Here is a 72089-nt window from a genome sequence, read left to right on the forward strand (position 1 = left end):
TTCTCAGCATTTCGTGAGTAGTTCCGCGGGCGGGACTCCCGTGAGCGAATGTGGGCAGGACCTATAGGCCAGCAGGAGGCACGATAGGCAGTACTGAAGGCAGGGTCCTTGAATCCGGAGCATGCCCTGTTTTATGATTTGAACTGCACGTTCCGCCTGGCCATTGGAATCCGGCTTGAACGGTGCTGTTCTGACATGTTTGATACCATTACCCGAAAAAAACTCCTGGAATTCAAAGCTAATGAAACACGGGCCATTGTCGCTAACCAGGATGTCCAGCAAGCCGTGGGTCGCAAAGACCGTGCGCAGACTTTCCACGGTGGTGGATGTCGTGCACGAATTCAATATGATGCACTCGATCCATTTCGAGTATGCATCGACAACAATCAGGAACATTTTTCCCATAAACTGGCTCGTGTAGTCTATGTGAATGCGTGACCATGGCTTGGTGGGCCAGGACCACGGGCTGAGTGGGGCCTCCCTGGGGGCATTTCCCAGCTGAGAACACGTCGTGCACCTGCGAACCCAGTGTTCCAGGTCTGAGTCAATTCTTGGCCACCATACATGTGACCGGGCAATGGCCTTCACAAGCATGATGCCAGGGTGCTCCCTGATGGAGTTCCCTGATGAATGATTCCCTTCCATTTGGGCATGATAACCCGGCTACCCCATAATAGGCAGTCAGCATGGATGGAGAGCTCGTCCATCCGTCTGTGAAACGGCCTGACCTTCTCGGGGCACGGTCCATGTGCGGGCACCCAATCCCCAGTCAGGACACATTTCTTTATCAGGGATAGGAGGGGATCTCTGTTGGTCCAGATTTTGATCTGGTGGGCTGTGATGGGGGAACCTGCGGTGTCGAAAGCCTCAACGGCCATGACCATCTCCGCGCTTTGTTCCGACGCCCCCTCGGTGGTCGCCAGTGGGAGCCTGCTGAGTGTGTTAGTGCAATTTTCGGTGCCTGGCCGGTGCCGTATGGTGTCGTCATACGCAGCCAGCGTGAGGGCCCACCGCTGACGCATTGGCATTGACAACATCCCTTTAATATGCACATAGATTGGGCTAGCCAAACTGGAAGCAAAACGGTGGAGGAGGATTTCCTGGAGTGCATAAGGGATGGTTTTCTAGACCAATATGTCGAGGAACCAACTAGGGGGGAGGCCATCTTAGACTGGGTGTTGTGTAATGAGAGAGGATTAATTAACAATCTCATTGTGCGAGGCCCCTTGGGGAAGAGTGACCATAATATGGTGGAATTCTGCATTAGGATGGAGAATGAAACAGTTAATTCAGAGACCATGGTCCAGAACTTAAAGAAGGGTAACTTTGAAGGTATGAGGCGTGAATTGGCTAAGATGGATTGGCGAATGATACTTAAGGGGTTGACTGTGGATGGGCAATGGCAGACATTTAGAGACCGCATGGATGAATTACAACAATTGTACATTCCTGTCTGGCGTAAAAATAAAAAAGGGAAGGTGGCTCAACCGTGGCTATCTAGGGAAATCAGGGTTAGTATTAAAGCCAAGGAAATGGCATACAAATTAGCCAGAAATAGCAGCGAACCTGGGGACTGGGAGAAATTTAGAACTCAGCAGAGGAGGACAAAGGGTTTGATTAGGGCAGGGAAAATATAGTACGAAAAGAAGCTTGCAGGGAACATTAAGGCGGATTGCAAAAGTTTCTATAGGTATGTAAAGAGAAAAAGGTTAGTAAAGACAAACGTAGGTCCCCTGCAGTCAGAATCAGGGGAAGTCATAACGGGGAACAAAGAAATGGCAGACCAATTGAACAAGTACTTTGGTTCGGTATTCACTAAGGAGGACACAAACAACCTTCCGGATATAAAAGGGGTCAGAGGGTCTAGTAAGGAGGAGGAACTGAGGGAAATCTTTATTAGTCGGGAAATTGTGTTGGGGAAATTGATGGGATTGAAGGCCGATAAATCCCCAGGGCCTGATGGACTGCATCCCAGAGTACTTAAGGAGGTGGCCTTGGAAATAGCGGATGCATTGACAGTCATTTTCCAACATTCGATTGACTCTGGATCAGTTCCTATAGAGTGGAGGGTAGCCAATGTAACCCCACTTTTTAAAAAAGGAGGGAGAGAGAAAGCAGGGAATTATAGACCGGTCAGCCTGACCTCAGTAGTGGGTAAAATGATGGAATCAATTATTAAGGATGTCATAGCAGCGCATTTGGAAAATGGTGACATGATAGGTCCAAGTCAGCATGGATTTGTGAAAGGGAGATCATGCTTGACAAATCTTCTGGAATTTTTTGAGGATGTTTCCAGTAAAGTGGATGAGGGAGAACCAGTTGATGTGGTATATTTGGACTTTCAGAAGGCTTTCGACAAGGTCCCACACAGGAGATTAATGTGCAAAGTTAAAGCACATGGGATTGGGGGTAGTGTGCTGACGTGGATTGAGAACTGGTTGTCAGACAGGAAGCAAAGAGTAGGAGTAAATGGGTACTTTTCAGAATGGCAGGCAGTGACTAGTGGGGTACCGCAAGGTTCTGTGCTGGGGCCCCAGCTGTTTACATTGTACATTAATGATTTAGACGAGGGGATTAAATGTAGTATCTCCAAATTTGCGGATGACACTAAGTTGAGTGGCAATGTGAGCTGCGAGGAGGATGCTATGAGGCTGCAGAGTGACTTGGATAGGTTAGGTGAGTGGGCAAATGCGTGGCAGATGAAGTATAATGTGGATAAATGTGAGGTTATCCACTTTGGTGGTAAAAACAGAGAGACAGACTATTATCTGAATGGTGACAGATTAGGAAAAGGGAAGGTGCAACGAGACCTGGGTGTCATGGTACATCAGTCATTGAAGGTTGGCATGCAGGTACAGCAGGCGGTTAAGAAAGCAAATGGCATGTTGGCCTTCATAGCGAGGGGATTTGAGTACAGGGGCAGGGAAGTGTTGCTACAGTTGTACAGGGCCTTGGTGAGGCCACACCTGGAGTATTGTGTACAGTTTTGGTCTCCTAACTTGAGGAAGGACATTCTTGCTATTGAGGGAGTGCAGCGAAGATTCACCAGACTGATTCCCGGGATGGTGTGACTGACCTATCAAGAAAGACTGGATCAACTGGGCTTGTATTCACTGGAGTTCAGAAGAGTGAGAGGGGACCTCATAGAAACATTTATAATTCTGACGGGTTTGGACAGGTTGGATGCAGGAAGAATGTTCCCAATGTTGGGGAAGTCCAGAACCAGGGGTCACAGTCTAAGGATAAGGGGTAAGCCATTTAGGACCGAAATGAGGAGAAACTTCTTCACCCAGAGAGTGGTGAACCTGTGGAATTCTCTACCACAGAAAGTAGTTGAGGCCAATTCACTAAATATATTCAAAAGGGAGTTAGATGAAGTCCTTACTACTCGGGGGATCAAGGGGTATGGCGTGAAAGCAGGAAGGGGGTACTGAAGTTTCATATTCAGCCATGAACTCATTGAATGGCGGTGCAGGCTAGAAGGGCTCAATGGCCTGCTCCTGCATCTATTTTCTATGTTTCTATGTTTCTATGTCTGACAGCAAGGCTAACGGTTTGTGATCCGTTTCTAACTCGAACCTTCTGCCGAAAAGGATGATGCATCACACGTTAAAATCAGTTTCTTACAGGGGTTGTACAAGGTCAACAGCTTGTTAGAACAAAACAGATTCCGCGCCCGATTGAAAGCCCGTTCTTGACAATCTCATTCACAACCCTTACGCAGGAGCACGTGCAGTGGCTCCAACAATGTGCTTAAGTTCGTCAGAAAGTTCCCGAAATAGTTCAATAGTCCCAGAAATGACCGCAACACCGATGTGTTGCCGGGACTGGGCGCATGACGGATCGCCTCCGTTTTGGATTCGGTAGGCTGGATCACGTCCGCGACGACCCTTCTGCCCAAAAACTCGACCTCTGGGGCCAAAAACACACATTTGGACTTCTTTACTCGCAAGCCTACCCGGTCCTTTCGGCGTAGCATCTCCTCCAGGTTGTGGAGGTGTTCCTCGGTGGCTCGACCCGTGATTAGGATGTCATCTTGGAGTACAATTGTTCCAGGAATGGATTTAAGCAAGCTTTCCATGTTCCTCTGGAAGATAGCGGCCGCTGAACGAATGGACACCTGTTGCAAACGAATAGGCCCTTGTGTGCAGTGATGGTGGTCATGTAAGCTGAAGTGAGGTCCAACTTGGTGAACAGCTTGCCACCTGCCAGTGTGGCAAAAAGATCCTCCTCTCTCGGAAGCAGGTATTGGTCCTGTAGTGGCACTCGGTTGATGGTGGCCTTGTGGCCGCCACAAATCCTGACCGAGCCATCCGCTTTAAGGACGGGAACGATGGGACTTGCCCAGTCACTGAATTCAACAGGCAAAATTATGCCCTCTCTTAGCAGACTCTCCAACTCACTCTCAATTCTCTCACGCATCACATATGGCACAGTTCTGGCTTTGTGGTGCACTGGTCTGGCGTCCGGGGTGATGCGTATCACTACTTTGGTGCCCTTCAAGGTTCAGACACCTGGTTGAAAAAGTGGCTCGAATTTCTGTAGGACCTGTGCACATGAACTTCGCTCGACAGATGAAATGGCGTGCACATACTCCCATTTCCAGTTCATTTCAGCTAACCAGCTCCTCCCCAAGAGCGCGGGACCATTCCCCGGGACAATCCAGAGTGGCAGCCGGTTCCCTGATCCATTGTGTGTGACCACCAAGTTTGCACTGCCCAGCACTGGGATGATCTCTCTGGTGTATGTCCGTAGCTGCGTGTCAATGCGTTCCAGTTTGGGCCTGTTAGCTTTGAGTGGCCATAGTTTTTCAAATTGTTGAGCACTCATAAGTGACTGGTTGGCTCCTGTGTCCAGCTCCATGCGTACCGGGATGCCATTTAATAGAACTTTCATCATCATAGGTACCGTTTTGGTGTATGAGCTGTGGACGTCTGTCACATGAACCCGCTGGACTTCAGCGTCCATAGCTTTGCCCCAAGCATCACCCTGCCTTGCAGACCCCTCATCTGGTTTCTCTGCCTCATAAACTAGCCTCGCTACCGGCTTTCTGCACATTCTGGCCAGGTGTCCACTAAAGTTACAGTTTCTGCAGATAAATTGTTGAAACCTACAGGTTTTCACAGCATGTCTGCCACCGCACCTCCAGCAGGAGCTGAGATTGTTGTGAACAAAGGAACTGTTAACAGGCATTCCTCTCTGATTGTCTCATTTATTACTGCTGAGCACTCTGTTGCTGAGTGTCAATGGTCCCTTCCCGGGACGCATTGTCCCTTGTGATGGTGTGAATTGCCGATCCCTCTGCCATTGTCTCTGTTGCTGGCCCACCCTAGAGCCTGTTGCTGCCTGGGTGGTGTCGAATTGCCCTTGCCTGCCTGCGGGGTTCTGTGTCTCGTTTACAATGTTAATTCCCTGGTCCATCGCCACGCGCTATGCGCGTAAATTATCTTGGTCTCCTCTGCCCCTGCCATGAAGGTCTGAGCTATCAGTGTTGCCATTTCCAAAGTCAAGTCCTTGGTCTCAATAAGCTTCCTGAAAATCCCGGCATGACCAATGCCCTCAATGAAGAAATCCCTTAACATCTCCCCCCTGTAGGCGTCTGTGAACTTACAGATGCTGGCCAAACACCGAAGGTCCGCAACCAAGTCCGATATGCTTTGTCCCTCCTGACGACGGTGCGTATTGAACTGGTGCCGGGCCATGTGTATACTGCTCTCCGGTTTGAGGTGCTCACCGATCAGAGTGCTGAGCTCTTCAAAGGACTTGTCCGCCAGCTTCTCGGGTGCATAGAAACATAGAAAATAGGTGCAGGAGTAGGCCATTCGGCCCTTCGAGCCTGCACCGCCATTCAATGAGTTCATGGCTGAACATGAAACTTCAGTACCCCCTTCCTGCTTTCACGCCATACCCCTTGATCGCCCTAGTAGTAAGGACTACTACATCTAACTCCTTTTTGAATATATTTAGTGAATTGGCCTCAACAACTTTCTGTGATAGAGAATTCCACAGGTTCACCACTCTCTGGGTGAAGAAGTTTCTCCTCATCCCGCTCCTAAATGGCTTACCCCTTATCCTTAGACTATGATCCCTGGTTCTGGACTTCCCCAACATTAATAAGAACATAAGAACATAAGAACATAAGACAGGGTCTTGTGTAATATGAACAGAGACAGGGTCTAGTGTAATATAAACATAGACAGGGTCTAGTGTAATATGAACAGAGGCAGAGTCTAGTGTAATATAAACAGAGACAGGGTCTAGTGTAATATAAACAGAGACAGGTCTTTCATCAGCGCATACGTCTTGGATCCGCAGCTGGTCAGTAGATGCGCCCTCCGTTTGCCAGCCGCTTCCTCTCCCAGCCAGTCCTTCGTGACAAAGCTCTGCTGGAGCCTCTCAACGAAATCATCCCAGTCCTCACCAACACAGTACCGTTCTTCTGTGCTACCGGTGGCCATCCTCATGGGTCGTTGATTCCCGTTTCTCGTCGTGTAGTGTCCTTACACCTTACTATAGAGGCATGCACTGCAGACAAGGTCACTACGTGACCTGAACCTTTATTACCAGGACCAAGGAGTGCTGACCCTACGTGGGACCTCCCTTTATATACCTGGATGACCAGGTGAGGAGTGTCTCCCACAAGTTCATCCCCTGTGATCAAGGTGTGCATTACTCAGGTGTATACAGCGTACATTGTTGTTACAAAAAGGTTACAGTTATATGAAGGTTACAAACATGACATTTGATCCCTCTCCAATGGCTTAACATAAGGAAGTCACACAAATGTTCCCTACGAGAACTACAACAAAGGGCCTCAGGCTGTGCAGTTGGGGTGGCACGGTGCTGCTATAATTTTCTGACACCTCATTAAGGCAGGGACCTCTTTTTCACCTCCCACAGGTGCAGGCTGCCTGTCCCTGGGATTTGGGATGGGGGCCAATGGCCCTTCCAAGTGGCAGACAGAATTCCCTGCTGTGCGTTGGAAAATGACCCTTATAAAGTACTTGCATCTTAAGTTATTACAGAGAGGTGGAAAAACAAAAACAAATTAATGATAAAGTATATAAGAGGTTTTGGAGTAGGAAGAACAAAGTTACTTGCATCTTAAGCAAGTTTTGTGAAATGGTAGATAAATAGTATTAGAAAAATGTTATTGTGAGGCCTATATTTTTTATCATGAGTAATACTTTGGGGGCATTTTTAATTCTACTGCCTGGGTGGGAAACAAGTGGGCAAGCAGTTAAAACGGAAAGATTCCAACGCTCGCTCCATTCCCACCAACCTCGTATTTTAACACCGTTGGAATTGGTGGTGGATGATTCACCAAGACTGAGCTAAAGAGGTAAAAAAGACATGCTTAGGTGGCGGCTTTCTGCACGAATGTTAATTGTAGTGCTACAATATCGCGAGGATCCTGATGCCACTTTAACCGAGACTTGAGTGGGGAAGTTGCCATAGCTTTCCCACTAGTTTGAAGCAGGTAGGCAGCTGGTGAATAGGATGAAGAATGCCTCCAGATAAGTCACAAGCCTGATCTTCGCTTACTGGCAGCCACTCTGCACACTCTTCCAAGTGGACTGGCCGTATTTAAATGAGGCCCAGGAGTTATAATATCCCAGGCCTGAAACTTAGGCCAGCGATTGTGTTTCTCACTTGCCCAATCAAAACTTGCTCCAGGTTAAAATCGACCCCTTCATGTCAGTCACATGATATATTTAGTAAATTTGCAGTTTTACAGCAATGCTGCATTTATGTTGCAACCTAACACCACACTATTCAGCATAAACTGTCCTCTAGATCACAGATTACCCTTCAGCAATGTTGCGTAAATCTACTAGTGCAGTATAACAATAAAACAAATAACCCTTCAGCAGAAGGATGATATTTCATTTGAGATTTTTTGAGGGTATGAATTTTCCATTTTCTCCACAACAGTCCTGATCTCCCATGGTGAATGAAATAGGTGTACATATTGAGTCCTATGGATAGGAACATATTTTTAAAGCAACTGTTGCCTTGAAATTACACGATGAGATAATAAATGGGTTAATGTCTCCACTAAATAGGGGAGAGAGGAAATCAGAGAAATGCCTTAAGTAATCGTACATCTTATCCCACAGCATAATTTAAAGATCAATGTTTTTGTGAAAGCAGAGCACATTGGAATGATTTATGGGCAAGCCCTTACCATTTGTAGTAGGGTGATGGAATGGTGCAGCACGCTAAAGAACCCATGTACGGTGCCCCATGGTGTCAGGAGATAGATATGTTATTGTCCACTCTGCAGATTTCAGCCATAATGTTGTAAGACAGCAGCAATCTGAAGGAGTGCCTTAACCAGATGAAAAAGGGAAAAATTCATGAGGGACTTGAAATACCTGACTAAAATAAAGCAGGAGCAATAAAAATGAGATCATATTAAATTGCTTGTGTACAAAGCATCAGCAACAAAATGGGAGAATTGGTGGCAGTAATTAGAAGTGAGGAAATAGATATATTAAAGATAACGGAACATGGCTGCAGCCAGGACAGATTTGGCACTTAAATACTGTGGGGGATTTAGAAAAGATAAAGAAGGAAGAAGAATTGGTGGGTTAGTATGTTAATCAGAAATAACATCATCGCAGTAGCAAGAAAGGACATAACTACAAAAGTGATAGAAATATCATCAGTAAGGATTGAGATAAAAGATAAAAAGGGACCAGTCACACTATTAGAATATACTGCAGCCCGTCAAATAGTGTAAAGGAAGTGGAAGGAGAAATATATAGGCAAATCTTCAGAGTCATGACAATGGGAGATTTTAAATACCCCCAAATAACTGGCAAGGAAAGGCAGTGAAAGGAGAGGTGATGGAGCTTTTACAGTGTGCACAAGACTCCTTTGTGACCCAGTAAGGAGCCCAACAAGGGAGGAAGCACTGCTGGAGCTAGTAACGGGAAATGAACCGGAGAAAATAAGAGAAGTAAGTGTGGGAGAACATCGTGGGAGTAGTGATTACAGGGTTTAAGATAAGGATTGAGAGATATATAGACAGTACAAAGACCAAAGTAAGAGATTGTAAGAAAGCCAACAAAGAGAGAATGAGGATGGAGCTAAGGGAGGTAAACAGGAGAAAAATATTGACAAACAAAGTGGTAGAATAACAGTGGGCAATATTAAAAGAAGTGATCGATATTCAGGAGAAATATATTGCACTAAAAAATAAGAGCAAACTAGCAAAGAATGAGACACTATGGATAAATAAAGAGGTGAAGATAAAATTGAATCTAAAGAAAAATGGATATACAAAGTACATAAACATAAAGGAGAGTCTGACAAAAGGGAATATGATGCGCTTAGAAAAACGGTAAAAAAAGACAATTTGGAAGGAAAAGTAGAAATATGAAATGAAAATGTCAATAGGCCCGAACTTGGTCAAAGCCAAGGCCCACCTAAATGCCGCCCATCATCATCATCATAGGCAGTCTCTCGGAATCGAGGAAGACTTGCTTCCATTCCTGAAGTGAGTTCTTTGGTGGCTGAACAGTCCAACATGAGAGCCACAGACTCTGTCACAGGTGGGACAGATAATCGTTGAGGGAAGGGGTGGGTGGGACTGGTTTGCCGCACGCTCTTTCCGCTGCCTGCACTTGATTTCTACATGCTCTCGGCGTTGAGACTCGAGGTGCTCAGCGCCCTCTCGGATGCACTTCCTCCACTTAGGGTGGTCTTGGGCCAGGGACTCCCAGGTGTCAGTGGGGGCGTTGCACTTTATCAGGGAGGCTTTGAGGGTGTCCTTGTAGTGTTTCCGCTGCCCACCTTTGGCTCCTTTGCAGTAAAGGAGCTCCGAGTAGAGCACTTGCTTTGGGAGTCTCGTGTCTGGCATACGGACTATGTGGCCTGCCCAGCGGAGCTGATCAAGTGTGGTCAGTGCTTCAATGCTGGGGATGTTGGCCTGAATGTGTACGCTGATGTTGGTGCGCCTGTCCTCCCAGGGGATTTGTAGGATCTTGCGGAGACATTGCTGGTGATATTTCTCAAGCAACTTGAGGACCGCCAAGAGACCAGGCGGTACTTTGCCAGGAAGATTCCTCTAAAAGATATGCCAGTACCGTCCGGTGGCAAAAAACCGACATACGCCGTGAATCTGGACAGCAGCGGGCGGGAGCTCCCAATCTTGGTGGCAAATGTGATCCTCGTCAAAGTGCCACCGAGGATTGAGTCGGGCCCAGGGAGCGGGGAACAGATAAAAATAAAAATTTTAAAAAGACAACGGAAAACCTTCAAGGGACCCCATTCACATAAATCACTGGAAAAAAAAAACTAAAATAAGTTCACTAGCCTTTTCTTGCAGGTTTTCTTACTTAAGGTTGGGGTTAGACCTTCTTTCACGCAGCGATCCTTCCCCCTGCTGCCGTCGACTCCTGCCGGAGGAATCTGCCAGCTCGGTGGGTGGGAGGACACTTATGCGCCTTGCGCTAGCGGCCGTTAGTGGGCGGTTCCCAGCGGTCCTCCCCTCCCGCCGGCGGGACGCCTAGAGGAATCTGTCACTGAGGGGAGACCGTCGAAAACACTCGTCAGCAGCCGGCGGCAGTGGGCAGAAAGGCTACCAATTTCGGACCCAATGAATATAAAACTGGAATGGTATTTGGTAGGCAACTAAGTTAATAAGGCCATAAAGTGTGCAAATGAAGTACTGAGGTTCCTTTCCAGAGGAATCGAATACAAAAGGAGGGAGGTAATGTTAAATTTATATAGAAGACCAAGAACTTGCATTTTATTTAAAAAAATTGCAGGGCTACGGGAAAGGGCGGGGGAGTGGAACTAGCTGAAGCGCTCTTGCAGATAGACGTCACGGGCTCAACAGACCAAAAGGCCTCTGCTGTGTCTGCAGAAAGAGTCAAACTGAGCACTGTGAGCTCAAAGTAAAGTGTGACCTCAGTCTTTTATTGCAGGTCTCCAGAGTGCCCCTCCAACCTGTGAGGCTGCCTTAAATACCTGTGCTCCAAAGGGATTATGGGATCCCTTGGGGCTCCAGGGGGAAAGCCCTCTGGTGGCTGTACAGAGTAAATACAAGTCCACACATATAACAACACTCCCCCACAAAGTCAATAGTGTAACTATTTACAATGTGAGTCAATTTGGGGCCCTTCTTGCCCTGGTTGATCGTCTCAGTGTGAAAGCTGGTGTTGTTGAATCATTTGTTGGGCCCTCGCTGGGCTGCTGTGCAGCTGGCCTTGCTGGGTTGCCTGGTGTGTTGGGCCCTGCAGGGCTGCTGTGGAAGGTGGGTTCTGCTTCGTGGTCAACCGCGGTGCCAGTTGGCACTGGTGTGTATATTGAGGGATCAAAAAAGGAAGGGTCCAAGGTGAGTTGCTCAGGGTAGTCCGTGAATCTGAGTTGGATTTGGTCCAAGTGTTTCCGGTGAATGAGTCCATTTGAAAGTTTGACCCGAAACACCCTGCTCCCCTCTTTGGCCACGACAGTACCGGGAAGCCACTTGGGACCTTGTCGATAATTTAATACAAATACAGGATCATTGATTTCAAGCTCGTGTGACACATATGCGCTATCATGGTATGCACTTTGTTGAAGCTTCCTGCTCTCTACCTGTTCATGTAGATCAGGGTGAACTAACGAGAGCCTTGTCTTAAGTGCTCTTTTCATGAGCAGTTCAGCAGGAGGGATCTCAGTGAGTGAGTGGGGTCTCGTGTGGTAGCTAAGCGGGACTCGGGATAGGCGAGTCTGCAGTAAGCCTTCAGTTACCCTCTTCAAGCCTTGCTTGATGGTTTGCACTGCTCTCTCTGCCAGACCATTGGACGCTGGTTTAAATGGGGCACATGTGATGTGTTTGATCCCGTTATGGGTCATGAATTCTTTGAATTCAGCACTGGTAAAACATGGCCCGTTGTCGCTCACCAGGACATCGGGTAAGCTGTGAGTGGCAAACATGGCCTGCAGGCTTTCAGTAGTGGCAGCGGACGTGCTAGCCAACATTATCTCACATTCAAATCACTTGGAGTACGCGTCAACAACCACAAGGAACATTTTACCCAAGAACGGGCCTGCATAGTCGACGTGTACCCTACACCACGGTTTGGAGGGCCAAGACCATAAACTTAGTGGCGCCTCCCTGGGTATATTGCTTAACTGCGAGCATGTATTACATCGGTGAATGCAGGACTCTAAGTCCGCATCGATACCGGGCCACCACACGTGGGATCTGGCTATCGCTTGCATCATTATGATGCCTGGGTGGGTACTGTGGAGGTCATTGATGAAGGTGTCTCTGCCCTTCTTGGGGACCACTACTCGATTGCCCCACAGAAGGCAGTCTGCCTGTATACACATTTCATCTTTGCGCCGCTGGAACGACTTTATCTCGTCCTGCATTTCCACTGGGACACTGGACCAGCTCCCGTGAAGCACACAGCTTTTGACTAGAAATAATAAGGAGTCCTGGCATGTCCAGGTTTTGATCTGCCAGGCAGTGACGGGTGATTGCTCACTTTCAAATGCTTCCATAACCATGGCTAAATCTGCGGGCTGCACCATTTCCACCCCCGTGGTAGGCAATGGCAGTCTACTGAGAGCATCGGCGCAGTTTTCTGTGCCTGGCCTGTGGCGGATGGCATAGTTGTATGCGGACAACGTGAGCGCCCATCTCTGGATGCGGGCCGATGCGTTGGTATTTATCCCTTTACTCTCGGAAAACAGTGATATAAGTGGCTTATGGTCAGTTTCCAATTTGAATTTTAGCCCAAACAGGTATTGATGAATGTTCTTTACCCCATTGACACACACTAACGCTTCTTCTTCAATCATGCTGTAGGCTCTCTCAGCCTTAGACAGACTCCTGGATGCACAAACAACCGGTTGCAGTTTCCCAAAATCATTAGCTTGTTGCAATACACCCCCGACGCCATATGATGACACATCACATGCTAGTATCAAATGCTTACATGGATCATACAACACAAGCAATTTGTTTGAGCATAACAATTTTCTCGCTTTTACAAAGGCATTTTCTTGGCTTTTGCCCCAAACTCATTCGCCCCCTTTTCGTAGTAAGACATGTAGTAGTTCTAGCAGTGTGCTGAGACTCCGTCGCGTTCTGTGGCCTCGGTGCATTCTCGATTGCCTCTGTCTTCAGGCTGGTGGGCCTGATGCCGTCCGCCGCAATCCTCCTTCCCAAGAACTGCACTTCTGGCGCCAGAAAACGCACTTCGAGCGGTTTAACCTGAGCCCCATAAGTCGAATAAGAAACTCCTCCAGGTTCTGCAGGTGCTCGACTGTGTATCTGACCTGTGACCAAGATGTTATCCTGGAAGACCACGGTGTGCGGGACTGACTTCAGTAAACTTTCCATGTTTCTCTGGAATATCGTTGTCGCTGATCGGATTCCAAACGGGCATCTGTTATAAACAAAAAGACCTTTGTGCGAGTTGATGCAGGTGATGGCCTTCGATGATTCCTCCAGTTCCTGCATCATGTAGGCTGAAGTCAGATCCAGCTTCGTGAACGTCTTTCCTCCTGCTAGCGTTGCGACGAGATCGTCGGCCTTTGGTAGTGGGTATTGGTCCTGCAGGGAGAAACGATTGAGACTTACTTTGTAATGGCCACAGATCCTGACGGTGCCATCTCCCTTGAGGTCTGGGACAATAGGACTGGCCCACTCGCTGAACTTGATCGGTGAAATGATGCTCTCTCTTTGCAGCCAGTCGAGCTCAATCTCGACTCTTTCTCTCATCATGTACAATACTGCTCTCGCCTTGTGATGAATGGGTCGCACCCCCGGAATTAGGTGGATCTGCACTTTTGCTCCTTGGAATTTCCCGATGCCTGGTTCGAACAGTGAAGGAAATTTGTTTAAGAACTGTGCACACGAAGTGTCGTCCGCAGGTGATAGCGCTTGGACATCATCTCATTCCAGCGTATATTTCGCAGCCAGCTCCTGCCGAGCAGAGTGGTACCATCGCCCTGTACCACCCAGAGTGGTAGCTTGTGCACCGCTCCATCGTAGGAGACCTTTACAGTAGCACTGCCGATTACAGGAATCAGTTCTTTCGTGTAAGTTCTTAGTTTTGTGTGAACTGGAGTTAAGACTGGCCTTGAGGCTTTGTTGCACCACAACCTTTCGAAAGTCCTTTTGCCCATGATGGACTGGCTCGCGCCGGTGTCCAGCTCCACTGACACTGGGAGTCCATTTAGTTTAGCATTCAGCATTATCGGGGGACAATTCGTGGTGAATGTGTGCACCCCATGTACCTCTGCCTCCTCGATCCGAAGCTCTGGTTCATCATGATCCTCCATGGATCTGTCCTCCTCTGCAACGTGGTGGTTTGCAGGTTTAACAGGCTTAGCAGCTTGCCTGCACACTCGTCAGAGGTATCCCATTGTTCCACAGCCCTTGCAAACGTACTCTTTGAATCGGCATGAATGGAAACGATGATCACCTATGCAACGCCAACAAGGTATTAATGGTCTTGCATTCATCAACCTTGATGGTGGACACTTAGTCATCTGCGATCGTGCAGTTGCAGGTATGTGTGACCTGCCCTGTACGTTACGATTCGAAAACAACATCACTTTGTTCACAGTACTTGTAGCAGCACTTGTGTGCTGAGAGATTTTCTTCGTATTGTCACTGGTGGCAATGAGCGCCTGGGCTATCGCTATGGCCTTACTCAAAGTTGGGGTCTCTACAGTCAAAAGTTTGTGAAGTATGGTTTCGTGGCCAATGCCAAGTACGAAAAAATCTCTGAGCATGTGCTCCAAATGTCTTTCAAATTCGCAATGTCCTGCAAGGCGTCTTAGCTCGGCGACATAACTCGCCACATCCTGGCCTTCAGACCTTTTGTAGGTGTAGAACCGGTACCTCGCCATCAGAACGCTTTTCTTCAGGTTCAAATGCTCTCGGACCAGTGTGCACAAATTGTCGTACGATTTCTCCATGGGTTGTGCTGGAGTGAGCAGATTTTTCATGAGGCCATACGTTGGTGCCCCACAGACGGTGAGGAGGATCGTCCTTCGTTTGGCAGTGCTCTCTTCCCCATCTAGCTTGTTGCTCCACAAAAGTTTCCCAATCAACTCCCTCCGAGAATTTCTCCAGGATGCCCACAGTTCTCTGCATCTTTGGATTCGCTATCTGTATCTCGTCGCCAGTTGTGAATGGGGAAAGAGTTGGACTGAACACTGTGAGCTCAAAGTAAAGTGTGACTGTAGTCTTTTATTGCAGGTCTCTAGAGTGCCTCTCCAACCTGTGAGGCCTCCTTAAATACCTGTGCTCCCAAGGGATTACGGGATCCCTTGGGACTCCATGGGAAGAGCCCTCTGGTGGCTGTACAGAGTAAATACAAGTCCACATATATAACAGCCTCCTTCTGTGCTGTAACTATTCAATGATTTTATGATTCTATATCATGCCTTTCATGACCTCAGGACGTCCCAAAGCATTTTACAAGCAATTTTGAAGTGTAGTCACTGTTGTAATGTAGGGAACGGCCCCTAGAGTTTGAGGAAGCTTTGAAGGCTGGGTTATTGGTAGCAGGACAAAGTGCGTTCGGGACAGAATTCCGCAGAAGAGGTTTGTAATGACTGAAAAATCTATTCAGCCAAAATGTAATGAACATGGTTTCAGAGCTGGTTAAAATGAAACAATTTATTCCTAATATGAGATCTGCTTCAAAAGGAGGCCTTTCTGTAAACGTAAAACAATATTTGGACCAATGAATTATTGAGGGAACAATGCAAAGGCCGGAGTAGGAATTTCCCAGCCATTGTTTATCTGATGTATTTTTTTTTGTGCAATGCAATTAATGTCAAGTCAGAAAAATCAATTCTCCATTTCCGACTTAACTTTAACTGGTGCACTCACAAAACTTCAAAGGCTGAATCTGAAAAAAAATTTGGCAGAGAACTTACTATTAAGGTCTGTGCTTTGTTCTGCATTCATTGATTTGTTCAAATGATATTTTACTTTTATTCCAACAGAACTTTTAAGAAACTGCTTATAAATTAGGAAAAAAAGCACGTTTAAAAATGTATTGAGTTTGGGCAGACCTGTGTTGGACAGGCTCAGTTTCCACCATGTTAAAACGACCATGTACATTTAGCTAGAAAAAGGTAAAATAAACACACTGCACACTTAAAATACTGCAAACTTTACAGCAGAGGAACTTTCCACTTTAAGTTCTTTAGAATTATATTGTAACAATAGTATTGAGTAACTTATTGCTGTTCATTATGAAACAATAAACCAGCATCAGAAACTCTAAGATATAACAAAAAAAACACCTGAATAATGCTGCAGTCTAAATGACTGCTGACAATGCTTGGAGTGAGTTATTAGAAGGGAAAATGATCGCAGATGTCGTTGTTCTGGAATTGGGCGCCAAATGTGGTGATGATGACATCTGACGTCTTATAAACTGCATAATTGCCTTGTAAATCAGTCATAGGCATTTATTATTGTGTACGTTGCTAGAAATTAGGGTTTTTAATGTATCACGGGGTGAAGAAACATGAGGAATTCTTTAACAAAACAAATAAAATCACCTTTCAAACTTGACTAGAGAAATAATACGTAGTGCTGCTATTGCCAAATGTAAGGCTATAGACTTGACCTAATTTTTGTTTTAGGGGCAATGGTGCTAATCGAACTATCATTTAAGGGTTTGTTCTGTCATGTTGATTGGAAAAGAGAAGTTTCACTCCGAATGCAAGAAAATGTTGATGGATTACAACTAAGTGAGAAATTGCTCCATAATGCACAGTTACTTTGGATTTTGTGGTTTTTATGGAAGGGGTGTTTAGAAGAAGACAAAATAATGTATTGCCAATGAAGATGTGGAATGTCAGCCCAATGCACAGTGGTAGCACACTCACCTCTGAGTCAGAGGGACTCTTTTCCTTTGGCCATTATTTTTTCCCCCTTGGTGTCAGCCTTGGTTCACTAATTCAGAAGGTGTGGATTCTAGTCTCACGCTAGAGACTTGAGCGCATAACCTCGGCTGACACTTCAGTGCAGTACTGAGGGAGTGCTGCACTTTCAGAGGTGCTGTCTTTCAGATAAGACGTTAAACCAAAATCCCATCTGCCCTCTCAGGTGGGTGTAAAAGATCCCATGGCAGTATTCGAAGAACAACAGTTTTTTTGGTGTCCTAGCCAACATTTATCCCTCAAACACCAATAAAATAGTTGCTGTTTGTAGGATCTTGTTGAGCACAAATTGGTTGTTGCGTTTCCCTACATTACAACAATGATTACACTTTAAAAGTAATTTATTGTCTGCAAAGCACTGAGGGACGTGTTGAGGTTGTGAAAGGCATTAGATAACTGTAAGTTCTTTCTTTTCTTCAGGCGATAAATCTTTTTTCCTAGTGAAACAATATTAACTGATGTCGATGAATAGTCGGGATGAATGTTAATCCTTGCAATATGTATAATTGCCAATGAATAAAGTAAAGCAAGGCTCCTCTGGATACACTTTAATATTAACTTTTTCTGAGTAGAATTAGTTTAAACAATCCTGTTTCATCTTTGACATTTCTCAATATATTTTAATTAGTCTTCAAACAGAAAAGAGAAGCTGCAGTTCCAAAATATGTTCTTGATAAAAAAAAAATGCCCTTCTTGGGACCTCCTGGGCTGAAGCTGGATATCAAGCACTCTGCGACCATGCTGCGAGGTGTCTGGCTAGTCTTCAGTAGGTCCTACATGTCAGCCCTTGGCTTTCACATCAGTCAGAAAATGGTGTGTTCCTAAGCTGCAGGCATGGCTTTTTCCCTGCCTTGATTCGTGCCGTGCTCAGCATACGAAAACAGTGGGAAAATGAAGAGATCTAAATCCCAGCTGGAGACTGGCTGCATTCTTCTCAGACATGTCCTAGGTCCAGTCATCCAGAACAACCTGTGATCCTCAGACAAAGCTGCTGACAGCAGGTGGTTATAGGAAGAAATTTTCCTACTGGAATTAGATATTATCCCAGGAATCACTATTCAGTCAAGGACAATGCACAATCATGCCAGACTGAATAGGATTTTCATTTCAATTTCTTCCACAGTGCATCACGTTTCATCTTGTCTGTGTGAGAGGACAGTGCTGCAGCACAAAGTCAATTAAAACTGATTGAAAAATAGACTTATCCCTCAAACCTGCAGAATTCCAAAACTCCTACAAACGTGCTCTACTGTCAATTCCAGATAAGCCAGAGTCTTCATCACTAGTGTGTGCAGACTGCCATCCTTTCATCATGCATTTATATTGTAGAAGATATTCTCTCTATGGGTTAAGATAAATGATTATGAACAGGGAAGAAAAAAATTTGAAAAGACTTAAAAAGCTCATTTTGATCACCGCTTCAAGGTGAAGCAGGCAATCTATTTCAGTTTAACTCTTTGAAGACTAAGCAATTTCTGCTATCAGTGTGTTGGTGCTAAACCTGCAGAAAAATCAAGGCAACCCCACAAAAAAGAAAAAAAAGGAAAGTCTTGGATTTATATAGCGCCTTTAACGACCACCGGACATCCCAAAGTGCTTTGCAACCAATTGAAGTGCAGTCACTGTTGTAATGTAGGAATGCAGCAGTTAATTTGTACACAGCAAGTACCCACAAATTGCAATATAATTACCAGATAATATTATAACTTTCACCCAATTTTAGTAATGTTAATTGAGGGATAAAGATTGGCCAGGACACCAGGGATAACTCCCCTACTCCTCTTCAAAATATTGGCATGGGATCTTTTACATCCACCTGAGAGGACAGACAGACTCACGGTTTAATGTCTCATCCAAAATACAGCAACTCCAACAGTGCAACACTCCTTCAGCATTGCAGTAGAGTGTCAAGCTAGATTTTTGTTCTCAAGCCTCTAAAGTTGGACTTTGAACCCACAACCTTCTGACTCAGTTGTGAGTGTGCTATCCACTGAGCCACTGGCTGAAACAACCTGGAGTACAGGATTATATTTTCAAGCAAGTGATTCTTGTGAGCAAAGAAATGTGCTTATTGGAGATATTAAAAGAGCTGGTGGAAATAGAAGTCTGCCACAACCTTTACAGTAACATATTTTTCATGAGCTTCTTTTACAGGTGTAAACTGGTGCCCAAGAGTCCAATATGGTAGTGGCATGTGCGTGCTCATTCCATGCCGGAAATGTGTCGCATGCAATATTGGATTGGGCTCCTCCATAGGCATCCAGAGTTTAGAAGAATGAGAGGGGATCTCATTGAAATGTATAAAATTCTGACGGGGTTGGATAGACTGGATGTGGGGAAGATGTTTCCCCTGGCTGGGAAGTCTAGAACAAGGTCACGGTCTCAGGATACAGGGTAGGAAATTTAGGACTAAAATGAGGAGAAATTTTTTTACTCAGAGAGTGGTGAACCTGTGGAATTCTCTGCCACAGAAGGCTGTGGAGGCCAAGTCACTGAATATATTTAAGAGGGAGATAGATAGATTTCTAGACACAAAAGACATCAAGGGGTATGGGGAAAAAGTGGGAATATGGTGTTGAAATAGAGGATCAGCCATGATCATATTGAATAACGTTGCAGACTCGAAGGGCCTATGTTTCTATGTTTTTATGCCAGATAAATCCCCTGAACTGGATGGCTTGCAACCTAGGGTCTTAAGAGAAGTAGCGGCAGTGATTGTGGATGCATTGTTTGTAATTTACCAAAATTCCCTGGATTCTGGGGAGGTCCCAGCAGTTTGGATAATTGCAAATGTAACACCCCAATTTAAAAAAGGAAGCAGACAAAAAGCAGGAAACTATAGACCAGTTAGCCTAACGTCTGTGGTTGGGAAAATGTTGGAGTCCATTATTAAAGAAGCAGAGTCAGCATGGATTTATGAAGGGGAAGTCATGTTTGACAAATTTTCTGGAGTTCTTTGAGGATGTAACGAACATAGTGGATAAAGGGGAACCAGTAGATGTGGTGAATTTGGACTTCCAGAAGGCATTTGACAAGGTGTCACATAAAAGGTTACTGCACAAGATAAAAGGTCACTGTGTTGGGGGTAATATATCAACATGGATAGAGGATTGGCTAACTAACATGGAACAGAGAGTCGGGATAAATGGTTCATTCTCTGGTTGGCAACCAGTAACTAGTGGGGGGGGGGGGGGCGCAGGGATCAGTGCTGGGACCCCAACTATTTACAATCTACATTAACAACTTGAAAGAAGGGACTGAGTGTAACATAGTCAAGTTTGCTGATGATACAAAGATGGGAGAGAAAGCAATGTGTGAGGAGGACACAAAAAATCTGCAAAAGGACATTGACAGGCTAAGTGAGTGGGCAAAAATTTGGCAGATGGAGTATAATGTTGGAAAGTGTGAGGTCATGCACTTTGGCAGAAAAAAAATCAAAGAGCAAGTTATTATTTAAATGAAGAAAGATTGCAAAGTGCCGCAGTACAGCGAGACCTGGGGATACTTGTGCATGAAACACAAAAGAATGATATGCAGGTACAGCAAGTGATCAGAAAGGCCAATTGTATCTTGGCCTTTATTGCAAAGGGGATGGAGAAAAAAGCAGGAAAGTCTTGCTGCAGCTATACAAGGTATTAGTGAGGCCACACCTGGATTACTGCATGCAGTTTTGGTTTCCATATTTACGAAAGAATATACTTGCTTTGGGGGCAGTTCAGAGAAGGTTCACTAGGTTGATTCCGGGAATGAGGGGGTTGACTTATGAGGAAAGGTTGAATAGGTTGGGCCTCTACTCATTGGAATTCAGAAGAATGAGAGGTGATCTTATTGAAACGTATAAGATTATGAGGGGGCTTGACCAAGTGGATGCAGAGAGGATGTTTCCACTGATGGGGGAGACTAGAACTAGAGGGCATGATTTTAGAATAAGGGGCTGCCCATTTAAAACAGAGATGAGGAGGAATTTCTTCTCTCAGAGGGTTATAAATCTTGGAATTCGCTGCCTCAGAGAACTGTGGAAGCTGGGACATTGAATAAATTTAAGACAGAAATAGACAATTTCTTAAAAAATAGGGGCTAAGGGGTTATGAGGAGCAGGTGGGGAAGTGGAGCTGAGTCTGTGATCAGATCAGCCATGATCTTATTGAATGGCAGAACAGGCTCAAGGGGCCATATGGCCTAGTTATGTTCCTATTTCTTATGTTCTTATGTTCTAATCATTTGAAAGCCTCATTACCATATTTAACTAAGGTAGCAATGCTTGTTGTAGGACCGTTTCCTGAAATTGGTTTGCCACATTGTAAACTTGCTTAGTAACTCGTGGTGCTAACAGGTGGGAAGGACCCTTCAGCAGTGCTATTCAAAGAGCTCATCCAGTACATAATTACTGGTTTGTCTGTTTAGCCTGCAGTCTCACTACAGTCATGGGTGGTTTGCTAGGTCTGCCTTTGGAACTGGAGGACGAGGGGGTGCAGCCAAGAAGACAGGAGAGCGATTGAGCATGTGGGAGAAGAGGGAGTAGGAGGGCACTGTGGAGGAGGCCATACCCTCAGCGGGATTTCAGGAAGCACAGCTCCTACCTTAAATTCACTGAGGAGAAATGTGTCAGGTGCCTTTGCTTCAGCAAGGAGGCTACCACCGAGCTATGTCATTTGCTGCAGCTACAACTGAAACCTCAAACCTGCCTGTGACTGTCCTTAAGTGTTATACAAGGTGCTTCTTCCAGGCAGAAGCAGGTGGCATCTCTCAGTTTGCTGTTCACTGTTGTATTAGGCAGATCACCGAGGTCCTCTACACCAGGAAGAAGACTTTTCTTTTCAAATGGCATCTTCATGAAGGCTGGCTTCTTCTTCCTGAGGTGGCACAGGGGTGCGGACATGTTCAGATTCTGAAATGGAAGAGAGGGTCAAGGGTTTGTGAAGGGAGAGCAGAGGGAAGTGGATGGCTGCTGAAAGCAATTGCAGTTTGTCATGCAGTGTGTGTAGGGTGAGATAAAGTATGAAGTGTAAAAGAGGATAATGTGTAAACCAACCCTGTGCGATGCCTTCTCCAGCTTTGTCACTCACCATGGCCATGAAGCTCCCCTGCTCATGGCAGCACGGGATCTTCCACAGTGGAAAGGATGTGCAGGCGGGCTCCACCACCTGTCACAAGTTGTGTACGAACTTCTCCTGCAAGAAGGAAGGGAGTGTGTTAGTTACAGCCTTGTGAGGAGTTTAGAGATGGTGCTTATCATGGTCAAATAGTTTGTATGTAGTCTGTAAGATGTGAGGTGTGAGGGTTTCAATAATATTGCAAATAGGAATTGCAGAATGTGTGAGAAGAAGAAAGAGTTGGAGTGAAGTGTGGAGCAGTGATTGTCGGAGAGTGAAGGGCGGAGGGAATGGAAGAAAGAAAGACTTGGATTTATATATCGCCTTTCAAGACCACTGGATGTCTCAAATCACTTTACAGCCAATTAAGTACTTTTGGACTGTAGTCACTGTTGTAATGTAGGGAATATGGCAGCCAATTTGCACACAAGCAAGCTGCCACAAACAGTAATGTGATAATGACCAGATAATCTTTTTTTTAGTATTACGAATAATGAGGCTGGAGGTGGTGGAGGTATGATCAAAGAGTAAGAGAGCTGAGAGCTGGGATTCTCACTGTGATTACTCTGGTGAGGTCATTAAAATTTTTCCTGCATTGCAGCCATGTCCTGGGAGCTAAACTCCTGGCATTAACCTCCTCTACAGCCTCTCCCCACTGGTGACAGAAGTATTGCCCGGAGGGTTTTCTGCCGCTCTTGAGGTGGGGGTGGGGGGGGCGGGGGTGCGGAACAGGATCTCTTTCCTCATGTTCATAGCCTGGATCAGGACCTTCAATGTGGCATTGGAGAAATTGTGGGCCTGATCTGCAGGTAGTGCAGCCATTTCTCTCCTTACAAAGTTCCCTGCTTTCTGTAGCCAGATTGCATCACCCCTTTAAGAGGTGCGGGCATAGTGAATCCCGATTTCACCCCCCATTCCCCCTCCCCGAAATAGGCGGGCAACCAATGAAAAGCGCATTCAGTGCCAGCTGCACGTTTGAGTCATGATAATGATCTGTAATACAAATTCCACATGGCCCCTGGAACCATGTGACCCGGCCTTTTCAGATGCAATCGAATTTCTAGGTCCCAATCTTCACATGAAGGGTTGAGCTGAAAATTGCACTTTTGAAAATCTTAGAAGCCATGATAATTCCAAAAATTGAGACGGATTTCTATTGCTGCTGGCATCTTTGAATTTAGCACACTGACTTCCATCGTTATGGCAACAACATGGGCACAAGCTCTAAACATAATTGCACTGCCCTGATCCTTCTGTTAGTCTCACAAGTGACACTTTCTTAGCTCCTCCTCTAAGCTGGCAGGATGGGAAAGCAATCCCATTTTTTCCTCTCATGTCAGAAATTGCATTTATATATCAAGATATGCAGCATGTTCAAACCAATTGAAGTCCAGAAATTGTGATTTCTGATCCACCCACAAGGCACGGAATCCATTTTTATTTCGGAGTGTGGAGAATATTAAGTGGAATAACAGGCTATAACTGGAGATAAAGGTGCCAAGGACAGATATCTCACAAAGTTGACCTTGGTGGTTACTGGGGGCATAGAACATCTTGGAGAACAGTTCTGGAGTGCATGCAGCCAAGTTAGAGATAGCCCACCATCTAATGTGAGCCCAGTAACTCTAGGCCAGTGAACTCTGCTTTTAAAATTCTGCATTGGTTAAGAAATATTAGAATGAAAATGACTTATATTGTCAGTCTCAGTAGTGAGCTAAAGGTAATACATTCTGGGATTTTAGGCTTGCATTAACTCAAATTCATATCACCATGGAGACAATTCAGAGCTAGTCCATCACTACAGAAGGTGCATTTTTAATTTAGGTTCAATCTAAGTTTATTAAATCATAGAACGCTTCTTCATTGATCATGCTTGTGAAGTAAACTATATCATATATGATTACTTATAGGATTTTCAGCTTTTGGTGATTATTTTTTACAATTTCCTATGCTGATTTTTACCAATTAAAGACTAGGGGTCGAAATTCAGTATTGCCCTGTTTGGGGGTGGTAACTGAGGTGAGGCGGGATTTCCTGCGCCTGACGCGGAAGTCCCGTCCCAGCTGCGAAATTGGGGTTACTGCGGGAACAGGATCAGGGCAGTAAGCACGCGAACGTTGCAGAGCTACAGAGCTCTCCACGTAGTGCTGGCACGAGCACAGGGCCCTCCCCTTCCTTTAGAACTCTGCAGTGGGGAGAGGGGTCAGCGGGGATGCAGGGTGCCATTGTTGCAGCCGGACACAGAAGCGGATTGCCGGACGGCAGCATCACGTCAGAACCCGTGAAATAAAGCATGAAAGGACGGGCCAGTAAGTCGGCCGGGGGAAGAAAATGGCGCCACGCAGCTCCCCTTTAATTTTTGCCGTGCGAGCGGAGTGCGGCCCTGTTCGTGACCCACGAGGCTGGCGCTGACATCGCCTGCGACGGCGTCACGGGGCGCTGCCCACTTTCCACTGCGGGGGGAAAACGGGTCGCTACGCATGGGAATGACATCATCATCGCCTGCGCAGCAGCCTGGGGGCCCTAGCAGCAGGAGTGGGGCGCTGTCGATTTTGTGCCTCCGTTAACTCCCGCGCAATGTTGCAGGAGCCGGTAGTGCCCTCCCCCTCCCCCCACCCCGGCGAGAAATTGTTTGCGTCCCGCTGACAAATAATGCAAATTTCTCCCTCTAAATCTAAGTCTTATCAGTGCTTTAACCGTTCTTCCTTCATTGATACCCCTTAACTATTATGTTTTAAATGTTTGATTATTTTTCCTGCTTAGATTAATAATGATTATTTACAGAATAAAAAAATAGATATCACAGTAAAATTGGGTGATAGTTATAATACTAATCAAATTAGTATTTGAATAACTCCTTCTATAATATTAACCTCATAGTTGTAAAGTAAATATGAAATGCTTTAAAAACTATTTTTGCTCTGCCTTTTTATTTCTTATACCTTTTGTTTTCTCTCCCTTCTCAAGTTTCTATTTGCACAATATTAACTGTTGTTTTATATTATTTTTCACTTATTCCAATTTAACATGTATTTCAACATAAATCTCTTTTTTCATTTTAATTACTACTATTAGACTCAGACTCCAACATTTTGATGCGGTGACAAATATCTCTTTAATTTCTCATTCTCCTCTCTGCGAGAATCACTTGTCTCCTTGCTTGTCACATCCTCCATAATGGTGCAATTGATTAGGGAGCTCACTGTGGGCAATGATAGACTTTGTGCAATTGTATAACATGGGTGATAGCGAATCGGCAGCTCGTTTTACAACTTTCCCGATTTTTATATCCATTGACGTCATGAAACTGGAATGAAAAGCAAACGTTCATTTAAAAATCATGAAAAATGCATTCATTCCCATCACTGCAACCACACATGTAAAAACAGCAAATTAATCTGTCTGCACCGGATATCGTATTTCTACATTTCATAACATGCTCTCTGCTTGTTTTAGAATATTGAAGACACACTTGGAAATGCATGCGTTGGTTAAAAAAATACACTTTGGGAAAAAGCAGCAACAATAGGAATTTGTAGAAAATAGAAATAGAATCCTTTATCCAGCGCTGCTGTTGATGGAATCATTTGGTGGGCAAGAAAAAGAGATCTGCTTCTAACATATGTCAAAATATTTGTATCAAGCAGACATTTCAATATATCTATATTCCTATTAAAACTAGCAACCAAAAGCTGATGCTGTTTACTATCAACTTGAAAATGACAGCAGTGACACATTTCTGAAAGTTAACAAGAATATTAACCTTCTATTCTGGTGGCAGTATACCTATGTGAATACAATTTTAAATTACAGCTAAAGAATTTCCCCATTGCCATTTCCAAATCTTACCACAAATGACATCAGCCCAATATTGTCATCCCAAATGGTACTATCACTTCACTATTAGCTTTAGAGGCATGTTGAAAATGTCCAAATTATCAAACTGTACAATTATTTTCGAATAGGTGGATTGCTTTTTTTTTGTTTATAAATCAGACTCGGTGCTATTTAGTTTTAACAATGGCAGAAAAATTACTTCTTTGATATTTGGTGCAAAAATGGAGACATTTCTTTGAAATGAATTGATGATCTCCCTCTCCAACTAACTTTCTTTGTGGAGATTTGCATCGCTACGTTTCATTTTTCAAATTAATAATTACTCATTGTTGCAAAAATATGCTGCTTTGTAAATTCCAATAATCTTGGGAAATTGTCAAAGTTCTTTACATTTAATTTGCCTGTCTTCCGTTCTTACAATAATTTCCCCCCAGAAAAGCAACCTTAATTCACAGCAGAATTGTGATAGGAAAACATGGGCTGGAAATTGTTTTTGGAACCTTTACCAGCTAATCAGGAGGTGTGAGGCCAGCCTGAAATTGGGCCTCAAGCCACATTGACATTTTTTGTCTATCGCACTTCCACAGGCATCTCGCATATTTAAGGAGGATGAATGTCACGGTTTTCATTCCACCAACATCACAAAGCCGAACGGTGTAAAAATAAGAGGGCCAAAATTCTGGGTCTCAAAGAGACCCGTTAATGCCCGTTTGCGGCGGTCATTCCTAAAAATCGAATGGCCACCGCTTTGGAGTCAACAGGCCGATCTGACCTAAATTCAGGTCGGGGATTTTTCGGCCTGGACTCCATCCCGCCCAAGTAGTTGCACTGCCAATGTTGAGCAATAAAAAAATACTTACCAGCGATTTTCAGGTCAACTACTCGATCCCCCGCTGCGCGGTGCCCCATGGCAGGTTTATCTGCCGGTGCACTATCTCTGCACTCAGTGCGGCCCGGCAGCATTGCTGCCCTTAAAGGGGAGGGCCCACTGCCACGGCCGCAATGGAAAAAAATGTTGCCGGCTGAATTGCCAATCGGCCGACAAAATACTTCACCCTGGTTCGGCCAGGCTGCCAACGGGCAGCATGGCACCCCCTCTTGGGTGCCAGGCCACTGGCCCAGCCGAAACACCCTCTGGTGACCCAGTGGCCAAATTTTACAAATGATAGCATCTCTCCCCATTAACGGACGGGAGAGAGCGTGGTGATGCACACGCACTGTGACATCACCACGACTCCACCACGTTGATTGACAGTGACGGAGCCCCGACTGACCCATTTTCAGCCAGTCAGCCTGGCTCTGAATCGAAGGCCCGCCCCATTATGATCTATTTCCTGCAGGACTTTGAAAAAGTGTCAAAGTCCTGAAAATGGATCTACTTACCATACCAGCTTCCTGGTGCACCTGAATTTCAACCCCAAGACCTTGAGGGGCCAAAATTGGCCTCTTGTGCACTTGCTGTTAGTGCCTCTGGGAGACACTAACAGGGTGCAAAATGTTTTTCGCCCCAGCGCGGCAAGAACAGCGCCCCACGCAGAATTGGGCGAGGATTTTGTGGCGGTATAGCGCCTCGTTCCTGCCGGAAACATCCCGCTCACACTGCATGTGGCAATAATGATGTCATTGCAGTGCACAGCACCCCATTACCGGAAGTGAAATTCGGCCACGCATCCTCACTTACCACCTGGCAGTGACAACGGTAGCTTCAGCTGTCGAGCTGAAGTCGGGAGAGAAAGGCTTAGAAAAACACAGAAATAAAGACATAGAGAAAGGCAGGGAGAAGGTCATGCAGCAAGACAGGGCACGGGGAGAGAGATGAGGGAGAGAGAGAGACGAGGGAGAGGGACGAGGGATGAGGGAGAGGGACGGGGAGAAATGGAGCAAAACGTGGCCAGAGGGAGAAGACCCAACAGTGCTGGCAAATGGAGGCCTTACCCTCCCAGGGTATTTCAGCAGCAGTTCCCCTACATCAATATCACTGAAGAACAGTGTTTTCGAAGGCTGCACTTCAGCAAGGATGTGGCCACAGAGCTCTGCCATCTCCTACAACCAGACTTCGAGCCTCAGACCAGAGTGAGGATGGCTCTCTCAATGGCAGTCAAGGTCACCATCGCCAATGGATACTTCCAGGGAGCAACAGGAGACATCTCCAACATGTCCCAGATTACCATCCAATGCTCCATCTGTGAGGTCACAGATGCTCTGTACAGAAGGAGAAGGGACTACATTTCCTTCTCCAAGATCAGAGACAAGCAGCGCGAGCATGCATGTGGCTTCAGCAGGAGAACGGGCTTCCCCATGGTGTAGGCTGCCATTAACTGCACGCATGTCACTTTGCGGGCACCGCATCACAATCCTGAGGTCTTCCGTAACCGCAAAGGCTACCACTTAGTGAATGTGCAGCTGGAGTGCAACCACACACAGTGAATCCTCATCATCAATGCCTGCTATACTGCCAGCAGCCACAATGCCTTCATCCTGCTCCAGACCATTCTGCCAGCTCTGTTCTAGCCATCACATCAAGCTCGCGGCTGGCTGGTCAGACACCTAGCTCATGACTCCCCTCCACAACCCCAACACTCCTGCCCAGCACTCATACAGTGAGAGCCATGCCGCTACCAGGAACATCATTGAGCAGACCATCGGAGTCCTGAAGCAATGGTTCCACTGCCTTGACCGCTCGGGAGGATCCAGTACTCACCTGAGCAGGTGTCCCTATTCGTTGTCATCTGCTGCATGCTGCACAACCTGGCCATCATGAGGGCAAAGCCATTGCCACCAGGCATAGCCACACCACCTCAGGAGGAGGAGGAGCAAGAGGAGGAGGAAGAGCAGAAGGAAGAGGAGCAGAAGCAATAACAGCAGCGATAGTGGAGGCAGCGAGTCCATCATGATTCTGCAAGCATCTCATCAGAGTTGAGTTCCAGTGAATTTCATCCCACCTCCCGGTTCCTCTGGATGTCCCCATCATCACATACATTTTCTCTTCTGAACCAAAGCCTTAAAACTGAAATGAGAGACAACACCAACGATTAAACATTCCAATCCAAATTTATATCACATTAACAAACGCTTTAATAATGTATTTACTAATCACCCTTGTGCATTTCCTTATATCTCCTCTTTGCTTTAACTAATCTAGTGCTCCCCCTGTGGCTGGAGCACTGCTGCTGTGTGTCAGGGGCAGAGACTAGAGATGGCCATGCAGGACGCCCTCGACCAGCTCTGAGCCTGGAATGCCTGGCTGCAGGCTACACCACCTCAGGCTGGGCGGCGACAGTCTGGGCTGGCTGGGTGACTGTCAGCGACAAGTGCAATGGTGGAGTGGCAGTAGTGAGATCAGGAATGCTGTCATCCTGTGAGAGGACAGCAGGTTCCTGCTCCACTGACCCAGAGCCACTCCCCTGAGGCAGCACCTCAGCATCCCCACCAATTTGCTGGAGCACCATTTGGTGGGCTGCTATGCACTGTGAGATCCCCAATGGACTGTGGTGGACCTAGTGGTGATGACAGCAGTCAGAGCACATGTGGCATCTGGCTGAGACTGCATGAGAGCAGTCTGAGCCTCCATGAAACCAACCATTGTCTGCATTACAGCACTAAGACGTTGAGTTGCTTTTGCCTGTGCTGCAATGGAAGCTGCCATGTTACTCATGACATGCATCATGAGGTTTGGATCCACACGGTCTCTCTGAGAGTCCACCATTGTCTTCAGACTGGCAATGATGGGCTCCATGGTGTGCGCAGAGCTCTCTACAGTGCTGGAGGGGGACCCTTCCATGCTCCTTACCATTGCTGAGAGGCTCTCGGGCACCCTTGCCATTGAACCTATAATGTCAAAGTACATGATCATCATCCTTTGTGTGAAGGCCTCCCCATCGAAGTCCTCATCCGAGTCGTGTGGAGCAGAACTCGCACGCGAACTCGCCCTCCGGGGAGATGGCTCCCGAGGTTCCCTTTCCCCTTGGCCTTGCTGCAGCCCACTAGGCCCTAGTGCATCACCCAAGTGCAGACCCCTCGACTAACCTAACCTCTAACGAATGTGCAATGCCAGTATCTGAGCTGGTGCCTGCGGGTGACAGAAGCAATGACGCAATGCTCGGCTCCTCCTCCTCCTGCTCTTCCTTGCCCTCTAGGATGTCTTGTGGGAGGGGCTCAGGTGTAGGATCGACAGCTTCTGCCTGATTGTCTGAAATCATAAATGGCACAAGACTCACATTAAGATGAGGGCAGTGGGGCAGGAATGGAGCAAGGAATGCAGACAGTATCAGGAGCTGGAAAACGATAAAGCCTTCTGGTTTGGGCAGTGGGGGGGGGGGCGGGGGGGGGAAGTGCTATGAGAAAAGGAGAGGTGATAAAGATACTGTTATTTTCCCCCACCGGCCACGGTGCTCACCACCTGCAGCCCAGTGAGCCCCAGCACTTGCCCCTCAAGGTCAGAGAGTGGCCATAGTTCAGGTTCCCCTCCTCCAGTCCTCTGCTGCTTCTGTCTGTTATGTGCCATCTTGGCCTGCAAAAGAGAACAGCTATGAATGTGAAAGGTATGCCTGCCATGGCTGACGTGAGTGTGAGTATCTGCAGATGCTTGGTGGTTGAGTGGTATGCACAGTGTACGCAGACAGAGTTTGAGAGACTGGTATGGAGGAGGTGTGGAAGCATGTACTCACCTTCACCACCCCACATAGGTCGTTGAATTTTTTGCAGCACTGGGTAAGGCTTCTCTGCACCACTGCGCTGGCCGATACCTCCCGGGCCACCTCTCGCCACATGGCGCGGAAAACCTGCGGAGGTGACCTCCTTCCCGATGCAGGAAACAGGGACTCCCTCCTGGTGTCGAGTGCCCCCACCAATGGCTCCATAGCCACATCATTGAATCTTGTGGCCCTCTGCCTTGAAGAGGGATTAGCAGCAGCCATTTCACAAGCTTCCTCAGCTCCAGAGATCAGTGACTGAAGTTCAGCAATGCTGAAAATGAGCAGCAGCAGGAGGTTCAAATTACCTCCCCTTTAAGAGCCAGCTGGAGCTGGAGTCAAGGTTTGAAGGCTGATTGCCCCCTCCCCTTTTATAGGGGGCACTTGTAAAATATATGGTTTTAATTCCCCCCCAAAAAATCACAAAAAACCCCACAAAAAAAACAAAAAACATTAAAAAAAATAAAGGGGCAGTTAAAAGTGTCTGGAGTGTACCCCAGATCGGGGGGCACTTGATCTAATGTTTATTTTGTTCCCCCCCCAAAAGAGTTGAAGGCTGATTGCTTAATGGAACTCAGCTGAACTTGCGTCCAGTTGAGCTCATTAGCGCCTTATTTACCGCCCCCCTTCACTTCTGGGGCATAAACGCCCAATTTCGCATAATTTGGCAAGGCATTTCACTGGGCGCTAGATTTTCTAAAAGTAAAAAAGTACTGCCCAAAAGGGGCGTTACTGAATTTCACCCCCCCCGCCATAGTAATTCCCCATCGCAATTAAAAACACCCGTCTTTACTGGGCAATGCCCACATGATCTGTGCAAATAACTTGTTTTCTAACTCCACATAGGAGAGTGGGAACGACGAATGCTACTGAGTCCAGAAACAAGACTGAAACACAAGTTTTCACCTTTAACAATCAAAGTACTTGTTACACATGTCACTGCAGCATTCAAAGTACTTGTAAGCCATGTTTACAAAATGAAAACATACAGACAGCATACAAAAGCCAAGCAGCAATCAGTGATACCATCACAGAGGTTGGTGTGTTAAAGTCTAACATTGTAAAAAGGCCGTGCAGAGGTTAATGCAATGAGCTATTTTAATGTGTTAATTTAACACATTTAACACATTTACTTTAGATCCTACACAAAGAAATTTAATGCAAACATGTTAACTGGTGCACTGAAAATATTACATGGAGGAAATAAAATTCCTTGCAGAAGCAGAAAACACATCAATAACGTATGCGCCCAGGAAATTTCTAGCCCGGGTACCCGACCTGTAGGACAAGGACCTGACCCATCATCTGATTTCAGTAAACTTTTCAATATTTGATTAAATTAAATTGTTTCTTCATACGTAATTTTCAGGTGTAATAATTACACATGTGCACTAAGCATTACAATACAATAGTATATAATGTAACTCCTTTAAAGCATATTTGTTAAAATCATTTTCTTCAATGGCAACGTTCTTTTGTCGTATATTTTTTCTGTCATAGAGACAATTCATCCGCATCTTCCTCCTTGGGGTCAGAACAAGAGCACGTCAGCATGATCTCTCAGGAGGGAGGGGGCCTTTGCTACTGGAACGTGCTATCGTAGAGTGCGGTGTGGAAACAAAAGATGTGAAATGAAGTCTATGTGAAGAAGAGACCCTTGAGTGCACAGTCAGCAATCTCTTGTACCTCCTCAGGGCCAAGACAATTGAGGGCATCACATCAATCAGAATGTATATGTCCTATCTCTTCCACCATAATCTCAGGGCATGCAGCAAGGAGAACGTATTCCTGCATATGTGCTCTGCCTTGCAGATTGTGCAGTTTTAAAACCTCCTCTGAATAGATTTAAAGGTCTCATATGGTGGATGTTCCAGCACACATCTGCTTTGGTTGGATTGTAGCCCTAATCATTGATTACATTGACTGAGACTGTTGAGAGGTTTTCTGGATGGGGTGAATAGTTTGACAAAAAACACGAGGCAGAGGGGTGGGGTTGGGGATTATAACCCTACCCACCTGGTGGAAATCGAGCGGTTGGGCTGTTGAAATGCACTAGGTTGCTTACCTGTCAGAAAGCTGCCCATATTGGGGTTCAGTGACAACATTGGGCCCTAACAGTGATTTCAGCTTCGGTCTGAGCAGGGAAACATTGTGGCTTTCTTGGCCAGTGTTTTTTAAAGAAAGAAAGACTTGCATTTATATAGCGCCTTTCACAACCTCAGGAGGTCCCAAAGTGCTTTACAGCCAATGAAGTACTTTTTGAAATGTAGTCACTGTTGGAATGTAGGAAATGTACTTACTTTTGTGGAGAGCAGAGGAGCTGAAAGTTCCCACACTTAGCTTTGTCTCGACAAGTGGCCAAGGGCTGCCACGTTTTCCAGTGGCCGGCAAAAGCTTCCCATCCAGAACAGTTACAAAGTGGAGTTAATGAGAGCTGGCGATTAAAATTTCCATGACCTCCAACTGCCACGGGAAGGCCGGAAACAAACTGAACCAATGGTTTACTGCTGGAAACCCGCTAACAGTTAAAATCACCCTCCTCAGATTACCACTCAAAATGCAATTTTTTTAATCAATTAAAACAGAGAATTTAGTGCACATTTGGGCAATTTCCTTTATTTTTATAAGTAAATGGTTTAAAAACTAAACACAATTTGGCTCTCTACTTTTCCTGTTTGCAATCAGAACAGCCATTGTGAATGAGAATTCCACTGGACTCAACTTAATCCAAGATTGCAATGACATGTAGTTAACGACCATGGTAAGAATTACTGAAGCCTGTGGCTAAAAAAATTTAGTATTTTGACTTATTCTCGCCAAGTATGTATCTTGTTCCACCTCTTGTTCCTCAGTATCAAATATATTGTCCCCATATCTGAAACACAAACGTAGCATGAATGAGGTCTTAACTTGGACAGTGTTAGGTTTACAGTTCAGGTTTGGTTAAGACTATAGTCTACATGTTCAGTTAGTGTAGCATTGCTTCTTGAACCATAGCTTGCACTGAAAGTTTCCTCAGTACAAAATCAGCAGAAGGTAGAATCTGTTGAGTCTGAAGGGTCACTTTTAGAGGGCAGCGTACAGTACGCATTGATCTATTTCATATGCCGTTAGCTTTCCTTGCTGCCCTTAGCTGTGCCCTGTACAAAATAAACCCCTGTGCTCCTTATAAATTCCTTTGAAAACAAAAGTACTGTTTCAACTCTGAAGAAAAATACTTTAAAGCTCGACTGAAGAGTTTGACAAAATTTTGCCAGCAACTTCTGCAGTGCCTGTAGGGAGTTTTGTATTCTTTGCATTCATGCTAATGAAATACATTTTCATGTATAATTTTGTTACGCATATGCTCTCTTGTCTCTGGTGATTCTCCTGCATTGGGATATATTATTCAAAGTAACACTTTAACCCGTTAGAAGTTATGCTAATAGAGCCATATGCAAGAATGCCACACCCCTGAATGTCACTCCAATGAATGTCATCTCCAACTTATTGTCAACAAACTTTTTGACTCTATGTAATGTAATGTGTTTCCAATCTGCTTAGTATTACTATTTAATGTTACTCTCTGTTTATTGGCATTGTGCACAAGCTGTGATTCCTCTCCTTACTCCACCCTCAAGGATGAACAAACCACCATTGGTTTGGATGTTTGGGTCGGTTCTCTGCTCCTGTCTACTCAATTAAACTAGAACCTAAACTGAACTGGCAGACTGTCTCCTTTTGAACAGAAACTTTGAAGCTCTAATATTGCTCAGCTAGCCATTGAGTGAGATTTCAAGCATAACTTTAAAGATTTGAATTTTCTCTAGGGTCGATCTTGACTTTGCACGATAGTGTAAAATGGGTGATAGCGAATCAATAGTCCATTTTACATATCTCCGAATTTTTAATTCCACTGACTTTAATGGAAATAAAAATTGGGAGAGATGTAAAAGAGGCTGCTGATTCGCTATCACCCATTTTACACTAGCGTACAAAGTCAAAATCTATCTCTGTGTGTGATATCTGTGCCAAATGCTTCCCATATTTAACAAAGGCATTAGCATATTTAAAGTAAATGGGTTAATATCTTTGTTAATGTAGGATAAAACATATCACACTCACATGATTAGTAATAATATCGGACAGTGCAATTTCAAACTGCTACTAACTGAAGTTCAGAATTAAAAAGAAGCTCTAATATTTAAATAGTTTGTAAATGCAAAGCGTGGTGCACTGATGTGAAACCTGAATGATAAACTCTGGGGAAACAAAAGGGTCATTCGCCGATACTATTTTTTAGTTCTTCAAATTTCAAAATATATTAGGATAGACTTTAACTATCGCTTGGTGACTGGTGGAGTCCATTAGCCATCCGACTAACCGCTCCTGCCAGTGAGAGACCCCCAGTCCATTTTAAAGGCCGGGCTTCATTATTTCGCTAAATGGGCACCCCACGACATCGTGCTGGCTCTGGGCCAGCACAATATCAGCTGACCTGACCGACAGGAAGGTAAGTGATAGGTCTGGGGTTGGTGAGAGGTGGGGGGGAGGGTGGTGAGCAGGGATCACAGAGGGAAAGAGCCCGAGATGATAGCGGCCCACATTATGAACTTTGCTGCTCTGCCTAGCCCCACAAAACCAGTTTTAAACCATCTTTTTGTTGTCTCTTCTGCTGTATCACGCGATTAAACTGAGCAGAGCGTGCATGTCAAAATAACACAAGGGTCCTATGCACATCACAAGACTCTGATTTGCAGATGAAAAGGGCCTACTACCCAAAATAGGCAGGTGCAGTGTCCACCCAGCAGAAGACCCCTTTAAGGATGATGACAGCTACAGTACCAGTGTATATAGGATGGTAAGCCACTTTCAGGCCGCTACCAGACTGTTTATGTCAGGTTGTAATCTATCCCATTATTGATAGTTGATTTGCATTATTATTTCTGTAGCTCAATCACTACATTTGAAATTACTATCACTAACAATTTTGCCAGATATATTTTATCTTCACATTTTTGCTTTATCATAATAATTTTTTCACTGAAAACCCAACGATTTACATAGAAAATGTATGCCGTGTATGTTTATGCATGTGATTTAGGCTAAGGTGATAAATATCTTCGCCGCCCACTACAAACTCTGTACGCTTGCCAACTGTTCCATCCCCTTCCTTGGCCACCATCTCAGGGTCAGCCAGACTGTTTACAACCTTGTGGTTCTATTCAACCCCAAGTTTAGCTTCTGACCCCATATCCCTGCCATCACAACGACTGCCGACTTCCACCCTGTAACATCACCTGTCACTGCTCTTGCCTTAGCTCATCTGCTACTGAAGCCCAGATATAAGCCTTGTCACCTCCGGCTTCGACTATTCCAAGGCCTCCCATCCCCCACCCTTTGCGTACTTCATCTCATGCAAAACTCTGCTGCCCATATCCTGTTCCAAATCAACTCATTCTCCCCCATCACTGCTGTCTTGGCTGACATTAGCTCCTGAATCCCCAACACCTCGGCCGGAATTTTCACAGGTAATAATGGGTGGGTTGGAAGCATGGGGTGGCGGAGGGGGAAGTGAAAGCTGTACAAGTGTAAAACCTGACCCCAACTCACCCACTTTCACCTTTAACTCAGGAGGGACGGGGTTGGGGGTGGCTGCCAATCCGCTTGGCAATTTCAATATGATAATGAGACCCGAAGCCTCTACTTTGAACTGCTTTGCAGGTTTTACTGCAGTTGGCCAGGGATCCCAGGCTCGGGATTCCCAGTGGCTGCAATGAGGTGGTCTCAGCCTCGGGGAGCAATCCTTGTGGGTTGGGAACAGCAGGAATGCTTCCCCCCAGCCCCCCAAGCTATCCCACCATCAGCTTGCCCTTCCTCGGGTTCGGGGATCGGACTCACCCAGGGATCAGAACCACACCCCTCCACCCCACTTGGGCCTGGAAAACCCGGATCACGACCCGGCTCTCGGGTCAGGGATTGGACCCGCCGGGAGATCAAGCATCCCTCCCCAGAGGATTGGACTCCGCCCCCCCTCCTCCGGGAAAGCGAGCCCTCCTCCCCGTGGAGCTAACTCCAAGGCATACCAGGAAACCCAAACTTCCGGGCTTCCCATCATCTCCTGGGTCTCCCCACACCGTGCGAGTGGGATCCTGGAAAATCCAGCCCATTGAGTTCAAATTCTTCATGTTCTCGTACCTCCCTTTCTCTGTAACTCCTCCAAACACCGCCCCTCCATGAACTTTCTGTTTGTCTGACTCTATCTTCATGTACATCGTCCCTTTTGCCACACTATTGGTGGCTGTGCCTTCAGCCGCTTAGGTCTTATGTTCTGCAATTCCCTTCCTAAATCCCTTTGCCTCTCTACCTTTCCTCATTTAGGACTCTCCTTAAAACCTACCTCTCACACCTTTCTTAATAACTCCTTCTTTGATTACATCCCTGTGAAGTGCCTGGGATATTTCTTCTGCATTAAATGTACTATATAAATGCAAGTTATTCCTATTACTGTTGTAAATAATGTTTTTAAAAAAAGAGAATGAATTTGAATTGTAATTTCCACACCAAACCGACGGTGGCCTGTGAGGAAATGTGGGTTATTACTTTACTTACTGTATAAATATGGCTTCAAAATAACTTGACAGAAATTGGAGACATACCAGAGTTTTCTTCTCCATAATCCATCTCCCCAGCTATGCATTGAAAATGAAAGGTTGACTCTGGACATCATTGAAAATAATCAATTGATGAATGCAGTCAGCAAAGGTTTTAGATACTTGTCATTTTTTCCATACAAAAGCCAAAACACCAAATTAAATCTATTTTCTAAAAAAATGTGTTATATAAAGTGGAACTTTAGTGCAATATACAGATCTAAAGGGGCACAATTTCATCCACAGCATAAGAGCTTTGCTATAAATTCAGACTATGTAGTTTTGATAACAGAAAGATCAGTAACAACATTGAGATTTCACTTTTCCTTTCTATTTTTGTTTAAAAAACCTGATTTGAACTTTACATTTGTTTTGTTTTCTAAACGGAAAATATATACAATCATCTTCACATTTTTGATTTTGCTACAGAAATGTTATGACAGTCGTGAATGGGTTAATTGTTGGGTTGTTGAGAGATCCCAAAGAGAGAATGTCACCATCCAGTGTTGCCAAGACAGATGGATTTCTGAGGTGGGTTTAGTGTAAATAAAATGGGTTGCTGTAGCAAATGTAATTTTCAAAAGAAACCGAATGTATTAAAGATACGCAATAGGCAAAGCAACAGGGCCCTATTCCACCTCCAGCAGAAGAGCAGGATTTACTCAAGTACATCAACTAGAATATACATCTTACTAGTGCTGTAACATTAAACATTAGCATATGTCGCAAAAGCAGTCTTCCATGTCCAAGAATGGATTGCTTAATGGCCTAGATAAATAAGGAAGAACATTGTCCCCAAATGCAAAGCAATCCTTAAATAAATCACAACAACTAAGCAGTACTATTCCCATCATGGTAAACGGATATGCTCTGTTTTTCTTTGTTCAGGCAATATTCTCTTTGCAGTGCTTCATTCCTGTCTTTGTTTACAATTCCACATTCAGGCGCTTTACTGAGCCTCATATTGTAATCCATGCTAACCATATACATTCTTCTAATACAATGTCATTACATTACCTAATAGTTCTATTTTTAACTACCTTTGCAGCTTGAAAGAGATAATGAGAGATAGAGACAGAGCTAAACTAGGAGAAAGGGACAAGTAGATTTTTAGACTCGGTAATGGCAGAGTCTACATCCGTCAAGAAAGCACACACGGTGAACATCAGGTGCTCGTCTAACTCCGCTCTGGACCTTTCTATTATTTTCACTGAGTGAGAAATTACCAAAAGAAACATTACATGAAAAATAGACACTTTGTCTGTGTGTGTTTTAAGAAAAATACGAATGTGGCAAAGTCAATTTGACTGTCTCAATGTTTATAACAGCTATTTTGTGAAACCAGGAATATTGGACACTGCCAGTTTCTTTATATTGATACAAAGACAACAAAGCAAGCCCCATCCACCTGCTACACGTTGGGGTGGTTTATTCAAAGGATATCATGGTTATTTGGAAGCTGTTGAACTGAGAGTGACAAGTTTCCTGCCTCCTCTCAGCCCACTAAACCTCTTCATCTAGTACATTATGCATTGGCTGGCATGATTGATATGCTTTCTTTAGTCACGCGTAATTTTAACCCATAAATTAAACAGCAATGGTTTCCAGACCATTATGCTTCTCTGCATGGGTCAAATCAGAAAGCGATCTTGGCTTAAAACTAATCTGTCTTAAAGCTGACACATCCTTGCTGTTTGACCTAGTGGTAGACTGTACCTCAAAACCAACAGAAACAAATATGCACAGTGTTCCCTTTATGCAGTGTAACCTCCTGAAAAGGTTCTGTATGTGCTGTTGAACACATATTTTGCCATGTAATGCTCAATGTGGGTGTAACCTGCAGTTGGAAACAGGCAGAAAGTCTCTGTACCACAACCCATTTCATCATTCATTTCGTAATCAAATCTGAGCAGAAACCAACTGAGAACATTTAACACAGTGATTTAATTTCTAAAACATAGATGTGTCTAGGTTAACTTGGCATTGGGTGACTATATTTAGTGAGTGGAGCAAAGTAATCTAATTTAATGAACTATTTATGCTTAGGTTTGGATTTTGTATCTACATATTGTGCTTGGATCAGGAGCTCGATAAATTAGGGGTGGATGGGAAGAGGGTTGTATAGGGGAATTCTGTAAATAGCTTATGCTTGTATTTTTTTAAAAGTTGCTTGCATATATGTTTGAAGTCGTTCATTTTTATTTTAATAATAAAGTTTGACTAAGCCTCGATATTGCTGAAATGTGCCACATGATTCTACAATGCTCAGATACTGCAAAAATATTCAAAACATTAACGGAGCAGCACTGGGGCATGGATGTCCCAATGCAGCAGCATCTGCAGTTAAAATAATAAGCACTGCAAGTCAGCAATTTCCACAATTGTCTGCTAATATCGGCTGAAAGGACATCCTTTAAGAGACAATCCAGTGAAAGTAAATAAATATTTTGTTTGCCTTGCACAAGTGCAAGAAAAAAAAGTAAAAGAAAAAGAAAAAAAACTGCCAATGTTAAAGATCTCTAACTGAAAACAGAAGCTGTTGAAATTATGCAGCAGGCCTGTCAGTCCTGAGTGTAAAATCCTTATCAGAATTGAAAATTGGAAAATAAATGAACCTTTTAATATGACTGCATAAAAACAGACGGAAGGGGGGGAAGCAGGTAGAAGTCAAGAATGCTGACTTTTGTCCCAGTGCAGTTAATGAGATTAATGACCAACAAACAGATTTTAGAAAAGCTGCGAAGAGGTGAAGACTGGTGGATAATTTACAAAATGCATTGAAGTGGGGTAATGAAAATGCATTCAGAGAATAGAAGGGCATGAAAATAGCAAAGCGGCAGTGGAAAGGTATAGGGAAAAGTACACAACAACAAAAAGGCAAGAAAATTAGGGAAATATAAAGAAAACAAATGCAAGATATCTAAAATAAAGCTAAAAAACCTGGAGACACATAGCAGCTCCATCAACACCCAAAAAAGAGATAGGCCAATGCCTGAGTGCAGAATCCTCAGCTGAACGAAGTTCTGGTGAAGGGTCTGAAGCCAAAACATCAACTCACCATCCCGCCTCCCATCCCCCTTCACAGATGTCAGTCTTAGGTTGGTAAGGATAATTCTCAAACCAGAAGGCTGCAATGTGCCCAGAATTTGGACTTTAATCCAGAACAACATAATTAGAATAAACTCACGCTGAATTTCCCAGTCCTTTTGGCTCTTAGTCTGTCTTTATTTTTCTCTTGGCAGATATATTGAAAGAAAAGGCACTGGAAACATGTGGGATTGATGCATATTGTAATGCTATACACAAGTCTTGGAAAACTGAGTGCCCTTCAGGAAAGACTGTATAGATTGCTAGCGAGCTCAACAATTTTATATGTACTCTCTTTGCTTTTTAAGAACATTCAAACAGAATGGAATAAGAAAGGACCATTTAGCAATTATGCCCACTCTTCCACATACTATTTGCAATCTGTTATATCATTTAAAGGAATTGATAGGGTAGATCAAAATAAATTATTTCCTCTGGAAGGAGAGTCCAGAACAAGGGGGCATAACCTTAAAATCAGAGCATTCAGGGCTGATGTCAGGAAAGAATTCTTCACACAAAGGATAGTAGAAATCAGGAACTCTCTCTCTGAAAAAGCTGTTGAGGCTAGGTCAATTGAAAATTTCAAAACTGAGATTGATAAATTTTTGTTAAGTGGGGTTACGGAGCCAAGGCAGGTAGATGGAGTTAGAATACAGATCAGTTATGATCTAGTTGAATGGCGGAACAGGCTCGAGAGGCTGAATGGCCTACTCTTGTTCCTACATTCCTATCATTCCTAAGTTCCTATGATTCTATCCAATGCATTTAACCAACCAAAGAACAGTTCTGAAAAATCCTGCCAAGTGCAAATTGAGTGAAGTCGTTACGTTTATATATAGAAATACATTGGCATAGAACTTGGTTGTGGCCCGTTTTAAGGAGCATAACCAATGTCATGTAGACAAAATATGCTCAAACCGCCTGAAATTGGGCCTTGGACCTCATTTCAATAATCTGAATCAACTTCCAGCATCTGTCGCTCCACCAGAGGCAACTCACTCATTGCCTAATGATCACCAGAACGATAAGAGCAGGACCATGCTACTCAGTTCCATAGCACACCCGGGAGCACTGTCTGCCTGCGATCACCCCCATCCACCCTCACCAACAGTGGCCTTCAGTTAAGTCCTGGGTGAGTGGACAGACAATGGGTGGGTGGGGGTGCGGTGGGGGGGGGGCAATCGCAGGCAGACAGGTGGCTCCCGGGTGTGCTGTAGAACTGAGAGGCATGGTCCTGCTGCTCTTGGCACCACATCAAAGATTTGGTAATGTATTTGTTTCATGGGTTCTTTGCTTAAGAATTCATAGCAACATATTGCTATTAAGAACAAGTTGGTTTATTAGCAAAGGTTTAACAATCACATAACACATTACCAGTTCATCCACCAGGCTCACAACCACCTGCCTTGTCATGGATCCGCCAAACCTAACTGGCTAGGGTTTTATTGAGTCTTGTGAACATCACTGTCTAAGCCACTCCCACCTCAACAGCTCTACAAACCTGTGAGAAGGTGCATACATTACAATTTTAAAAGAAAGAACTTATCATTCTTATGGTGGCCTAGGCACAGCAGGCAGAGCAACCCACTCAAAAGGTATAGAATAGAAAAGCCAAGAGATAATGAAGAGCCTGGATGACTGAAAAATCATTCAAGGCCAATATGGCATCAGGTGTTTTTCAGGTGCCCTTGGGGCATGGCCCTGTGAAAATAATACATTTTCAATATGGAGTTGAGATGACCTCCCATTGATCCCACGAGGTCAACAGAAATGGTTGCTGGCAAGCGTGATCTCAGCATAATTACTGGATCATAGTGCAAGGAATTTAAGGACCACTTTCTTTGTAGGTAGGCTGTAGAGTTGTTATGAGGAACCCTGATGTCCGCATGAGTACTTTTTGCAACATCTTGAACATAAGTTAGGCCTATCATCTAATGAGGGTTCTGCATCCTCTCCAGCTGATGCTTCTTTTCCAAAGGGAAAGTGACAAAAGTGTAGCTTTTTTGCAAACATAGCATCTATTACTTGTTTGATGGTGACGCCCATGCATGCTGGTGGTGTGGTCTCATTTTCAGCCACCAAATTATCCAGCCAAGAAATTAGTAGCAGCGAGAGCTCCCTGGCTCTGGTGTTTCACCCAGTGCCTGCCCAAGGCAGAATGGCTGAGAACAGAAACTCAACATTTGGCAGTTTTGTTTGCAAACTCATAATCTGGCACTGTATGGCTCAGCACAATGGTGCCGCAGTATCCTTTTCACAACTCCGCTTTATTTCATTTAATAAGTAATGGTTAATGCCTCATTTCAGCCTGTTCTTCTCACCCTCCAACTCTGGGACAGATTATAACTCGGAGCAGGATTTTCAGCAGGAAACCGCCTTGATGAGTTGATTTTAAATCACTGGTTGAAATTATTGTGGCCTCAGAGCTAACAAGAGGCCATGGTGATTTTAACCAGTGATTTAAATGCTGCCGATCCACTGCCCGCTGACATGGGTGTGAAGAGGATGCAGAGCAGTTGCCAATGGGCATAGATCAGTTTCCAGGACAAGTGGTGGGGAGGAGATTTTCAGAGAATCGCACAGGAGGGAAGGGGGATTTCCAGGGCAGGAGAGATCACTACTTCCTTGTGGGGCCCAGAGGAGCTCCTCCGAGCCCCGGAAAAAGGTTTGTTTTAATCTTACTTGAAGGGCTTGTGCTGTCTTCAGATCAGCTGCTAACCTGTTTCTGTCTGCAGCGGCTTTACTGCTCTGGTGCCTGGGGAATATGACCCTGCTTTGCATAAATTAATTAGGCGCCTCACCTGCCTACAAATTCCTGCAGGTTTGTATGAGAAACAGTCAGGATCTGAGCAGGTAAATAAACGACTGGTTTTTAATTGCCCGCTCCCACCCGGCTTCCGCCGAGTGGGGTAGGGGAAGGTTAAAACCTCTTCAGAATGATAGATGCGATAGTGTATTTTCCAGCGTACCATGTTCTGCCTGGGAAGCAGTAAAATGAAAAGAGGATGGGATTATGCAATCTACAGGCTGCTCAACCCATTCACATGGAAATTGGCAGCCTGCTCAGGGTGACAGGAGCACCACTCTGCTTCCAGTTAATTGTAAAATGACCAGCAGATCCAGAAACTAATAAACTGTGGCGCAGTGCATTTCTGAACTTAAAGCAGCAACCCAAAGCAGCTCTGTCGACAGCTGAAGGCTGAGGTCCAACGAAAAACCCGTGATCTAAAGAACAGATGGTGGGCGGAGAAAGCACAAGAGATCCAGCAACCATGATGTGCGAGGATTCTTCACTGCAGTGAAGCCCACGGCTGGCCAAGAACGGGGAGACATTCATTAAGGACACCGAGGCAGTCAGTGCCCACTGGAAGGAGCACTTCGAAGATCCCCTTAACCGAGACTCTGCCTTCGACACGAGTGTCTTCGACTCCATCCCGCAGCATGCTACCCGCCACCATCTCAGCAAAACCCCAGCCCTGCTCGAGGTAGAAAAGGCTATCCATCAGCTCAAGAACAAGAAGACATCAATAGCAGATGGAATCCCCGCCGAGGCACTAAAGTATGGCATGAATGCATGACCTCATCTCGCTTACCTTGAAGGAGGAGAGCATGCCAGGAGATCTTAGAGATGCCGTAATCCTGACCATCAAAAAGGGGGACAAGTCCGACTGCGGCAACTACAGAGGAATCTCCCTGCTGTCGGCCACTGGGAAAGTCATCGCTAGAATCCTCCTCAACCGATTTCTCCCTGTGGCTGAAGAGCTGCTCCCAGAGTCACAATGCGGATTCCATCCACTAAGGGGTACAACGGACATGATCTTCACCACGTAACAAGTACAAGAGACTCGCAGGCAACAGCACCAATCCTTATACATGGCCTTCTTTGACCTCACAAAGGCCTTTGACACTGTCAAACGTGAGGGACTATGGAGCGCCTCCTCCGTTTTGGCTGCCCCCAAACGTTTGTCACCCATCCTCTATCTGCTCCACGATGACATGCAAGCCATGATCCTGATCAATGGATCCACCCAATCCACGTCCGGACCGGGGTCAAGCAGGGCTGCCTCATCGCACCAACACTCTTCTCGATCGTCCTCTCTGCAATGCTCCATCTCTCTCTCAACAAGCTCCCCACTAGAATGGAACTAAACTATAGAACCAATGGGAACCTGTCCAACCTTCGTCGCCTCCAGGCTAGATCCAAGGTCATCCCATCCTCTGTCATCGAACTACAGTACGCGGATGATGCTTGCGTCTGCGCACATTCAGAGGCCGAATTCCAAACCATTGTCAACACCTTCACCGAGGCTTACGAAAGCATGGGCCTTACACTAAACATCTGTAAGACAAAAGTCCTCCACCAACCTGACCCCGCCTTACAGCACTGTCCCCCAGTCATCAAAATCCACAGTGTGGCCTTGGACAACGTGGAACATTTACCATACCTTGGGAGCCTACTATCAGCAAGGGCAGACATTGATGATGAGATCCAACACTGCCTCCAGTGTGCCAGCACAGTCTTCGGTCACCTGAGGAAGAGAGTGTTTGAAGACCAGGACCTCAAATCTAGCACCAAGCTTATAGTCTACAGGGCAGTAGTGATACCCGCCCTCCTATATGGCTCAGAGACATGGACCATATATAGTAGATACCTCAAAGCGCTGGAGAAGTACCACCAACGCTGCCGCTGCAAGATCCTCCAAATCCATTGCGAGGACAGACTCACCAACATCAGTGTTCTCGATCAGGCCAACATCCCCAGCATCAAAGCACTGACCACACTCGACCAGCTCCATTGGGCGGGCCACATCGTCTACATGCCCGACACAAGACTCCCAAAGCAAGCGCTCTATTCGGAATTCCTACACGACAAGCGAGCCCCAGGTGGGCAGAGGAAACGTTTAAAGGACACCATCAAAGCCTCCTTGATAAAGTGCATCATCCCCACTGGCACCTGGGAATCCCTGGCCCAAGACCGCCCAAAATGGAGAAAGAGCATCTGGGAGGGTGCTGAGCACCTCGAGTCTTGTCGCTGAGAGCATGCAGAAACCAAGCATAGACAGCAGAAGGAGTGTGCAGAAAACCAGATTATCCACCCACCCTTTCCTTCAACCACTGTCTGTCCCACCTGTGACAGAGACTGTAATTCCTGTATTGGACTGTATAGTCACCTGAGAACTCATTTTAGAGTAGAAGCAAGTCTTCCTTGATTTTGAGGGACTGCTTATGATGATGATGCATTGTAAAACATATTTTTACTTGATAGATTGCCAGTATACCCCCAACACAGCCAAATTAATGCATACATCTCCTTTAGAATCTGGACAAAGCTTGAATCTATTTGATATTTTATTAAATGGTTTTATTTTGTTTGGGTTTTTTATTAATTGTATGACTGTGGGACTGGGTGGTGCAGTGGAACAGAACACAAGCATTTTACTTTTGGGATCTGATTTTAAATTCGGCCCAAACGCTCTCTCTTTCTCTGTGTGCCAAATGGAAGGATCATATGAAAAGCTAGGTGGATAGTCTTAACCTAGTACTCTCAACCTCGTGTTCAAAATCCTTCTATGGCCTCACCCCTCCCTATCTCTGTAACCTCTTCCAGCCCTACAACCCTCCGAGAGTTCCACGTTCCTCCAACTTTGGTCTCTTGTGCATCCCCCCTTCCCTTCACCCCATCATTGGTGGCCGTGCCTTCAGCCATCAAGGCCTTAAGCTCTGGAATTCTCTCCCCAAACCTCTCCACTTCTCTACCTCTCTGTCCTCCTTTAAGATGCTCCTTAAAACATCCCTCTTTGACTACCATTCCTAATATTGCCTTCTTTGGCTCAGTGTCAATTTTTGTCTGATTACACACCTGTGACGTGCCTTGGCATGTTTTACTACATTAGAAGTATTCTATAAATGTAGGTTGTTGCTATTGTTCTGTAATTGATGAAGGCCATTGCAGAAAACTGTCCAGAAATTTGTACAAAGTTAGCAATTTCATTCAAAGAAAGTTACAAGAATGTTTGGATGAGAAATGAAAATATCTCACCAGTTCAGTTGGATTGCTCATCTGTAGCTAAAATTGAAGCATATTATTGGGGCAGAGTAGAAGAAGTTTGGCTTCATATCTGGCCATGTTGTGCTGACCTGAGAGTCCTGCCTCCTGACTCTGGGTGCCCAACAAGGTAAAGTGTTCTATTTCCCAGTATCAAGAGGAACACAGAAAAGAATATGATGTACTTTTTTCAGGTCAGAATTAAATTGCACTCTGTTTAACTGTATTAGAATGTCAGGCTACTCTCTTACAGGTTTATTACTGAACACCTCTAAGTCAGGAGCTCCCAAAATGTGACTATTCCTTTTATCATTTAATCACTCCTTCCTTCCACTCTATCAGAGACCTTCCCTTTTGTTATTTTTTTCCTTGCTTAAAATCTGTTACATCTCTAACTTTTTCCAGTTCTGACGAAAGGTCATCGACCTGAAACATTAACTTTGTTTCTCTCTCTGCAGATGCTGCCTGACCTGCTGAGTATTTCCAGCATTTTCTGTTTTTATCTGTAACTGTTCCTCATCCTAGCCTGTGGAATGCCAGTGGGTTGGTGTTAACAGGAATTGTGGGGTTAGAAATCCAGCCGCGTGAGCTTCCTGTTGCCATATTGGGAGTTTAATAGCATAATCAGGGTACAATCCTGCACCAGAATGGTGAGGCTCATGGCGTCCCTGATATTGGGCCTGGTTTCCATCAAGCTGGTGTGGTGCGAAGAACCCATGAAGATCGGGCCACTGCTAGCATCACAACAGCCCTCAGGCTTGTGAGAGCGGGGGTGGGGGGCGCGGGGTTGGGGTTGGTGGTGTGGGGTGCAGGGCGGTGGAGGCAAATTTGGAAGATTAAAGACTGAGCATATATTTTCAATTTATATTAAGAAAACCAAGGGGCAGTGGAAGCAGCTTAAAGTGGCAGGCTGTGTAAACAGCAGTTTTGAAATATAATTTCTGGACATTTTTGTGCATGTGTGTAAATCAGGAGGGTATTGAATATCAACAGCGCTATTGTTTTGTCTGCTGGCATGACAAATATTGCTGCATATATCTCCTATAACAGTATCTTGTACCAGTCTGTGGAGACCTTCCTTTTAAGACTCAAACAATTCCATCCATATTGTTTGTTTTTGACAGATTAGAGATGAAAGTTTCAAATATCCAATTGACCAGGTAGATTTCACAAGAGTGCTGTCAGGTGGTGTTATTACAAGGCTTGGAGTATAAGACCCCATTTTACCACTGTGCTTCATTTCTCTGTCTGCCTGTGTTTTCACTGAAACCCGAGCAATCACATTCCCAAAGAAGAGTTGTATCAGCACCGCTGATTGCTGACTTTGTCATATTGTTTTCCTGAGTGTTGTCAGCAATGTCTATCATTTCTTTTAAAAAAGGTTTTATTTCTGTAACGAGAGTTATGGGATTTTTGACTGACAATTAACTACTGCAGCTACTGTCATCTGGCAGAGTATGGTGTTTAACACTGGCAGGGCTACAATCTTTTTAAAGTTGGTTTCCAGGCAGCCTTTCCACACATGAGATTTAGTTGTTCACCTATCCTGATCATAGTGAATGAATTCTTTCTTCCTACATGAATTTCTAAAACCAGTGACAACCCCTCCACCTGGAGAAGAGAGGATAAATCTCCACACCGTTTCTGCAAGTGATGATTGACATTTGGAGCACTGAGGATTGTATAACATGAGTAGCCAAAAAGGCTTCCAATGTTTGAAAGTTAGTAGATGAAGTGTTCATTTCAACTCCAGGGAGATAGTCTCACACAAATAATTCATTAAGACTTTAAAATATATATGCTACAGTTTTTAAAGGAGGTTAACAAAATGGTAATGAGAGTTGAAAACCTTCAGCAGTGAAAGAGTTACCTAGCAGTCCTGCCGATTTCTCATCTGCTCTCTTTCTCTTGTGAATACTCCATGTAATGGCACTCTGGAATTACAACATCACGCCTTAAGGAAGGGAATCTCAGCCTTCAAGGGCTGGAAAGCCTTTTCAGTTTTCCAAATTCAATGCACTCTAAATATTTTGTATGCAAATTTCTAGTATTGACTGTTTTACAGAGAAGTATCAGTAAACAACATGGTCTTGATATTGCTCTGAAAGGGACCTTGGAGTGCTTGACCACAGATCCCTGAAAGTAGTAGGCCAGGTGGATAAGGTGGTTAAGAAAGCATACAGAATGCTTGCCTTTATTGGCCGAGGCGTAGAATATAAGAGCAGGGAGGTTATGCTTAAATTGTATAATACACTAGTTAGGCCTCAGCTGGAGTACTGCATGCAGTTCTGGTCGCCGTATTATAGGAAGGACGTGATTGCACTAGAGAGGGTGCAGAGGAGATTTACTAGAATGCTGCCTGGAATGGAGAATCTTAGTTATGAGGACAGATTGGATAGGCTGGGTTTGTTCTTATTGGAACAGAGGAGATTAAGAGGAGACCTCATTGAGATGTACAAAATATTGAGGGGCCTGGATATAGTGGATAGTGAGGGTCTATTTCCATTGGTGGAGGAGTCTATTTTGGGGGGGCATAGTTTTAAGGTAGTTGGTAAAAGGTTTAGAGGGAATTTTAGGGGGGGCTTCTTTACGCAGAGGGTTGTGGGGATCTGGAACTCGCTGCCTGGAAGAATGGTGGATGCAGAAACCCTCACCACTTTTAAGGGATGGTTGGATGGGCATTTAAAGTGTAGCAACCTGCAGGGTTACAGACCTAGAGCTGGTAATTGGGATTAGACTGGATGACCTTTTGTTGGACGGAGCAGATATAATGGCAAGTACTGCAGGGAATAGAATACGGCCAAGGTGATCTCTTGGACTAGTTTCGATTGTCTGGATGGGTCAGAGAAGAATTTTCCCAGATTTTTTCTCCCTAACTTGACCTGGGTTTTTATATGGTTTTTGCCTCTCCCAGGAGATCACATGGTTCCGGTTGGGGTGGAGTGTTGAATGTTTTAGTATAAGGGGTGTCGCAGTTGTGGTGAGGCAGATTGGTTGGGCTGTGTTATGTCTGTAATGTACCTATGAATGACTCCACGAGGCAATGCGTTGTACTGAAACTGTAGTAACCTTGGTCCTTTATTCCAAACTCCAGAGTGAGGCAGCCACATAGTGGCTCCCCTTTTATACAGCCCCTGGCCACCAGTGGCAGGAAACCCAGTTGCACCCTCTAATGGTGCCAGCATGTATATACACAATGTAAACCTTATTGATAGTACATCAGGTAACAAGTCTCCATCTTATGCAACTATACGGTGACTACACAGAGAGTACATCTATAATCTGCATATATAACATCACTCTCCCCCAAGTCCTTTGTGCCAATTACCTTTGCACTATGTGCTCTGGCTTAGCTCTCCCTAGACTTAAGTGCCAATAGCCCTTATGCCTAGGCTGTGCTTTGGCTTGGCGCTCTCACTGTTAACCCCCAAGTCCTTTTGCCACAACGGTGGGTAGTGGTTACCAGTTTGGATGGTTCGATGATGCAGTGGAGGTTCCAGTAGGTTCTGGGTGTGATGCATGTGTGTGTCTATGGCTACATACATCCATTTCCCCCCACCCCACCCCCACAGCATGATCATGCAGCAGGCCCGTTATATTAACATACTGGATCAGACAGAGTGCAAGTACAAAAAAAGGAAGAAAAAAAATTTTTTTTACAGTTTGTATCATGCCACCTTGGTTCAGTGACTTACATTTGTTACGTTTTATGGTCGTGCGCCAGGATTGGGTAGATTGCATTCATAGTCCAGTCATGGTCAGTACTGAGGGAGCAGTATAGGTATGCGAGGCGCTAGTTCCAGAGCAACCGGACCTGGTCCTAGTCATCTGATGGTGGTGCTGTGCCCTTGCTAGCGGAGTGGGCTTGGTTCACTCACTGAGCCAGGACTCAGGGCCTTTACCGTTGCCTAGTGGTGGGCAGAGCCACAGATGTGTGTGGCCTCCCTGTCCTCCTTTGAGGGCTGCAGAATCTTCTGCCTGCTCTCTAAAGGTGTTGGGAACCTGGCTGTTCCAGGTCCCGTTTGGAGAATTCGTTGGTTCTGACCTTTCGCTCCCGGACATAGCCGAGGTAGCGACCGGGTCTGGGGGCTGCGCCGTCTCCACCCAGGTGGGCAACGGCGGCTGACTGTGCGTATTGGCGCCATTTTCGTTTCCAGGTCCGTGGCGAATAGTGCCATCGGGTGCCTGCAGCGTGGGGTAGACCTGGGGCAGGGTATCAGGATCAGCTCCTTTATGCTCCCGAATTCGCTTGCTTGCTACCTTTGGGGATGCTCTATTCCTGACATCGCGCAAGAACATTTTGTTCTTTACATTAGGAATAGTACCGACATCTCACAACAACATTTTGTTCACGATCTTAATCGGTTTGTTACATTGATTGCCATGCATGCAATGTCTCTTTAAGTTCAGCTGGTTGGAGGTCTCCTTTAAGAGAACCCTGCTGGTTTTACCCCAATCAAACCCTTTGTTGGACACCACGTGTTGGTCCCTCAGCGTTTCACCTCATGGTATTGCCGCGGCCATCTTTTTTTCAGCCACGCTGCACCTCGCTGCAGCAGGGACGCCATCTTGCCACTGTCCTCGCGGTTGACTACCTTAATACTTCTCTCCCGCGATTCTCTCACAAAAGCTGGAAGAGTGCCTGTGAATTTGATCTTCCTCCCCAGGAGTCCTGCCACTGGAGCTGGGAAGATACTTTTAGGTCGTTCCGGTCAGATCATTGGCGCGCAGTCATGATGGACGGTCTGTGCCTCAGGTACTGCGCTGGTCTGTTCTCTGGTGCCTGGCCCAAGCGAAGGTGAGGTTTTGTTCTGCTTCCAAGCACAGGGGACATTGATTGCTGGAGTGAAGAGGTATTCCCATTTCCACTGGATCTTCCCCATCCACCTTCTTCCGAGTAGCATTGGACCATCACCTGCAATTATCCACAGAGGTAACTTGTGCACCACACCATTATGGATTATACTAACTTCCACACGACCAAGGACTGGGATCAGTTCCTTGGTGTAGGTGCGCAACTTTTCTTGTACTGGAACCAGCACGGGTCGTTTTTCGTTCCATAGCCTCTCAAAGGCATCCTGGCTCATCACTGACTGGCTCGCTCCCGTGTCCACTTCCATGAAGACTGAAATGCCGTTTATCTTGAATTCCATCTTCACTGGAGGACAATCGGTGGTGCAGGTATACACTTCATACACTTCTTCTTGGGGCTGAGCTGCCTCTCTGGCCAAATCATCATACTCCCCATTAGATTCAAAGACATCTACCGACTCCTCTGCTAGACAGTGAGTTATATTTCTTTTACACATATGCTGGAGGTGGCCCTTCATGTTACAGGCTTTGTATACGTACTCAGCAAACCGACACTGGTGAGCCCTATGGTTTCCTCCGCAACGTCAGCATGGTGCTACTCAATTAGTACCCCTCGGCGGATTCTGAGTTCTGGAACCCAGAGGTCTGTGTTCTCTGCCCTGGGCAGAGCCACGTTCTACAGTCTTGCCTGTAAAAGGCACCATTTTGTGTACAGTACTTGCCGGATTTGAGTCCACAGGATGAATAATTTGCTTGGTGCTGCAGGTCGAGGTCATGAACGTCTGACTGATGCTGATGGTCTTCTGCAGGTTGACTGTGGTGTCGGCAGATAATAGCTTGTGAAGGAGGCCCTCGTGGCCAATTCCTATAACGAAGATGTCTCACAATGCTTCGTTGAGGTGCGTGCCAAAATCACACAGTGCCACAAGTCTCCTGAGGTCGGCAGCATATTTTGCAATCTCCTGGCCCTCAGGCCTGCGGTGAGTGTAGAATCTGTGCCTGGCCGTGAGGATGCTCTCTTTTGGTTTTAGTTGGTCGTGAATTAGTTCAGTCAGCTCATCTTATCCTTGTATGTCTTATCCTTGGTCTTTGTAGGTGCCAGCAAGTCCCTGACAACTGTTCAGCAGTATAGCCTTGCGCTTCTCCACCGATGTGTCCATCTCCCCTGCCAGGTCTTTTGACACAAAATATTGCTCGAGTCTTTCTGTGAAGGCATCCCAATCATCACCCTCTGCGAAGTCTTTTAGTGTGCCAAAGGTAGCCATAATCGCATGAACTTCCGTATTCTCGTCGGCAGTTGTTATGTCTGTAATGTACTTATGAATGACTCCACGAGGCAATGTGTTGTACTCAAACTGTAGTGACCTTGGTCCTTTATTCCCAACTCCAGAGTGAGGCAGCCGCATGGTGGCTCCCCTTTTATACAGCCCCTGCCACCAGTGGCAGAAAATCCTGGTCTCCACCCTCTTGTGGTGCCAGCATGTATATACACAGTGTAAACCTTATTGATAGTACATCAGGTAAACAAGTCTCTATCTTATGCAACTATACAGTGACTACACAGAGAGTACATCTATAGTCTGCATATATAACAGGCTGGGTGCTCTTAGCCTTTCCGTCATTGTTCATAGGTTTATATGTAACCTTTAGTGCTGCTGACCAAGGGCCGTGTGGCTCTTTGTCGGCCGGCGCAGACACGATGGGCCGGAATGGCCTCCTTCTGCGCTGTAAATTTCTATGTTTCTATGTTTCTAATGTCTGGGATCATTTATTCTCAGACATTATGGAGGGGAAAAGGGGGAAGAAACCCATTGAGAGCAAATGTCCATGGCGGATCTCCCAATTACCGGCCACAACTTCAGCAGAAGAGCTGCAGAAGCCCTGGGAAAAGGCCAGAAGAGCAGAAGTGTCCCCATGGAAATTTGCACCCCTTATATTGGATCTTTGGCCCCTTTACATTGCATCAGGATTTCTGGAGCTTCCTTGGACACATGATCTGGTTCTGCAACTAGATCTGCACATCGCAGATCTGCCCCCAGATGCTCTCCAGGTCTGATCTCCGTAGTTACTGTTGATGGGTAGTTTGGAGACTGGGCCATGATTGTGCTGTTCAGCTATTAATTTGGTCTGTCCTTTTAAGACCATCAGACACATTCCAAGGTCATCAAAAACTAGTTGCCGAACAAAGTTTCTGTAAAGTGGAAGCTGTCTATAATTCTTTGCTTGTTAGAGAGTCTAGTTTGTAACGGTGAGAAAACACAACAGGAAATGATTAGCTCTCTTTCTCATTTTTATACTTTAGACACTTTGATGCATTTATTTAAATATAATATTTACAAAAAGGCATGCAAATTGTAAATCCCATCATAATGTAAATCTCTATCAATCTATAAATAGTGTGACTGACTAAGTCAAACTTCATTTTTATTAAATTACATTCTAGGATTTTTCCTGATGCTTTGGTGATTGAATTCCACAACCATATCCATTATTCTGTGATAGCTGTAAATGGAAAAATAAGTCAAATTAAGAGGAGACACTGGGGCTGAAATTGTACAGGGATTTCACTGGTCTCCATCATAACACCAGTGGGAGACTAACCGAACCCCCAAGGAAATGACGGAATATAAATTGAACAGCTGGTGGAATGCCCACAGAATTTCAACCCATCTGTCTCTGTTTCCATCTTTCTCTGATTTGTGTTTCCTCTCTCTGTTACTTGCAATGGCTTCTCTTCCCACTCCCACATCGTTACCTCTGGTGTCCCCCAAGGATCTATCCTTGGCCCCCTTCTATTTCTCATCTTTCTGTTGCCCCTTGACATCATCCGAAAACACGGCATCAGTCTCCACACGTACACCGATGGCAGCCAGCTTTACCTCATCACTACTTCTCTTGACCCCTTCACGGTCTCTAAATTATCAGCCTGCTTGTCCGACATCCAGTACTGGATGAGCAAAAGCTTTCTCCAATTAAATATTCGTAAGTCTGAAGCCATTGACTTTGTTCCCCACCATAAACTGTGTTCCCTAGCCACTGACTCCATCCCTCTTCCTAGCACCTGTCTGAGGTTGAACCAGACTGTTCGCAACCTAGGTGTCATATTTGACCCTGAAATTAGCTTCCAGCCACATATCAGCAGCACAACTAAACCCGCCTATTTCTACCTCCATAACATTGCCTGTCTCCGCCCCTGCCTCAGCTCATCTGTTGCTGAAACCTTCATCCAAGTCTTTATTACCTCTCGACTTGACTACTCCAACGCACTCCTGGTTGGCCTCCCACATTCTACCCTACATAAACTTGAGGTCATCCAAAACTCGGCAGCCCGTCTCCTAACTCGTACCAAGTCCCGCTCACCCATCACCCCTGTGCTCGCCGACCTACATTGGCTCCCGGTTAAGCAACTCCTCGATTTCAAAATTCTCATCCTTGTTTACAAATCTCTCCATGGCTTTGCCTGCAATCTCGTCCAGCCTCACAACCCCATGAAATGTCTGCACTCCTCAAATTCTACCCTCTTCAGCATCCCTGATTATAATCGCTCAACCATTGGTGACCGAGCCTTCTGTTGCCTAGGCCCCAAGCTCTGGAACTCCCTGCCTAAACCTCTCCAGCTCTTTACCTCTCTTTCCTCCTTTACGACACTCCTTAAAACCTACCTCTTTGACCAAGCTTTTGGTCATCTGCTGTAATTTGTTCTTATGTGGCTCAGTGTCAAATTTATTTGTTTTGTCTTAAAATACCCCTGTGAAGCGCCTTGGGGCATTTTACTACGTAAAAGGCGCTATATAAATACAAGTTGTTGTTGTTGTGTTACACAGGTGTCATTAAGGTGTCACTAGTTAAAATGTAAACATTTTTGCTGTCAATCTAACAGTGATGATCACGTGCTATTTAGAGGCTCTCTGACTTCTAATACAAAAGCAAAATACAGTGTCATCGACCTGAAACATTAACTCTGTTTCTCTCCACAAATGCTGCCTGACCTGCTGAGATTTCCAGCATTTTTTTTATTTTTATCTCTCTGACTCCTCTCTGTTTAATGAATTAGAATGCTAACATTTTTTAACAGTCTGCATATCAGTTTGCCTTAGAATGCAACCAATGGATTATAGCCAGTGAGCCTTGCTGATCAAGAATACATCACATTTGATCCCTGTTCTGTGCTGAGTTATCTGTGATAGCTGTTAGGAACCAGCTTCAGGTCCAAAGACTAGGGAGCTGAAACTCACTGCTGATTGCTATCCAACAATCTTCCTTTCTGATAGTGTGCATGTGTAGACATCAGGCAAGGACAGGGTCAGGTTGTTTGTGATGACCCCCCTCTATATTTGAATAGCCTATTAACCCTCATTGTTCAGAGTTACACATCAGGAATGGCTAGTTGGGTGAGGTAGTGAAAGGTTGCTGTCATTACCAGCAAACTGTATCCCATCGCTATTCACCATCTGCATGAGAGATAGATAAAGGGAGAAAATCAAAGGGGAATTTTGAAGAAGAAATAAGTTACAAAAGGATATATTTTTCTCTATCCCTCAATTTAGTGAAATAAGTGGATGTGAGCCTAAAGTGGTATTCTGCACACTTCCCTCTACTTTTTAACTAACATTAATCAATGGAGGAAATATGCTCAATAGCAAATCTAGGCGCCAAAATTGATGGCCTTACCGCCCACTGCCGCCGAGTTCCACCGACATTCCTCTCTGGGTTGCGCCCAGTGCCAGTTTGCATTTGGGCTGGAGTGGATGGGAGGGGAGAACCACTGGGAACTGCCCGCTGACATCAGCGGGCGGCCAAGTGGCGAAAGTGACCTCCTGCCTGCCGAGATGCCAGATTGGTGCAGGTGGGAGTTGGCGGGAGTCGGCGCCAGCAGGGGGAAGGACCGCCACGAGTAGCTGGTCTAACCCCTAAGGTAAGTTTAGAAAACTGAAAAAAAATATTAGTGAACTTTTAAATACCTTTTTTTTCACAGCGACTTACATTAATGAGTTCCCCTGAAGGTCTTCCGGGTAATTTTTTTTTCCAACCATTTTTATTTGAACGTCTTCACCCCTCTGTGGGCCCGACTCCATCCTTGGCAGCACTTTGGCGACAAGAGCCTTTGCCGCCGAGATTGGGAGCTCCCGCCGCTCCCGCCCAGTTTGACGGTGTACTTCGCTCGCTTGCCGCCGGCCCAACTTTTAAATTATTTTTCATCAATTTCCCACCCAAAGTGCCGCCCAGTCTCTCGGCAGCCATCTGGGCGGCACTTGGGCGGGACTTGGCCTTCACCAAATTTGGCCCCATATAATGGAACTGGAGGGATATAACAATAAAAATCTTATTTCAATGGTTTACAATATAAACCCCATTTCTGCAATAAAAGTTAATTTAATTAGGGATTCCATGCCAAAGGTATCTTATGCTCTCATATAAATGCTCATGTGCCAGAAGTGTATCAGTTCAACCTTTCCTGCCATAGATTTGGCATCAGCAATACACCAGTACTGCTGATGTGCAAACATCAACCTCTGTCCTTAATGTGCATTGGTTTGTTTCTGTGGTGACATAATGTCACTGCACTGCTCTTTGTCATGGACATTTGCCTGGTGTAAAACAATGTAGATGTGAGCACTTGTAGAGCCATACACAGAGCTGCTCAGGATACAAGTAGAAATAATTCTAAGTATGCCCTAGACCTTTCAAAACATTTATTGATGAAACAAAAGGGGCAATTGAAATATCTTGCTGCCTCAATAATATTATTCCCGTACATTTTTTCTCGGTCTGTAGGTGGAGGAGGGGAGAGGGATCTCATTAGCCTGCAGTGTTTGGCTTTCTTTTGATCTTTTCAGATGTCTTAAAGAGCAGCAAGTGATGTAGGCAGCAGACATGATTGATTGCCGTGTCAGAGAGTGGTAGCAAATGCACCACTCAACACCAGCATGCGCTGGTGTCTTTCAGAATAGCCCTCCTGCTACCCACAAACAGAAAAGAACCCTTTCCTCCTGAGCATTCATTCTTCACCATTGACAGCTCTCACAAATCAGCATTTTTCCAACCTCCTACAAGCATTTTCACTTCATGTCATAGTGCATCTTGATAGCTAGTTTATGTATGTTACTTTCACGTTCATTTCACAGTCTTCGTTCAGAGTTTCATTTATAAAGATCATAAATATTTTCAAACCAATGTAATGATAAACTGAGCAACATCAAGCTAATGCTTGGTGCTAAAGATCCTGGACGAACGTAAGTTGGTCACACTTTGTGCTACAAAGCCAGGAAAGAGTCAGCTTGGTGTTCTACTTTGATCACAGACTTACCAAGCAGACTCTGCAACATCTCCCAATAGGTGGAGGGGTAAACCAGAGCCCAGGACCATATCTGGAGAATACCTGGCAAGTGGCGACCAGAAGAATTAGGAGCAGGCTGAGCAAGGTAAATGAAGAGCAGAATAAAAAATGCACAGAATAGGGGACAACTTCCAAATTAATCCCAAAAAGTAAATTTAAATTTGTTTAGAAAGTAAACCTGATCCTTGTAGCTTAGACTGGCTTCTAACTGCCCTGTATATATTTATAAAATCTTACTGGCCCAGAATTTACGGTTGGTGGTTTCCTGCGGGTGGATACCTCCGACCGCAAACATTTATACGAAAGTACCTGGTGGTCCAGGAGATTCGGAAATTGCAGACCTGGGCCGCTACGCAAAGGCCTGCGTAGAGGCCCACGTATCCCAGGAGCGTGAGGGCCTTGTACGCATCACTGGGATCATATGGGCTGGTCCAACCAATCAGAGTCGAGGGATCCCCATTCATACTTAATGTGAGCTCCATATATAAAGAACCACCATAAATATGAATGGCAATACCTCCAAAAACACTGAAAATAACTTTTTAAAAAATTGCACATTTCAAATTAATAAAAATAGAATTTAATTAATTATTTAAAACAAAAATGTAATTTTTTGGAAAACAAATTTACATATTTTAAAGGGTGTAAAGATAAACTTACATTATTTAACAGGATTTTAAAGTATAAATTACTTAAAAAAAAATAATTTTCTGTACTTTAAAAGTCTTACACTGATAAAAGGAGGCCTTATGCCTGCTTTTTTCAGTCATAAGAATTCGAAGGACATTCGCTGAGCAGCAGTTAGCCCAACTCTCTGCTCACGGAGGCTCTTTACTTTTGGATGTGGTGGATCTGTCAAACGGATTCTTGACAGATCGCAAGTTCCAGGTATAGGCGCATGCGCTTCGCATACCTAAACCCGGAACTTGCGTGGCCCCTACAAGGCCATGAATTCAGGCCCACTATATTCAAAGGAAGGGTGGGCCGATTAGGGACCAAAAAGGAATCTTCTTGTGGAGGCAAAACTTTGCATCTGTCTTCACAAACGAAAAGGAAGCTGCCGATGTTACAGTAAAGGAAGAGGGTTAGAGAGATTTTATCGGACAAAAATAAATAATGGAGGGGCTGACCACAATCTTTCAATTCTTCTTGGCTGTGGGAGTGGTGCCAGAGGACTGGAGGAATGCAAATGTTACAGCTCTGTTCAAAAAAGGGGAGACGGGTAAACCCAATAGCCTCAGGCCAGTTGGCCTAACATCGGTGGTGGGGAAACTTTTAGAAAATATAATTTAGAATATCTAGGACAATAATTTTCACTTGGAATAATATTGGGGCCGAAATTCAATGTCCCCGAAGAGTCGGCTACCACGGGGTTTGGGCGTTGGATCTAAAAAATTAATCGGCCACCGTGGGCGGGTGTTTTTCCCTCCCCAAGCCATATTCAGCTCGGGGGGGATTTGAGCGGTATGCACTTCTGCCGAAAATGGCACGGTGAAGCTGCGGTAAAGGAAGGTTTCCGGCGGCGGAGCAGCAGGCCGGATTTGCCCTAATGGCAGGCTTCTCGAGAGTGCAGGATGCCATTGACTGCACACATGTTGGGTTGAGGGTGCCACATCATCACCCCGAGATCTTTGTCAACTACAAAGGCTTCCACTTGCTGAATGTGCAGCTCGTGTGTGACCACCAGCGGCGGATCCTGGCAGTTGATGCGAAGTACCCAGGCAGCAGCCATGATTCCTTCATTCTGCGACAGACCAGTGTGCCCGCCCTCTTCACTGGCCCGAATCAGGATTGCGGTTGGCTGCTTGGGGACAAGGGATATCCCCTGTCCACTTGGCTGCTCACTCCATTGCGGAACTCCAGGACAGCGCCAGAGCATCCATACAATGACATTCATTGTGCCACCAGGTACATCAGCGAGCACTGCATAGGCATCCTTAAGCAGAGGTTCCATTGCCTGGATCACTCTGGTGGCACCTTGCAGTACTCTCCTCAACGGGTCTCCATAATCATCATGGTCTGCTGCATGCTGCACAACCTGGCCATCATGAGGGGACAGCCGCTGGAGGTCGAGCCAGTAGTACTACCTGAGGAGGAGGAGGAGGCACAGAAGGAGGAGGAGGATGATCCCCATCGCCCCAGAGCTAGGAAGCGTCGTCCCACTACAACCCTGGAAGGGAGGTGCAACTGCGTTTCATAGCTGCTCAGTTCAGATAATCCCATCCACACATCACCCTTCAGCTCCCACTTTCAATGGCCATCGCAATGAGTGCCTTAATGCAGAATTACCCATTCCCAAATGAAACACCTGGCCAGATATATATGCCAAAAATAAAGATTTATCCAATTATCCAAATCATTGCAAAATCAGACCATAAAGAACAATATAATAATACTGTTATCATTTTTTACCCTGGTGCATCTCATTATAACACCTGTTACACGTGACTACCTAACACTACGCCCAACTGTCATCCCTGTGCCTGCATCATGGGTCCGGGAAGACTGCTGTGGTTGTTGTCAGGGACCTATAGCTGTCCTTCTAGTACACCCTGGAACACCTCTGGGCCTGGAAGGGCCGGGTGCAGACTAGCCAGCACCCTCCTGGGTGGGTGCGTCCTCACATATTTGGAGGTGCCTGACACCTGCCCTGCAATCTCCCGCCATGCATTAGTACTGGCGGCCTGCCAGGTCTCCCCACGTTAGGAAACAGTATTCTTCTTCTGTCCTCCACACGTCCATCAGTATCTCCAGCTCCATATCAGTGAGCCTGTTGGCACTCCTTGCACTCCTTGCACCAGCCCTCCTTCCTTCCTCAGGTTCTTGCTGCAAACCCTAGGGCCTTCAAAAAGGCCAGGGAGCAGCTGGCTCATTAGAAACCCTTACCTGCATGCTGAATTTCTCAGTGGTGATAACGCTCAAATTAAGACAGCCACACTGCTGAAAAATCCACTTTGGAAGGGTTCATTAGTGCTGGAACCCATTTTTTCACTTTTGGAGCTGAAAATGGGGTGGCCCAGCCACAAAAGAATTTTGGCGCTAATGGCCACAAAAAGGTGGGGGGAGCACCAGCTTTCCAGCGGTACTGAATTTCTGGCCCATTGTTTATAAATGATGGCCAACATGGATTAGTTAAAGGCAAATTATCTCTGACCAACTTGAATTGAGTTCTTTGATGAAGTAATGGAGAGGGTTGATGAGGGTAGTGTAGTTGATGTTGTGCATATGGACTTTCAAAAGTTGTTTGATAAAGTGCCTCATAATAGACTTGTTAGCAAAATTTAAAGCCATGAGATTAAAGAGGATACAAAATTGCCTCAGAGACAAAAAGCAGAGAGTAGAGGTGTTTTTCATACTGGGGGGAAGTTTATAGTTGTGTCTGTCATGTATGCAAACTCTTTGTATTCACTATGTAATTATGTACGATGTACCACCTGAGAGCGCTGCTGATGAAGGCCCAGGGGTTTCCTGCCCTGGTATGCAGGGGATATAAAAGGCAGGCAACCATGCTGCTCTTCACTTTGCAATCATATTAAATGGACTGAGTCACACAGCTCTTATTCACAGTACAAGGCCTCATGGAGTTATTCGATGGTAATTGCAGACATAATAACTGGTGACGAGGATGAGATGCCTTCACGGAAAGGCTCGCGCAATATTTCGTGGCAAACGACCTGGCAGGGGAGATGGACACATTGGCGGAGAAGCGCAAGGCGATATTGCTGACTAGTTGTGGGCCCGAGGTCTACCGCCTCGTCAGGGATTTGCTGGCACCCACGAAGGCCAAGGATAAGATGAGCTAACTGACTTAATTTGCGATACCATACAGATGACTTCCTACCAGAATCAGAGTTCACTGGCAAGTACTGTACATAAAATAATGCCGATTGCAGGTAGAACTGTTGAACTAATAAGAACTGTACAGAGCAGAGCCTACATGCCTGCTGCTGCTAGGCCACCAAGGCATATAAATGCGAAATCTTTAACACAATGCTGGCGTTGTGGGGGTAATCATGGGGCCCATCAATGTCGATTTAAAAACTATGTGTGCAAAAGCTGCAGAACAAGGGGCCACCTCCAGTGAATGTGCAAGCATACTGCGACTCACCATGTGGCAGTGGAGTCGGCAGAAGAGTCCCGATCCAGTGTGGATCACAAAGGACAAGCTAGAGAGGCAACTCAGCCTGAGGGAGCAGTGTGCGGAGTGCACACCCTCTCCACATAAAGTCCTTCCATGATGATAAAAGTCAAATTAAATGCCGTTCCTGTATCCATGGAGCTGGACACGGAGGCGAGTTAGTCAATAATGAGCCAGAAGGCATTTGAAAGGCTGTGAGGCAACAACAAAGCACACCTGACACCGTACGCCGACGCATCACATGTTAAAACTAGAATTTACATGGGTCATATAACACCAGCAACTTATTCGAATACAGCACAACCTGGAAGAAGTTTTAAGTCAACTAAACAGAATTGGACTCCGGTTGAAATGATCCAGATATGTCTTCTTGGCGCCAGAGGTAGAATTCCTGGGGAGGAAGATTGTGGCAGACAGCATCAGACCCATGGACTCGAACTCAGAGGCCATCAAAAATGCACCCACATCACGAAATGTAACGGAGCTGTGCTCGTTCCTAGGACTCCTCAACTATTTCGGTAACTTTCTTCCAGGTTTGAGCACCTTGCTGGAACCATTGCACAAGCTGTTACGCAAGGTAGATGACTGGGCTTGGGTTAAAAATCAAGAGGCCGTCTTTGAGAAAGCCAGAAACCTGCTGTGTTCGAATAAGTTGCCAGTGTAAAAAAGATGCACCAATATTTGTTGGACTCAGGTTCGAGTTAGAAACGGACCACAGGCCCCGAATCTCACTGTTTTCGGAAAGCAAAGGCATAAACACCAATGCTTCATCTCGAATCCAAAAATGGGCACGAACACTGTCTGCCTACGACTATGTGATCCGCCACAGGCCAGGCACTAAAAACTGTGTCGATGCTCTCAGCCGACTACCGTTGCCCACCACCAGGGTGGAAATGGCGCAGCCCGCAGACCAGCTACTGGGCATGGATACCTTTGATAGCGAAGGGTCACCTGTAACGGCGCACCAAGTTAAGACCTGGACAAGCCAGGATCCTCTGCTATCCCTCTGCATGTCCTCAATGGGAGCTGGTCAGCAGTACTTAGAGACATGCAAGACGAGATCAAGCAGTTTCACCGTTGTAAAGACGAAATGTCGATCCATTCAGATTGCCTCTTATGGGAGGGAGAGAGAAAACGGGTAATTATAGACCGGTTAGCCTGAATCAGTAGTGGGGAAAAAGTTGGAATCAATCATTAAGGATGAAATAGCAATACATTTGGAGAGCAGTGACAGGATCGGTCCAAGTCAGCATGGATTTAAGAAAGGGAAATCATGCTTGACGAATCTTCTGGAATTTTTTGAGGATGTAACTAGCAGAGTGGACAAGGGAGAACCAGTGGATGTGGTATATTTGGACTTTCAAAAGGCTTTTGACAAAGTCCCGCACAAGAGATTGGTGTGCAAAGTCAAAGCGCATGGTATTGGGAGTAATGTACTGATATGGATAGAGAACTGGTTGGCAGACAGGAAGCAGCGAGTCGGGATAAACGGGTCCTTTTCAGAATGGTAGGCAGTGGCTAGTGGAGTGCCGCAGGGCTCAGTGCTGGGACCCCAGCTCTTTGCAATATACATTAACGATTTGGATAAAGGAATTGAGTGTAAAATCTCCAAGTTTGCAGATAACACGAAACTGGGTGAGCTGTGAGGGGGATGCTAAGAGGCTGCAGGGTGACTTGGACAGGTTAGGTGAGTGGGCAAATGCATGTCAGATGCAGTATAATGTGGATAAATGTGAGGTTATCCATTTTGGGGGCAAAAACACAAAGGCAGAATATTATCTGAATGGCGGCAGATTAGGAAAAGGGGAGGTGCAACGAGACCTGGGTGTAATGGTTCATCAGTCATTGAAGGTTGGCATGCAGGTACAACAGGCGGTGAAGAAGGCAAATGGTATGTTGGCCTTCATAGCTAGAGGATTTGAGTATAGGAGCAGGGAGGTCTTACTGCAGTTGTACAGGTCCTTGGTGAGGCCTCACCTGGAATATTGTGTTCAGTTTTGGTCTCCTAATCTGAGAAAGGACATTCTTGCTATTGAGGGAGTGCAGCGAAGGTTCACCAGATTGATTCCCGGGATGGCTGGACTGTCATATGAGGAGAGACTGGATCAACTGGGCCTTTATTCACTGGAGTTTAGAAGGATGAGAGGGGATCTCATAGAAACATATAAAATTCTGATGGGACTGAACAGGTTCGATGCGGGAAGAATGTTCCCGATGTTGGGGAAGTCCAGAACCAGGGGACATAGTTTTAGGATAAGGGGTAGGCCATTTAGGACTGAGATGAGGAGAAACTTCTTCACTCAGAGAGTTGTTAACCTGTGGAATTTCCTGCCGCAGAGAGTTGTTGATGCCAGTTCATTGGATATATTCAAGAGGGAATTAGATATGGCCCTTACGGCTAAGGGGATCAAGGGGTATGGAGAGAAAGCAGGAAAGGGGTACTGAGGGAATGATCAGCCATGATCTTATTGAATGGCAGTCTAGGCTTGAAGGGCCTGCACCTATTTTCTATGTTTCTATGTTATCTTGCCAAAGAAAGGCAGGGAAACCTTCTTACGTGAACTACACAGCACCCACCCAGGCATAGTCATGAAGAAGGCTATCACCAGGTCCCACGTCTGGTGGCCCAGCATTGACTCGGATCTGGAGTCGTGCGTGCACCAGTGTAACACATGCTCACAATGGAGCAATGCTCCCAGTGAGGCTCCACTTAGTCTCTGGTTCTGACCCTCAAAACCATGGTCCAGGTTCCATGTGGATTATGCGGGCCCCTTTCTGGAAAAGATGTTCCTGGCTGTTGTGGACGCCTACTCCAAATGGATTGAATGTGCAATAATGGCATCCAGCACGTCCGCATCCATCATTGAAAGCATCAGGGCCATGTTTGCCACCCATGGCTTACCCAACATTTTTGTCCGCGACAATGATCTATGCTTCACCAGGGCGGAATTCAATGAATTCATGACTCATACTGGCATCAAGCATGTAAGATCTGCCCCGTTCGAGCCCGCATCCAATGGCCAAGCGGAGCGGGCAGTCCAAACCATAAAACAGAGCTTGAAACGTGTCATGGAAGGCTCCTTACAAATCTGCCTGTCCCGGGGACCGCTTAGCTACAGAACACGACCCCACTCATTTACTGGGGTTCGCCGTGCAGAATTACTAATGAAACGAGCACTCAAAACCAGGCTATCCTTAGTACACCCTGACCTCATTGATCAGGTGGAAACCAGGCGTTATCAGCAAAACACGTACCATGATCGCGCGGCTGTATCACGTGACATCACTGTTAATGACCCTGTGTTTATGCTGAATTACGATCAAGGCCCCAAATGAGTCGCCGGCACTGTATTAGCTAAGGAAGGGAATAAAGCGTTTGTTGTCAAACTGCTTAACGGTCAAATGTGCAGAAAAAATTTGGACCAAACCAAATTACGATTCACAGATAACCAGGAACCACCGGAAGAGGACCTCATTTTCTGCAGCCCACCGACACACGCCCAATTGAAAACAGACCTCGCTGCCAACCACGAGGATGATCCCACCAACCCCAACAGTCCAGTCCAACCAGTCGCGCTGCAAGACAGCAGTGGTCCAACCAACTCACCTCGGCCAGAAGTGACACTCAGATGGTCAACCAGGGAGCGCAGGGCTCCGGTTCGCCTTAACCTGTAATCAACTCAAATCAAAAACTTTGGGGGGGAATGATGTCATGTATGCAAACTCTTGGTATTTACTATGTAACTTTGTATGATGTACCACCTGAGGGCGCTGATGTTGGAGGCGCAAGGGTTTCCTGCCCTAGTGTGCAGGGGCATATAAAAGGCAGCCCGCTATGATGCCCTTCATAGAAACATAGAAAATAGGTGCAGGAGTAGGCCATTCGGCTCTTCGAGCCTGCATCACCATTCAATAAGATCATGGCTGATCATTCCCTCAGTACCCCTTTCCTGCTTTCTCTCAATACCCCTTGATCGCCTTAACCGTAAGGGCCATATCTAACTCCCTCTTGAATATATCCAATGAACTGACATCAACAACTCTCTGCGGCAGGGAATTCTACAGGTTAACAACTCTCTGAGTGAAGAAGTTTCTCCTCAACTCAGTCCTAAATGACTTACCCCTTATCCTAAGACTGTGTCGCCTGGTTCTGGACTTCCCCAACATCGGGAATATTCGACCAGCATCTAACCTGTCCCGTCCCGTCAGAATCTTATATGTTTCTATGAGATCCCCTATCATCCTTCTAAACTCCAATGTATAAAGGCCCAGTTGATCCAGTCTCTCCTCATATGTCAGTCCAGCCATCCCAGGAATCAGTCTGGTGAACCTTCGCTGCACTCCCTCAATAGCAAGAATGTCCTTCTTCAGATTAGGAGACCAAAACTGAACAGAATATTCCAGGTGAGGCCTCACCAAGGCCCTGTACAACTGCAGTAAGACCTCCCTGCTCCGATACTCAAATCCCCGAGCTATGAAGGCCAACATACCATTTGCCTTCTTAACCGCCTGCTGTACCTGTATGCCAACTTTCAATGACTGATGAACCATGACACCTAGGTCTCGTTGCACCTCCCCTTTTCCTAATCTGCCGCAATTCAGATAATAGTCTGTCTTTGCGTTTTTGCCTCCAAAGTGGATAACCTCACATTTATCCACATTATACTGCATCTGACATGCATTTGCCCATTCACCTAACCTGTCCAAGTCACCCTGCAGCCTCTTAGCTTCCCCCTCACAGCTCACACCGCCCACCCAGTTTAGTGTCATCTACAAACTTGGAGATATTACACTCAATTCCTTCATCTAAATCATTGATGTATATTGCAAAGAGCTGGGGTCCCAGCACTGAGCCCTGCGACACTCCACTAGTCACTGCCTGCCATTCCGAAAAGGACCCGTTTATCCCGACTCTCTGTTTCCTGTCTGCCAACCAGTTCTCTATCCACATCAGTATATTACCCCCAATACCATGTGCTTTGATTTTGCACAGCAATCTCTTGTGTGGGACCTTGTCAAAAGCCTTTTGAAAGTTCAAATGCACCACATCCACTGGTTCTCCCTTGTTCACTCTACTAGTTACATCCTCAAAACATTCCAGAAGATATGTCAAGCATGATTTTCCTTCATAAATCCATGCTGACTTGGACCGATCCCGTCACTGCTTTCCAACTGAGCTGCTATTTCATCTTTAATAATTGATTCCAACATTATCCCACTACTGATGTCAGGCTAACTGGTCTATAATTACCTGCTTTCTCTCTCCCTCCATTTTTAAAAAGTGGTGTTACATTAGCTACCCTCCAGTCCATAGGAACTGATCCAGAGTCGATAGACTGTTGAAAAATGATCACCAATGCATCCACTATTTCCACTGTCCACTTCCTTAAGTACGCTGGGATGTAGACTATCAGGCCCTGGGGATTTATCGGCCTTCAATCACATCAATTTCCCTAACACAATTTCCCACCTAATAAGGATATCCTTCAGTTCCTCCTTCTCACTAGACCCTGGTCCCCTAGTACTTCCGGAAGTTTATTCGTGAAGACAGAACCAAAGTATTTATTCAATTGGTCTGCCATTTCTTTGTTCCCCATTATAAATTCACCTGAGTCTGACTGCAAGGGACCTACGTTTGTCTTCATGAATCTTTTTCTCTTCACATATCTATAGAAGCTTTTGCAGTCAGTTTTTATGTTCCCAGCAACCTTCTTCTCGTACTCTATTTTCCCCCTCTTAATTAAACCCTTTGTCCTCCTCTGCTAAATTCTAAATTTCTCCCAGTCCTCAGGTTTGCTGCTTTTTCTGGCCAATTTATACGCCTCTTCCTTGGATTTAATACTATCCTTAATTTCCCTTGTTAGCCACGGTTGAGCCACCTTTCCCCCAATTTTATTTTTACTCCAGACAGGGATGTACAATTGCTGAAGTTCATCCATATGATCTTTAAATGTTTGCCATTGCCTATCCACCATCAACATTTTAATTATCATTTGCCAGTCTATTCTAGCCAATTCACGTCTCAAACCATCGAAGTTAACTTTGCTTAAGTTCAGGACCCTAGTTTCTAAATTAACTGTGTCACTCTCCATCTGAATGAAGAATTCTACCATATTATGGTCACTCTTCCCCAAGGGGCCTCGCACAACAAGATTGCTAATTAGTCCTTTCTCATTACACATCAACCAGTCGAGGATGGCCAGCTCCCTAGTTGGTTCCTCGACATATTGGTCGAGAAAACCATCCCGAATACACTCCAGGAAATCGTCCACCACCGCATTGCTACCAGTTTGGTTAGCCCAATCAATATGTAAATTAAATTCACCGATGATAACTGCTGTACCTTTATTGCATGCATCCCTAATTTCTTGTTTGATGCTGTCAGGGGAATAGATAGGAGTTTCTGCGGCAGCAACCGAGACTCCAGGATGGTATGTTGCCTCCCTGGTGCAAGGGTCAAGGATGTCTCAGAGCGGCTGCAGAGCATTCTGGAGAGGGAGGGTGAACAGCCAGTTGTCGTGGTATATGTAGGTACCAACGATATAGGTAAGAAGCGGGAAGAGGTCCGACAAGCTGAATTTAGGGAGCGAGGAGTTAAATTAAAAAGTAGGACCACAAAGGTAGTAATCTCTGGATTGCTACCAGTGCCACGTGCTAATCAGGGTAGAGGGAGCAGGATAGTTAGAATAAATACGTGGCTTGAGCAGTGGTGCAAGAGGAAGGGATTCAAATTCCTGGGACATTGGAACCAGTTCTGGCAGAAGTGGGACCTGTACAAAAGGGACGGTCTGCATTTGGGCAGCACTGGAACTGAAGTCCTAGGGGTAACATTTGCTAATGCAGTTCGGGAGTGTTTAAACTAATATGGCAGGGGGATGGAAACCGATGCAGCGAGATAGGACGAAGTAATATGGAGTCAGAAACAGGTGGTAGAAAGGTAAAAAGCAATAGTGGAAGGCCGAGTAAACAAAGGCAAGAAACAAAAAGGACCACACTACATCATAATGCTAAAAGGACAAAGGGTGTTAAAAAAACAAGCCTGAAGGCTTTGTGTCTTAATGCAAGGAGTATCCGTAATAAGATGGATGAATTAACTGTGCAAATAGATGTTAATGGATATGATGTGATTGGGATTACAGAGACATGGCTCCAGGATGATCAGGGCTGGGAACTCAACATCCATGGGTATTCAACATTCAAGAAGGATAGAATAAAAGGAAAAGGAGGTGGGGTAGCATTGCTGGTTAAAGAGGAGATTAATGCAATAGTTAGGAAGGACATTAGCTTGGATGATGTGGAATCTATATGGGTAGAGCTGCAGAACACCAAAGGGCAAAAAACGTTAGTGGGATTTGTGTACAGACCTCCAAACAGTAGTAGTGATGTTGGGGAGGGCATCAAACAGGAAATTTGGGGTGCATGCAATAAAGGTGCAGCAGTTATCATGGGTGACTTTAATATGCATATAGATTGGGCTAACCAAACTGGAAGCAATACGGTGGAGGAGGATTTCCTGGAGTGCATAAGGGATGGTTTTCTTGACCAATATGTTGAGGAACCAACTAGGGGAGAGGCCATCTTAGACTGGGTGTTGTGTAATGAGAGAGGATTAATTAGCAATCTCGTTGTGCGAGGCCCCTTGGGGAAGAGTGACCATAATATGGTGGAATTCTGCATTAGGATGGAGAATGAAACAGTTAATTCAGAGACCATGGTCCAGAACTTAAAGAAGGGTAACTTTGAAGGTATGAGGCGTGAATTGGCTAGGATAGATTGGCAAATGATACTTAAGGGGTTGACTGTGGATGGGCAATGGCAGACATTTAGAGACCGCATGAATGAACTACAACAATTGTACATTCCTGTCTGGCGTAAAAATAAAAAAGGGAAGGTGGCTCAACCGTGGCTATCAAGGGAAATCAGGGATAGTATTAAAGCCAAGGAAGTGGCATACAAATTGGCCAGAAATAGCAGTAAACCTGGGGTCTGGGAGAAATTTAGAACTCAGCAGAGGAAGACAAAGGGTTTGATTAGGGCAGGGAAAATAGAGTACGAGAGGAAGCTTGCAGGGAACATTAAGACGGACTGCAAAAGTTTCTATAGATATGTAAAGAGAAAAAGGTTAGTAAAGACAAATGTAGGTCCCCTGCAGTCAGAATCAGGGGAAGTATTAATGGGGAACAAAGAAATGGCAGACCAATTGAACAAGTACTTTGGTTCGGTATTCACTAAGGAGGACACAAACAACCTTCCGGATATAAAAGGGGTCAGAGGGTCTAGTAAGAAGGAGGAACTGAGGGAAATCCTTATTAGTCGGGAAATTGTGTTGGGGAAATTGATGGGATTGAAGGCCGATAAATCCCCAGGGCCTGATGGACTGCATCCCAGAGTACTTAAGGAGGTGGCCTTGTAAATAGCGGATGCATTGACAATCATTTCCCAACATTCCATTGACTCTGGATCAGTTCCTATCGAGTGGAGGGTAGCCAATGTAACCCCACTTTTTAAAAAAGGAGGGAGAGAGAAAACAGGGAATTATAGACCGGTCAGCCTGACATCAATCGCGGGTAAAATGTTGGAATCAATTATTAAGGATGTCATAGCAGCGCATTTGGAAAGAGGTGACATGATAGGTCCAAGTCAGCATGGATTTGTGAAAGGGAAATCATGCTTGACAAATCTTCTGGAATTTTTTAAGGATGTTTCCAGTAGAGTGGACAAGGGAGAACCAGTTGATGTGGTATATTTGGACTTTCAGAAGGCTTTCGACAAGGTCCCACACAAGAGATTAATGTGTAAAGTTAAAGCAGATGGGATTGGAGGTAGTGTGCTGACATGGATTGAGAACTGGTTGTCAAACAGGAAGCAAAGAGTAGGAGTAAATGGGTACTTTTCAGAATGGCAGGCAGTGACTAGTGGGGTACCGCAAGGTTCTGTGCTGGGGCCCCAGCTGTTTACACTGTACATTAATGATTTAGAGGAGGGGATTAAATGTAGTATCTCCAAATTTGCGGATGACACTGATTTGGGTGGCAGTGTGAGCTGCAAGGAGGATGCTATGAGGCTGCAGAGTGACTTGGATAGGTTAGGTGAGTGGGCAAATGCATGGCAGATGAAGTATAATGTGGATAAATGTGAGGTTATCCACTTTGGTGGTAAAAACAGAGAGACAGACTATTATCTGAATGGTGACAGATTAGGAAAAGGGGAGGTGCAACGAGATCTGGGTGTCATGGTACATCAGTCATTGAAGGTTGGCATGCAGGTACAGCAGGCAGTTAAGAAAGCAAATGGCATGTTGGCCTTCATAGCGAGGGGATTTGAATACAGGGGCAGGGAGATGTTGCTACAGTTGTATAGGGCCTTGGTGAGGCCACACCTGGAGTATTGTGTACAGTTTTGGTCTCCTATCCTGAGGAAGGACATTCTTGCTATTGAGGGAGTGCAGCAAAGGTTCACCAGACTGATTCCCGAGATGGCGGGACTGACATATCAAGAAAGACTGGATCAACTGGGCTTGTATTCACTGGAGTTCAGAAGAATGAGAGGAGATCTCATAGAAACGTTTAAAATTCTGACGGGTTTAGACAGGTTAGATGCAGGAAGAATGTTCCCAATGTTGGGGAAGTCCAGAACCAGGGGTCACAGTCTAAGGATAAGGGGTAAGCCACCTCCTTTTCCTTTCTGTCTATTCTTCCTAAATGTTGAATACCCTTGGATGTTGAGTTCCCAGCCTTGGTCACCCTGGAGCCATGTCTCCGTGATGCCAATTACATCATACCCATTAACCGCTATCTGCACAGTTAATTAGTTCATTAGCATTGAGGCACAGAGCCTTCAGGCTTGTCTTTCTAACACACTTTGCTCCTTTAGAATTTTGCTGTAATGTGGCCCTTTTTGCTTTTTGCCTTAGATTTCTCTGCCCTCCACTTTTACTTTTCTTCTTTCAATCTTTTGCTTCTGTCCCCATTCTACTTCCCTCTGTCTCTCTGCATTGGTTCCCATCCCCCTGCCATATTAGTTTAACTCCTCCCCAGCAGCACTAGCAAACACTCCCCCTAGGAGATTGGTTCCGGTCCTGCCCAGGTGCAGACTGTCCTGTTTGTACTGGTCCCACCTCCCCCAGAACCGGTTACAATGTCCCAGCAATTTGAATCCCTCCCTTCTGCACCACTCCTCAAGTCACATATTCATCTGAGCTATCCTGCGATTCCTATTCTGACTAGCATGTGGCACTGGTAGCAATCCTGAGATTACTACCTTTGAGGTCCTACTTTTTAATTTAACTCCTAGCTCCCTAAATTCAGCTGTAGGACCTCATCCCATTTTTTTCCCAGATCGTTGGTACCTATATGCATCATGACAACTGGCTGTTCCCCCTACCTTTTCAGAATGCCCTGCACCTTCTCCGAGACATCCTTGACCCTTGCACCAGGGAGGCAGCATACCATCCTGGAGTCTCGGTTGCGGCCGCATAAAAGTCTATCTATTCCCCT

The sequence above is a fragment of the Pristiophorus japonicus genome, chromosome 7 (genome assembly GCF_044704955.1).
Source record: "Pristiophorus japonicus isolate sPriJap1 chromosome 7, sPriJap1.hap1, whole genome shotgun sequence".
Taxonomy (NCBI): domain Eukaryota; kingdom Metazoa; phylum Chordata; class Chondrichthyes; family Pristiophoridae; genus Pristiophorus; species Pristiophorus japonicus.